Raw genomic sequence first — 72089 nt, forward strand, 5'->3', positions numbered from 1 at the left:
TAACAGGTGAGTAAATCGGAATTCGTAGTTCGGCTGATTTTACAGGAATATTTGTAAGTTTAAAAAATAGAAACTTAGAAACTTTTTCAGCAAAAAGCAGGCAATGATATCCTATGGAAGGAAATTCTAGTTACTGGTAAGTACGGTTAGAATTACTTTTCAGGATCAGTACTGGGCTCAAAGATGCAGCACTGAGGTTTCTCCTGATAGCAGGTCAGTAAATCGGAATTCGTAGTTTGGCTGATTTTAGAGGAATATTTTTAAGTTTCAAAACTCCACACTTTGAAGAATTTCCAAGTGAAACCAGTCAATGTTAGCCTATGGAAGGAAATTCAAGTTACTGGTAAGTATGGTTAGAATTACTTTTCAGGATCAGTACTGGGATCAAAGATGCAGCTCTGAGGGGTCTCCTGATAACAGGTGAGTAAATCGGAATTTGTAGTTTGGCTGATTTTAGAGGAATATTTGTAAGTTTCAAAACTCCACATTTAGAAGAAGTTCCAAGTGAAACCAGTCAATCTTAGCCTATGGAAGGAAATTCAAGTTACTGGTAAGTACGGTTAGAATTACTTTTCAGGATCAGTACTGGGCTCAAAGATGCAGCACTGAGGTCTCTCCTGATAACAGGTGAGTAAATCGGAATTCGTAGTTCGTCTGATTTTAGAGGAATATTTGTAATTTTCAAAAATCGACACTTAGAAACTTTATCAGCAAAAAGCAGGCAGTGATATCCTATGGAAGGAAATTCAAGTTTCTGGTAAGTACGGTTAGAATTATTGGTCAGGATCAGTACTGGGCTCAAAGATGCAGCACTGAGGTCTCTCATGCTAACAGGTGAGTAAATAGGAATTCGTAGTTCAGCTGATTTTAGAGGAATATTTGTAAGTTTCAAAACTCCACACTTAGAAGAATTTCCAAGTGAAACCACTCAATGTTAGCCTATGGAAGGAAATTCAAGTTGCTGGTAAGTATGGTTAAAATTACTTTTCAGGATCAGTACTGGGCTCAAAGATGCAGCACTGTGGTCTCTCATGATAACAGGTGAGTAAATCGGAATTAGTAGTTCGGCTTATTTTAAAGGAATATTTGTAAGTTTCAAAACTCCACATTTAGAAGAAGTTCCAAGTGAAAGCAGTCAATCTTAGCCTATGGAAGGAAATTCAAGTTACTGGTAAGTGCGGTTAGAATTACTTTTCAGGATCAGTACTGGGCTCAAAGATGCAGCACTGAGGTCTCTCCTGATAACAGGTGAGTAAATCGGAATTCGTTGTTCGGCTGATTTTAGAGGAATATTTGTAAGTTTCAAAAATCGACACTTAGAAACTTTATCAGCAAAAAGCAGGCAGTGATATCCTATGGAAGGAAATTCAAGTTACTGGTTAGTACGGTTAGAATTATTTGTCAGGATCAGTACTGTGCTCAAAGATGCAGCACTGAGGTCTCTCATGCTAACAGGTGAGTAAATAGGAATTCGTAGTTCAGCTGATTTTAGAGGAATATTTGTAAGTTTCAAAACTCTACACTTAGAAGCATTTCCAAGTGAAACCAGTCAATGTTAGCCTATAGAAGGAAATTCAAGTTACTGGTAAGTACGGTTAGAATTAATTTTCAGGATCAGTACTGGGATCAAAGATGCAGCACTGAGGTCTCTCCTGATGACAGGTGAGTAAATCGGTATTCGTAGTTCGGCTGATTTTAGAGGAATATTTGTAAGTTTCAAAAATCGACACTTAGAAACTTTATCAGCAAAAAGCAGGCAGTGATATCCTATGGAAGGAAATTCAAGTTACTGGTAAGTACGGTTAGAATTACTTGTCAGGATCAGTACTGGGCTCAAAGATGCAGCACTGAGGTCTCTCCTGATGACAGGTGAGTAAATCGGTATTCGTAGTTCGGCTGATTTTAGAGGAATATTTGTAAGTTTAAAAAATAGAAACTTAGAATCTTTTTCAGCAAAAAGCAGGCAATAATATCCTATGGAATGAAATTCAAGTTACTGGTAAGTACGGTTAAAATTACTTTTCAGGATCGGTACTGGGCTCAAAGATGCAGCACTGTGGTCTCTCATGATAACAGGTGAGTAAATCGGAATTAGTAGTTCGGCTGATTTTAGAGGAATATTTGTAAGTTTCAAAACTCCACACTTAGAATTTCCAAGTGAAAGCAGTCAATGTTAGCCTATGGAAGGAAATTCAAGTTACTGGTAAGTACGGTTAGAATTGCTTTTCAGGATCAGTACTGGGATCAAAGATGCAGCACTGAGGTCTCTCCTGATAACAGGAGAGTAAATCGGAATTTGTAGTTCGGCTGATTTTAGAGGAATATTTGTAAGTTTCAAAACTCCACACTTAGAAGAAGTTCCAAGTGAAACCAGTCAAGTCAAGTTATTCTTTATTCGGTTATTAATACAAAATAACCATAAAAGTACAAAGACAAAATTACATTTATATAAAAATTACAATTATAGGGCCACATATAGTAAAAAACCGAGTAAGTTCAGATCTCAATTGTTTTCCGTAATTTAAAAACATTTTTAAGGAATGAGGAAATAAATACGACAGTTAAAATATTATCCAGTTTCTGTACAGCTAAAAAAGCAGGGCGACAGCGATTAATTTCCATCATTTTTAGCAAAGGAACAACAAACATTTGTCTTGGTCTAGTATAAAATTTACAAAAGAAAAGTATATGCATATCTGATTGCACTGATAAATCATCGCAGGGACATTTACTCATGATTTTTGACCAATTATTCATAGCTGGAAAGCTGAGTGATCTAAATAGTAGATTAAATCTAAAACGTGTCAATAAAAACCTTTCATAATCACTCATTTGTAGCTTTAGATATGGCTGTAAACTATTGCAAATTACAATTTGCTCATGAGCTACTACCGTAGATTTCTTAAACTCTGTTTTAGCTCTGGTCTCTTGCAAATAGGTCATACATCTATCTTTTAAACATTTCCTAGAAATATTACAAAGAGAGGGCGGATCAGTATAATAATCCCCTAGTCCCAATAGCATGAGAAAATTATTAATATAATGCAGCCATCTAATTTTCCCACACTTCTCTAAGCCCATTGCATTTCCCATAATCATTCGGTTTAAACCAGATTCATCTTCGGTCCATATTCTATGCCATAAAAGTACTGGTGCAGTTTTTATTGTGTCTTCTAAGTATGGTTCCCCTAGTTCAATATGGCAAGAATATGTTGAGACACTCTGTGGGACGCCCAGGAGATATTTCATAAAATTGTTTTCGACAACTTGTAATATGCTGACGTTTGCATATCCCCATAGGCCTGCTCCATAAGTGGCAATAGCTACACAAGTTGCTTTGTAAACAGTTAATATTTCCTTAATTGGTTTCCTCCCTATTTTCCGACTAAAATTTTTTAAAGCCATGATAGATTTACAGTACAACAGTTTCCTTGTCTTAATAGTATTGTTCCATAGCCCGGAGCTATCAATTAAGACCCCTAAATAGGGGAATGTTAAGGTGTCCTCTACTGGGGTAGTTCCAATATAGATTACTTTTTTCTTCCTCTGCGCACCCGACCCACAGTGCATGGTGAATGTCTTAGAACAATTTATGCTTAAATCTAGCTGGTTCATAAAATCCGAAAAGGCGGTGACTACTCTTTGCATGGCCTGCGGTGTTCTAGCCATCAGTACCGCATCATCTGCATATAACAGAATTGGGATTGATCTATTTCCTACCATTGGTACGTCCCTACACTCTGTTATCAGAGTCTTTTCCACGTTATTAATATAAAGTGTAAAAAGAAACGGCGCAAGGACACAGCCCTGTCTTACACCCCTTCTGATCGCAAATGATCTAGTGCATTCACCATTTTTCCCATATCTTACTCGGGCCGATGCTCCTGCATAAAGGTCTCTCAGGAAGTCAATAATCTGCTTATCCACACCCAGTTTGTCCATTACTAACCAAAGTTTACAATGTGTTACTGAGTCGAATGCTGAGGTAAGGTCCACAAAAGTTAAAAACATTCGTCCCTCTTTCACTTTGGTATATTTTTCGATTAAAATATGCAAATTCAAACACTGTTCAATAGTACCAAGACCTTTCCTAAAGCCATACTGCAGGTCACTTAAAATATTTGCTTCATTAGCCCATATATGTAACCTGTCTAAGATTACCCTTCCTAGAATTTTAATAGTAGAATCCAGGAGTGATATTGGGCGGTAACACTTGCAGTTTTCACGGTCGCCCTTTTTAAAAATTGGGACTATCAGGGATTCACACCACGATGGGAGGAGGCCTTTTTTCAGAGTGGCATTAAACATACGTGTAAGGATTGGTGCCCAGAGTTCCTTGTTATTTTTAAATAAGTCAACAGGGACTCCATCAGGGCCTGGTGCTTTTCCCGCCAATCTTGCATCAATACATTTCTGCACCTCTGTTATTGTTATTTCAGGTTCAAGTTGGATACTCCTCTGTACATGGTCTCTCAATTGATTATCATCATGGGTACTAACCATATGATCCTGTACAATGGAATACAACTTAGTAAAATGTTCGGCCCACTCACTCTCAGTGATTGCTACATCTAGTGGGTCCGTATCACTGAAATTTAAAAAGGGGGCATTGACAACTCTCCAGAATGAGGCAGAATCTTTACTTAACGAGGCGTCACATAAAGCATCCCATGCTTCTAATTTTAGTGCATTTTTCCTATTTTTAAGGGTCTGCTTATAGACACTCCTACACTTCCTGATTAGGTCAGCATCCTTCTCAGTAGCATGTATAGCATGCTTTAAACTTCTGTAAGCCTTCGTACATTCAGAATCAAACCACCTCTTCTTCCTTGTGTTCCCTCCTTTTGTATCAACCCACAGTAACTTCCTTGTTTGAGCAATGATCGATGAAAAATTACTAATAAAATCTGTATCATTGGCATTTACATCTGTACATACATAAAATTCTGGCAACATGCTTTTAATTAATTTCTCCTGAAAATCTATGGGGCAAATTTTTGTCCACTTCAGAGCATAGCCATTTTTACGGACCATAACGATGTCGTCTATTATCACTTTAGATTTGGTCCTACCACGATATTTCTTACATCCCATGGTTATTTTAAAGCTTAATGGAAAATGATCACTAAGTGGGCAGTCCAGAATTCCATATTTCCGAATCATGTCCCTATGTCTAGAGGTCATTAGGGCATAATCAATAGTTGTATTTGCCCCTCTGCCGTTGAATGTTGGTAAAAAGGGGATTTCCGGACTAATCAGCTTATTTACAAAGTCCAGATCATTTTCAAATATTAATTCATTTAAACAATCCCCTCGTACAGAATGCTCAAAATGACTAGAGCCAATGTCTCTATCCAGTTTTATCCCACACAGCCCATTCTCACCACTCCTGCATATTTGGCAATTAAAGTCTCCTGCCCAAATAATACAGGTATCCTCTGTCCTCCGCCCAGTTGCCGAAGTGATGTTACTACCTAATAATCTAAAAACATCCATTGGGTCTTCTCCTTGGATGTTATCATAAAAATTAATCAAAATTATGGAAAACCCCTTGTTAACTCTGATCCTTATAATATGATAATATACATTATTAAAAACTAACTCAGTTTTAACTCCTACTAGGAGGTTCGAAACATACGTACACAAACCTCCTTTAGCCCTACCATAAGCTGAGCTGACCGCTGGGGAAAAGAATGTTTTAAATCCATTAATATGTATAGGTTCAGTTATCCATGTTTCCTGGAGGCTAATTACATCAAAATTGCCTACCAGTTTTTCCCAATTTTCATTGCCCACTTTAGACCTCAGTCCTGCAATGTTCCAACTCATAAGGGACCAAACTTCCGCACTAGATTGATCATCATCCAAATCATTACTACTATCAAGAGGTATTTCCTCACCACAAAATGCCTCAAATTGTGGACTATCACTAATAGGGACCGCCTTAGCTATCTCTGCTTCGGCGGAGGTATTCCGAAGCCCTTGGTCCCTTATCTTATGACTTTTGAGAATATTCAAATCAGTGGGTCTGTTGTCTCCCTTGAGTCAGTCAATATCTTCTAGCCCCTGCAGGATCTGAAATCTATTTACTAGAGGGATTTTAAAATTTGGGCTAACATTACCTCTATGTCTGAACCTATAATTCCCAGAATACCAGGTATCATCTCTCCTTAAATCCAATAACGGGTAAAAGTAGGTTAGATCTAAAGTGTGAATTCTGCCAGTATTATAGTTTGGTTCCCATTGACAAATAAAACTCACAGCTCTTCTGTCCCTCAAGTTTATGATAATACAATCTCCTTGAATATCTTTATGCCTCTGTCCAATCCAGTGTACCCTCCTAACATTTAGAATTTCTACACGAGTTTGTCCAGGCAATGGCCTATTGTGATTCAGCCAATAAATTACCTTATTCTTGAGTTCCTGATAGTTTTCTAGCTTTCCGTTACTCAACTCTGGTACCCCGGTCAACACTACTGTATAGGGTAATGACTGTGGAGGGAGGTCAATATGTATTTTCTTGTCCTTATCATTCTGTTTATAAATGTTTTGGTCTGCCATTCCCTCCTTCTCACCATATCCCTTACCTTTCTCTTTTTCAATTCTTTTTTTCACCAGTATCTATTTTATTCAACATGTTTGCCCCCATAGATAGAATAAGGGGTGCATCATCCTTCTTGCTCCTTTCATATAGAGTCGCAGCTGCTGATGTGTGCGGTACATTAATAGCAACATCATCTGCACTAGTAGTACTTAATGCAGCTTGAGATTTAATCAATGCACCAAAATGTTCCAAAGTTTCTACAGTACCTGCCCCTTGCTTTTCTAAGCCCTCTATTTTATCAAAAAGGGTCTTTAATCTTCCTACCACTGGCAATATCAGGGACTTCATTACCTGCTCTATTTTCATCATGAAATCTACCAAATCACTCAATGTAATGGCTTCTTGTAAGGTGGAGTTTTCTTCAATACTATTTAGTGACTTTCTTTTAACTCCATTCTCTTGGCGAGGGGGTAAAACAGATTTCCTATTTTTCCCTTTTGATTTCCCTTTCTTGCGCACAATCTGCGCCACTTTTGTTTTTGGTCTACTCTCCTGTACCTCCTGCAGGGAGGTTACACCAATTGTCGAACCCATAGTGTTTATATCTTCATTTTCACAAATAATTATCTCCTCCCTATGATCGGGGACATTATTTGTATTAAATTGTCCCTCACTTGGTTCTAATCTAGGAGTTAGAGACAACCTGTTATCTCGATTCATAAACTCATCAGGAGGTGTACTTTGTGAAATCACAACACAGTTCGGGTCCTTGACCGGGAAGTCCGCATAAGAGGCCATTAATATAGATTCTTGTGATAATTGCATACTCAGCATAGCATTGGAGCGATCCTCTGTGTCCTGTTGCTGTTGCGCTAACAAACATAGACTAGGAGGTAGTGATAGCCACCTCTCAGTGCTCTCAATAGCATTGGCGACTACTCCAATTGTTTTTTGCAACATCCTGTCTATTGCTGTTAGACTTGGAAGAGGGGTCTTGGCAGGGACTTTAGTTTTGACAGATGAGCGAGTGGCCATCCGTGTAGTTTTCCCCATTATTCACAGTCAACGTACGCTCAGTATATACACTTAACCACTTAGATTATGAAAGCAGCTAAATACCTGTAGTACGGATCAAGGGGGGTGGCCCAGCCCAGCCACGGTCTGCCCCGGACGGCCACAGACGGCCCGCCCTTTGTCCGGGCTTCGTCCGGCGCCCGCCCGCGCGCGTCCCGCGATGCGGAGAGAGCGTCGTTCTTTTGAGCGCCTCCGGGCGCTTGGATGACGTCGATGTGGCGCTAGGGCGCCTGGGAGCTGTAGTCTCCTCTCGCCGGGGCCGCAAGGTGGCACAGCGACAGCAGCGACGGCAGGGTTACAGACAGCGGTACACCAGCGGAACTCCTATGTAAGCAGGGGAGGGCAGAGCACCAGCAGTTTTCCCCTCACGAACCAGGCTCTCAGCGATATCGTGACTCGAAATTCAAACTTCCCGCTCCACCGAGGGAGCGTCGTTCTTTTGAGCGCCTCCGGGCGCTTGGATGACGTCGATGTGGCGCTAGGGCGCCTGGGAGCTGTAGTCTCCTCTCGCCGGGGCCGCAAGGTGGCACAGCGACAGCAGCGACGGCAGGGTTACAGACAGCGGGACACCAGCGGAACTCCTATGTAAGCAGGGGAGGGCAGAGCACCAGCAGTTTTCCCCTCACGAACCAGGCTCTCAGCGATATCGGGACTCGAAATTCAAACTTCCCGCTCCACCGAGGGAGCGTCGTTCTTTTGAGCGCCTCCGGGCGCTTGGATGACGTCGATGGGGCGCTAGGGCGCCTGGGAGCTGTAGTCTCCTCTCGCCGGGGCCGCAAGGTGGCACAGCGACAGCAGCAACGGCAGGGTTACAGACAGCGGGACACCAGCGGAACTCCTATGTAAGCAGGGGAGGGCAGAGCACCAGCAGTTTTCCCCTCACGAACCAGGCTCTCAGCGATATCGGGACTCGAAATTCAAACTTCCCGCTCCACCGAGGGAGCGTCGTTCTTTTGAGCGCCTCCGGGCGCTTGGATGACGTCGATGTGGCGCTAGGGCGCCTGGGAGCTATAGTCTCCTCTCGCCGGGGCCGCAAGGTGGCACAGCGACAGCAGCGACGGCAGGGTTACAGACAGCGGGACACCAGCGGAACTCCTATGTAAGCAGGGGAGGGCAGAGCACCAGCAGTTTTCCCCTCACGAACCAGGCTCTCAGCGATATCGGGACTCAAAATTCAAACTTCCCGCTCCACCGAGGGAGCGTCGTTCTTTTGAGCGCCTCCGGGCGCTTGGATGACGTCGATGTGGCGCTAGGGCGCCTGGGAGCTGTAGTCTCCTCTCGCCGGGGCCGCAAGGTGGCACAGCGACAGCAGCGACGGCAGGGTTACAGACAGCGGGACACCAGCGGAACTCCTATGTAAGCAGGGGAGGGCAGAGCACCAGCAGTTTTCCCCTCACGAACCAGGCTCTCAGCGATATCGGGACTCGAAATTCAAACTTCCCGCTCCACCGAGGGAGCGTCGTTCTTTTGAGCGCCTCCGGGTGCTTGGATGACGTCGATGGGGCGCTAGGGCGCCTGGGAGCTGTAGTCTCCTCTCGCCGGGGCCGCAAGGTGGCACAGCGACAGCAGCGACGGCAGGGTTACAGACAGCGGGACACCAGCGGAACTCCTATGTAAGCAGGGGAGGGCAGAGCACCAGCAGTTTTCCCCTCACGAACCAGGCTCTCAGCGATATCGGGATTCGAAATTCAAACTTCCCGCTCCACCGAGGGAGCGTCGTTCTTTTGAGCGCCTCCGGGCGCTTGGATGACGTTGATGTGGCGCTAGGGCGCCTGGGAGCTGTAATCTCCTCTCGCCGGGGCCGCAAGGTGGCACAGCGACAGCAGCGACGGCAGGGTTACAGACAGCGGGACACCAGCGGAACTCCTATGTAAGCAGGGGAGGGCAGAGCACCAGCAGTTTTCCCCTCACGAACCAGGCTCTCAGCGATATCGGGACTCGAAATTCAAACTTCCCCTTATAAGTGAAACCAGTCAATCTTAGCCTATGGAAGGATATTCAAGTTACTGGTAAGTACGGTTAGAATTACTTTTCAGGATCAGTACTTGGATCAAAGATTCAGCACTGAGGTCTCTCCTGATAACAGATGGGTAAATCAGAATTCATAGTTCGGCTGATTTTAGAGGAATATTTGTACGTTTCAAAAATCGACACCTAGAAACTTTTTCAGCAAAAAGCAGGCAATGATATCCTATGGAAGGAAATTCAAGTTACTGGTAAGTATGGTTAGAATTACTTTTCAGGATCAGTACTGGGCTTAAAGATGCAGCACTGAGGTCTCTCCTGATAACAGGTGAGTAAATCGGAATTTGTCATTCGGCTTATTTTAAAGGAATATTTGTAAGTTTCAAAACTCCACACTTAGATGAATTTCCAAGTGAAACCACTCAATGTTAGCCTGTGGAAGGAAATTCAAGTTGCTGGTAAGTACGGTTAGAATTACTTTTCAGGATCAGTACTGGGCTCAAAGATGCAGCACTGAGGTCTCTCATGATAACAGGTGAGTTAATTGGAATTCGTAGTTCGGCTGATTTTAGAGGAATATTTGTAAGTTTCAAAACTCCACACTTAGAAGAATTTCCAAGTGAAACCAGTCAATGTTAGCCTATGGAAGGAAATGCAAGTTGCTGGAAAGAACGTTTAAAATTACTTTTCAGGATCAGTACTGTGCTCAAAGATGCAGCACTGAGGTCTCTCATGATAACAGGTGAGTAAATCAGAATTCGTAGTTCGGCTGACTTTAGAGGAATATTTGTAAGTTTCAAAACTCCACACTTAGAATTTCCAAGTGAAACCAGTCAATGTTAGCCTATGGAAGGAAATTCAAGTTACTGGTAAGTACGGTTAGAATTACTTTTCAGGATCAGTACTGGGATCAAAGATGCAGCACTGAGGTCTCTCCTGATAACAGGTGAGTAAATCGGAATTCGTAGTTCGGCTGATTTTAGAGAAATATTTGTAAGTTTCAAAACTCCGCACTTAGAAGAAGTTCCAAGTGAAACCAGTCAATCTTAGCCTATGGAAGGAAATTCAAGTTACTGGTAAGTATGGTTAGAATTACTTTTCAGGATCAGTACTGGGCTCAAAGATGCAGCACTGATGTCTCTCCTGATAACAGGTGAGTAAATCGGAATTCGTAGTTCGGCTGATTTTACAGGAATATTTGTAAGTTTAAAAAATAGAAACTTAGAAACTTTTTCAGCAAAAGCAGGCAATGATATCCTATGGAAGGAAATTCAAGTTACTGGTAAGTACGGTTAGAATTACTTTTCAGGATCAGTACTGGGCTCAAAGATGCAGCACTGAGGTTTCTCCTGATAACAGGTCAGTAAATCGGAATTCGTAGTTTGGCTGATTTTAGAGGAATATTTTTAAGTTTCAAAACTCCACACTTTGAAGAATTTCCAAGTGAAACCAGTCAATGTTAGCCTATGGAAGGAAATTCAAGTTACTGGTAAGTATGGTTAGAATTACTTTTCAGGATCAGTACTGGGATCAAAGATGCAGCACTGAGGGGTCTCCTGATAACAGGTGAGTAAATCGGAATTTGTAGTTCGGCTGATTTTAGAGGAATATTTGTAAGTTTCAAAACTCCACATTTAGAAGAAGTTCCAAATGAAACCAGTCAATCTTAGCCTATGGAAGGAAATTCAAGTTACTGGTAAGTACGGTTAGAATTACTTTTCAGGATCAGTACTGGGCTCAAAGATGCAGCACTGAGGTCTCTCCTGATAACAGGTGAGTAAATCGGAATTCGTAGTTCGGCTGATTTTAGAAGAATATTTGTAAGTTTCAAAAATCGACACTGAGAAACTTTATCAGCAAAAAGCAGGCAGTGATATCCTATGGAAGGAAATTCAAGTTACTGGTAAGTACGGTTAGAATTATTTGTCAGGATCAGTACTGGGCTCAAAGATGCATCACTGAGGTCTCTCATGCTAACAGGTGAGTAAATAGGAATTCGTAGTTCAGCTGATTTTAGAGGAATATTTGTAAGTTTCAAAACTCCACACTTAGATGAATTTCCAAGTGAAACCACTCAATGTTAGCCTATGGAAGGAAATTCAAGTTGCTGGTAAGTACGGTTAGAATTACTTTTCAGGATCAGTACTGGGCTCAAAGATGCAGCACTGAGGTCTCTCATGATAACAGGTAAGTTAATTGGAATTCGTAGTTCGGCTGATTTTAGAGGAATATTTGTAAGTTTCAAAACTCCACACTTAGAAGAATTTCCAAGTGAAACAAGTCAATGTTAGCCTATGGAAGGAAATGCAAGTTGCTGGTAAGAACGTTTAAAATTACTTTTCAGGATCAGTACTGGGCTCAAAGATGCAGCACTGAGGTCTCTCCTGATAACAGGTGAGTAAATCGGAATTCGTAGTTCGTCTGATTTTAGAGGAATATTTGTAATTTTCAAAAATCGACACTTAGAAACTTTATCAGCAAAAAGCAGGCAGTGATATCCTATGGAAGGAAATTCAAGTTACTGGTAAGTACGGTTAGAATTATTTGTCAGGATCAGTACTGGGCTCAAAGATGCAGCACTGAGGTCTCTCATGCTAACAGGTGAGCAAATAGGAATTCGTAGTTCAGCTGATTTTAGAGGAATATTTGTAAGTTTAAAAACTCCACACTTAGAAGAATTTCCAAGTGAAACCACTCAATGTTAGCCTATGGAAGGAAATTCAAGTTGCTGGTAAGTATGGTTAAAATTACTTTTCAGGATCAGTACTGGGCTCAAAGATGCAGCACTGTGGTCTCTCATGATAACAGGTGAGTAAATCGGAATTAGTAGTTCGGCTTATTTTAAAGGAATATTTGTAAGTTTCAAAACTCCACATTTAGAAGAAGTTCCAAGTGAAAGCAGTCAATCTTAGCCTATGGAAGGAAATTCAAGTTACTGGTAAGTGCGGTTAGAATTACTTTTCAGGATCAGTACTGGGCTCAAAGATGCAGCACTGAGGTCTCTCCTGATAACAGGTGAGTAAATCGGAATTCGTTGTTCGGCTGATTTTAGAGGAATATTTGTAAGTTTCAAAAATCGACACTTAGAAACTTTATCAGCAAAAAGCAGGCAGTGATATCCTATGGAAGGAAATTCAAGTTACTGGTTAGTACGGTTAGAATTATTTGTCAGGATCAGTACTGTGCTCAAAGATGCAGCACTGAGGTCTCTCATGCTAACAGGTGAGTAAATAGGAATTTGTAGTTCAGCTGATTTTAGAGGAATATTTGTAAGTTTCAAAACTCCACACTTAGAAGAAGTTCCAAGTGAAACCAGTCAATCTTAGCCTATGGAAGGAAATTCAAGTTACTGGTAAGTACGGTTAGAATTACTTTTCAGGATCAGTACTGGGCTCAAAGATGCAGCACTGTGGTCTCTCATGATAACAGGAGAGTAAATCGGAATTTGTAGTTCGGCTGATTTTAGAGGAATATTTGTAAGTTTCAAAACTCCACACTTAGAAGAAGTTCCAAGTGAAACCAGTCAATCTTAGCCTATGGAAAGATATTCAAGTTACTGGTAAGTACGGTTAGAATTACTTTTCAGGATCAGTACTGGGCTCAAAGATGCAGCACTGAGGTCTCTCCTGATAACAGGTGAGTAAATCGGAATTCGTAGTTCGGCTGATTTTACAGGAATATTTGTAAGTTTAAAAAATAGAAACTTAGAAACTTTTTCAGCAAAAAGCAGGCAATGATATCCTATGTAAGGAAATTCAAGTTACTGGTAAGTACGGTTAGAATTACTTTTCAGGATCAGTACTGGGCTCAAAGATGCAACACTGAGGTTTCTCCTGATAACAGGTCAGTAAATCGGAATTCGTAGTTTGGCTGATTTTAGAGGAATATTTTTAAGTTTCAAAACTCCACACTTTGAAGAATTTCCAAGTGAAACCAGTCAATGTTAGCCAATGGAAGGAAATTCAAGTTACTGGTAAGTATGGTTAGAATTACTTTTCAGGATCAGTACTGGGATCAAAGATGCAGCACTGAGGGGTCTCCTGATAACAGGTGAGTAAATCAGAATTTGTAGTTCGGCTGATTTTAGAGGAATATTTGTAAGTTTCAAAACTCCACATTTAGAAGAAGTTCCAAGTGAAACCAGTCAATCTTAGCCTATGGAAGGAAATTCAAGTTACTGGTAAGTACGGTTAGAATTACTTTTCAGGAGCAGTACTGGGCTCAAAGATGCAGCACTGAGGTCTCTCCTGATAACAGGTGAGTAAATCGGAATTCGTAGTTCGGCTGATTTTAGAGGAATATTTGTAAGTTTCAAAAATCGACACTTAGAAACTTTATCAGCAAAAAGCAGGCAGTGATATCCTATGGAAGGAAATTCAAGTTACTGGTAAGTATGGTTAGAATTATTTGTCAGGATCAGTACTGGGCTCAAAGATGCAGCACTGAGGTCTCTCATGCTAACAGGTGAGTAAATAGGAATTCGTAGTTCAGCTGATTTTAGAGGAATATTTGTAAGTTTCAAAACTCCACACTTAGAAGAAGTTCCAAGTGAAACCAGTCAATCTTAGCCTATGGAAGGAAATTCAAGTTACTGGTAAGTACGGTTAGAATTACTTTTCAGGATCAGTACTGGGCTCAAAGATGCAGCACTGTGGTCTCTCATGATAACAGGTGAGTAAATCGGAATTAGTAGTTCAGCTTATTTTAAAGGAATATTTGTAAGTTTCAAAACTCCACACTTAGATGAATTTCCAAGTGAAACCACTCAATGTTAGCCTATGGAAGGAAATTCAAGTTGCTGGTAAGTACGGTTAGAATTACTTTTCAGGATCAGTACTGGGCTCAAAGATGCAGCACTGAGGTCTCTCCTGATAACAGGTGAGTAAATCGGAATTCTTAGTTCGGCTGATTTTAGAGGAATACTTGTAAGTTTCAAATATCAACACTTAGAATCTTTTTCAGCAAAAAGCAGGCAATGATATCCTATTGAAGGACATTCAAGTTACTGGTAAGTACGGTTAGAATTACTTTTCAGGATCAGTACTGGGCTTTAAGATGCAGCACTGAGGTCTCTCCTGATAACAGGTGAGTAAATCGGAATTTGTCGTTCGGCTTATTTTAAAGGAATATTTGTAAGTTTCAAAACTCCACGCTTAGATGAATTTCCAAGTGAAACCACTCAATGTTAGCCTATGGAAAGAAATTCAAGTTGCTGGTAAGTACGGTTAAAATTACTTTTCAGGATCAGTACTGGGCTCAAAGATGCAGCACTGTGGTCTCTCATGATAACAGGTGAGTAAATCGGAATTAGTAGTTCGGCTTATTTTAAAGGAATATTTGTAAGTTTCAAAACTCCACACTTAGATGAATTTCCAAGTGAAACAACTCAATGTTAGCCTATGGAAGGAAATTCAAGTTGCTGGTAAGTACGGTTAGAATTACTTTTCAGGATCAGTACTGGGCTCAAAGATGCAGCACTGAGGTCTCTCCTGATAACAGGTGAGTAAATCGGAATTCGTAGTTCGGCTGATTTTAGAGGAATATTTGTAAGTTTCAAAACTCCACACTTAGAAGAAGTTCCAAGTGAAACCAGTCAATCTTAGCCTATGGAAGGAAATTCAAGTTACTGGTAAGTACGGTTAGAATTACTTTTCAGGATCAGTACTGGGCTCAAAGATGCAGCACTGATGTTTCTCCTGATAACAGGTGAGTAAATCGGAATTCGTAGTTCAGCTGATTTTAGAGAAATATTTGTAAGTTTTAAAAATCGACACTTAGAAACTTTTTCAGCAAAAAGCAGGCAGTGATATCCTATGGAAGGAAATTCAAGTTACTGGTAAGTACGGTTAGAATTACTTTTCAGGATCAGTACTGGGCTCAAAGATGCAGCACTGGGGTCTCTCATGATAACAGGTGAGTAAATCAGAATTCGTAGTTCGGCTGACTTTAGAGGAATATTTGTAAGTTTCAAAACTCCACACTTAGAATTTCCAAGTGAAACCAGTCAATGCTAGCCTATGGAAGGTAATTCAAGTTACTGGTAAGTACGGTTAGCATTACTTTTCAGGATCAGTACTGGGATCAAAGATGCAGCACTGAGGTCTCTCCTGATAACAGGTGAGTAAATCGGAATTTGTAATTTGGCTGATTTTAGAGGAATATTTGTAAGTTTCAAAACTCCACACTTAGAAGAAGTTCCAAGTGAAACCAGTCAATCTTAGCCTATGGAAGGAAATTCAAGTTACTGGTAAGTACGGTTAGAATTACTTTTCAGGATCAGTACTGGGCTCAAAGATGCAGCACTGATGTTTCTCCTGATAACAGGTGAGTAAATCGGAATTCGTAGTTCGGCTGATTTTAGAGAAATATTTGTAAGTTTCAAAAATCGACACTTAGAAACTTTATCAGCAAAAAGCAGGCAGTGATATCCTATGGAAGGAAATTCAAGTTACTGGTAAGTACGGTTAGAATTACTTGTCAGGATCAGTACTGGGCTCAAAGATGCAGCACTGAGGTCTCTCCTGATAACAGGTGAGTAAATCGGAATTCGTAGTTGGGCTGATTTTAGAGGAATATTTGTAAGTTTCAAAACTCCACACTTAGAGGAATTTCCAAGTGAAACCACTCAATGTTAGCCTATGGAAGGAAATTCAAGTTGCTGGTAAGTACGGTTAGAATTACTTTTCAGGATCAGTACTGGGCTCAAAGATGCAGCACTGAGGTCTCTCATGATAACAGGTGAGTAAATCGGAATTCGTAGTTCGGCTGATTTTAGAGGAATATTTGTAAGTTTCAAAACTCCACACTTAGAAGAATTTCCAAGTGAAACCAGTCAATGTTAGCCTATGGAAGGAAATTCAAGTTACTGGTAAGTACGGTTAGAATTACTTTTCAGGATCAGTACTGGGCTCAAAGATGCAGCACTGATGTTTCTCCTGATAACAGGTGAGTAAATCGGAATTCGTAGTTCGGCTGATTTTAGAGAAATATTTGTAAGTTTCAAAAATCGACACTTAGAAACTTTATCAGCAAAAAGCAGGCAGTGATATCCTATGGAAGGAAATTCAAGTTACTGGTAAGTACGGTTAGAATTACTTGTCAGGATCAGTACTGGGCTCAAAGATGCAGCACTGAGGTCTCTCCTGATAACAGGTGAGTAAATCGGAATTCGTAGTTCGGCTGATTTTAGAGGAATATTTGTAAGTTTCAAAACTCCACACTTAGAGGAATTTCCAAGTGAAACCACTCAATGTTAGCCTATGGAAGGAAATTCAAGTTGCTGGTAAGTACGGTTAGAATTACTTTTCAGGATCAGTACTGGGCTCAAAGATGCAGCACTGAGGTCTCTCATGATAACAGGTGAGTAAATCGGAATTCGTAGTTCGGCTGATTTTAGAGGAATATTTGTAAGTTTCAAAACTCCACACTTAGAAGAATTTCCAAGTGAAACCAGTCAATGTTAGCCTATGGAAGGAAATTCAAGTTACTGGTAAGTACGGTTAGAATTACTTTTCAAGATCAGTACTGGGCTCAAAGATGCAGCACTGAGGTCTCTCATGATAACAGGTGAGTAAATCGGAATTCGCAGTTCGGTTGAATTTAGAGGAATATTTGTAAGTTTCAAAACTCCACACTTAGAAGAATTTTCAAGTGAAACCACTCTATGTTAGCCTATGGAAGGAAATTCAAGTTGCTGGTAATTACGGTTAGAATTACTTTTCAGGATCAGTACTGGGCTCAAAGATGCAGCACTGAGGTCTCTCATGATAACAGGTGAGTAAATCAGAATTCGTAGTTTGGCTGACTTTAGAGGAATATTTGTAAGTTTCAAAACTCCACACTTAGAAACTTTTTCAGCAAAAAGCAGGCAGTGATATCCTATGGAAGGAAATTCAAGTTACTGGTAAGTACGGTTAGAATTACTTGTCAGGATCAGTACTGGGCTCAAAGATGCAGCACTTAGGTCTCTCATGATAACAGGTGAGTAAATCAGAATTCGTAGTTCGGCTGACTTTAGAGGAATATTTGTAAGTTTCAAAAATCGACACTTAGAATCTTTTTCAGCAAAAAGCAGGCAATGATATCCTATGGAAGGAAATTCAAGTTACTGGTAAGTACGGTTAGAATTACTTTTCAGGATCAGTACTGGGCTCAAAGATGCAGCACTGAGGTCTCTCATGCTAACAGGTGAGTAAATCGGAATTTGTAATTCGGCTGATTTTAGAGGAATATTTGTAAGTTTCAAAACTCCACACTTAGCAGAAGTTCCAAGTGAAACCACTCAATGTTAGCCTATGGAAGAAAATTCAAGTTGCTGGTAAGTACGGTTAGAATTACTTTTCAGGATCAGTACTGGGCTCAAAGATGCAGCACTGAGGTCTCTCATGATAACAGGTGAGTAAATCAGAATTCGTAGTTCGGCTGACTTTAGAGGAATATTTGTAAGTTTCAAAAATCGACACTTAGAATCTTTTTCAGCAAAAAGCAGGCAATGAAATCCTATGGAAGGAAGTTCAAGTTACTGGTAAGTACGGTTAGAATTACTTTTCAGGATCAGTACTGGGCTCAAAGTTGCAGCACTGAGGTCTCTCATGATAACAGGTGAGTAAATCAGAATTCGTAGTTCGGCTGACTTTAGAGGAATATTTGTAAGTTTCAAAACTCCACACTTAGAATTTCCAAGTGAAACCAGTCAATGTTAGCCTATGGAAGGAAATTCAAGTTACTGGTAAGTACGGTTAGCATTACTTTTCAGGATCAGTACTGGGCTCAAAGATGCAGCACTGAGGTCTCTCATGATAACAGGTGAGTAAATCGGAATTCGTAGTTCGGCTGATTTTAGAGGAATATTTGTAAGTTTCAAAACTCCACACTTAGAAGAATTTCCAAGTGAAACCACTCAATGTTAGCCTATGGAAGAAAATGCAATTTGCTGGTAAGAACGTTTAATATTAATTTTCAGGATCAGTACTGGGCTCAAAGATGCAGCACTGAGGTCTCTCATGATAACAGGTGAGTAAATCAGAATTCGTAGTTCGGCTGACTTTAGAGGAATATTTGTAAGTTTCAAAACTCAACACTTAGAATTTCCAAGTGAAACCAGTCAATGTTATCCTATGGAAGGAAATTCAAGTTACTGGTAAGTACGGTTAGCATTACTTTTCAGGATCAGTACTGGGATCAAAGATGCAGCACTGAGGTCTCTCCTGATAACAGGTGAGTAAATCGGAATTTGTAATTTGGCTGATTTTAGAGGAATATTTGTAAGTTTCAAAACTCCACACTTAGATGAATTTCCAAGTGAAACCACTCAATGTTAGCCTATGGAAGGAAATTCAAGTTGCTGGTAAGTACGGTTAGAATTACTTTTCAAGATCAGTACTGGGCTCAAAGATGCAGCACTGAGGTCTCTCATGATAACAGGTGAGTAAATCGGAATTCGCAGTTCGGTTGAATTTAGAGGAATATTTGTAAGTTTCAAAACTCCACACTTAGAAACTTTTTCAGCAAAAAGCAGGCAGTGATATCCTATGGAAGGAAATTCAAGTTACTGGTAAGTAAGGTTAGAATTACTTGTCAGGATCAGTACTGGGCTCAAAGATGCAGCACTTAGGTCTCTCATGATAACAGGTGAGTAAATCAGAATTCGTAGTTCGGCTGACTTTAGAGGAATATTTGTAAGTTTCAAAAATCGACACTTAGAATCTTTTTCAGCAAAAAGCAGGCAATGATATCCTGTGGAAGGAAATTCAAGTTACTGGTAAGTACGGTTAGAATTACTTTTCAGGATCAGTACTGGGCTCAAAGATGCAGCACTGAGGTCTCTCATGCTAACAGGTAAGTAAATCGGAATTTGTAATTCGGCTGATTTTAGAGGAATATTTGTAAGTTTCAAAACTCCACACTTAGAAGAAGTTCCAAGTGAAACCACTCAATGTTAGCCTATGGAAGGAAATTCAAGTTGCTGGTAAGTACGGTTAGAATTACTTTTCAGGATCAGTACTGGGCTCAAAGATGCAGCACTGAGGTCTCTCATGATAACAGGTGAGTAAATCAGAATTCGTAGTTCGGCTGACTTTAGAGGAATATTTGTAAGTTTCAAAAATCGACACTTAGAATCTTTTTCAGCAAAAAGCAGGCAATGATATCCTATGGAAGGAAGTTCAAGTTACTGGTAAGTACGGTTAGAATTACTTTTCAGGATCAGTACTGGGCTCAAAGATGCAGCACTGAGGTCTCTCATGATAACAGGTGAGTAAATCAGAATTCGTAGTTCGGCTGACTTTAGAGGAATATTTGTAAGTTTCAAAACTCCACACTTAGAATTTCCAAGTGAAACCAGTCAATGTTAGCCTATGGAAGGAAATTCAAGTTACTGGTAAGTACGGTTAGCATTACTTTTCAGGATAAGTACTGGGATCAAAGATGCAGCACTGAGGTCTCTCCTGATAACAGGTGAGTAAATCGGAATTTGTAATTTGGCTGATTTTAGAGGAATATTTGTAAGTTTCAAAACTCCACACTTAGAAGAAGTTCCAAGTGAAACCAGTCAATCTTAGCCTATGGAAGGAAATTCAAGTTACTGGTAAGTACGGTTAGAATTACTTTTCAGGATCAGTACTGGGCTCAAAGATGCAGCACTGATGTTTCTCCTGATAACAGGTGAGTAAATCGGAATTCGTAGTTCGGCTGATTTTAGAGAAATATTTGTAAGTTTCAAAAATCGACACTTAGAAACTTTTTCAGCAAAAAGCAGGCAGTGATATCCTATGGAAGGAAATTCAAGTTACTGGTAAGTACGGTTAGAATTACTTGTCAGGATCAGTACTGGGCTCAAAGATGCAGCACTGAGGTCTCTCCTGATAACAGGTGAGTAAATCGGAATTCGTAGTTCGGCTGATTTTAGAGGAATATTTGTAAGTTTCAAAACTCCACACTTAGAGGAATTTCCAAGTGAAACCACTCAATGTTAGCCTATGGAAGGAAATTCAAGTTGCTGGTAAGTACGGTTAGAATTACTTTTCAGGATCAGTACTGGGCTCAAAGATGCAGCACTGAGGTCTCTCATGATAACAGGTGAGTAAATCGGAATTCGTAGTTCGGCTGATTTTAGAGGAATATTTGTAAGTTTCAAAACTCCACACTTAGAAGAATTTCCAAGTGAAACCAGTCAATGTTAGCCTATGGAAGGAAATTCAAGTTACTGGTAAGTACGGTTAGAATTACTTTTCAAGATCAGTACTGGGCTCAAAGATGCAGCACTGAGGTCTCTCATGATAACAGGTGAGTAAATCAGAATTCGCAGTTCGGTTGAATTTAGAGGAATATTTGTAAGTTTCAAAACTCCACACTTAGAAGAATTTTCAAGTGAAACCACTCTATGTTAGCCTATGGAAGGAAATTCAAGTTGCTGGTAATTACGGTTAGAATTACTTTTCAGGATCAGTACTGGGCTCAAAGATGCAGCACTGAGGTCTCTCATGATAACAGGTGAGTAAATCAGAATTCGTAGTTTGGCTGACTTTAGAGGAATATTTGTAAGTTTCAAAACTCCACACTTAGAAACTTTTTCAGCAAAAAGCAGGCAGTGATATCCTATGGAAGGAAATTCAAGTTACTGGTAAGTACGGTTAGAATTACTTGTCAGGATCAGTACTGGGCTCAAAGATGCAGCACTTAGGTCTCTCATGATAACAGGTGAGTAAATCAGAATTCGTAGTTCGGCTGACTTTAGAGGAATATTTGTAAGTTTCAAAAATCGACACTTAGAATCTTTTTCAGCAAAAAGCAGGCAATGATATCCTATGGAAGGAAATTCAAGTTACTGGTAAGTACGGTTAGAATTACTTTTCAGGATCAGTACTGGGCTCAAAGATGCAGCACTGAGGTCTCTCATGCTAACAGGTGAGTAAATCGGAATTTGTAATTCGGCTGATTTTAGAGGAATATTTGTAAGTTTCAAAACTCCACACTTAGAAGAAGTTCCAAGTGAAACCACTCAATGTTAGCCTATGGAAGAAAATTCAAGTTGCTGGTAAGTACGGTTAGAATTACTTTTCAGGATCAGTACTGGGCTCAAAGATGCAGCACTGAGGTCTCTCATGATAACAGGTGAGTAAATCAGAATTCGTAGTTCGGCTGACTTTAGAGGAATATTTGTAAGTTTCAAAAATCGACACTTAGAATCTTTTTCAGCAAAAAGCAGGCAATGATATCCTATGGAAGGAAGTTCAAGTTACTGGTAAGTACGGTTAGAATTACTTTTCAGGATCAATACTGGGCTCAAAGTTGCAGCACTGAGGTCTCTCATGATAACAGGTGAGTAAATCAGAATTCGTAGTTCGGCTGACTTTAGAGGAATATTTGTAAGTTTCAAAACTCCACACTTAGAATTTCCAAGTGAAACCAGTCAATGTTAGCCTATGGAAGGAAATTCAAGTTACTGGTAAGTACGGTTAGCATTACTTTTCAGGATCAGTACTGGGCTCAAAGATGCAGCACTGAGGTCTCTCATGATAACAGGTGAGTAAATCGGAATTCGTAGTTCGGCTGATTTTAGAGGAATATTTGTAAGTTTCAAAACTCCACACTTAGAAGAATTTCCAAGTGAAACCACTCAATGTTAGCCTATGGAAGGAAATGCAATTTGCTGGTAAGAACGTTTAATATTAATTTTCAGGATCAGTACTGGGCTCAAAGATGCAGCACTGAGGTCTCTCATGATAACAGGTGAGTAAATCAGAATTCGTAGTTCGGCTGACTTTAGAGGAATATTTGTAAGTTTCAAAACTCCACACTTAGAATTTCCAAGTGAAACCAGTCAATGTTAGCCTATGGAAGGAAATTCAAGTTACTGGTAAGTACGGTTAGCATTACTTTTCAGGATCAGTACTGGGATCAAAGATGCAGCACTGAGGTCTCTCCTGATAACAGGTGAGTAAATCGGAATTTGTAATTTGGCTGATTTTAGAGGAATATTTGTAAGTTTCAAAACTCCACACTTAGATGAATTTCCAAGTGAAACCACTCAATGTTAGCCTATGGAAGGAAATTCAAGTTGCTGGTAAGTACGGTTAGAATTACTTTTCAAGATCAGTACTGGGCTCAAAGATGCAGCACTGAGGTCTCTCATGATAACAGGTGAGTAAATCGGAATTCGCAGTTCGGTTGAATTTAGAGGAATATTTGTAAGTTTCAAAACTCCACACTTAGAAGAATTTTCAAGTGAAACCACTCTATGTTAGCCTATGGAAGGAAATTCAAGTTGCTGGTAAGTACGGTTAGAATTACTTTTCAGGATCAGTACTGGGCTCAAAGATGCAGCACTGAGGTCTCTCATGATAACAGGTGAGTAAATCAGAATTCGTAGTTCGGCTGACTTTAGAGGAATATTTGTAAGTTTCAAAACTCCACACTTAGAAACTTTTTCAGCAAAAAGCAGGCAGTGATATCCTATGGAAGGAAATTCAAGTTACTGGTAAGTAAGGTTAGAATTACTTGTCAGGATCAGTACTGGGCTCAAAGATGCAGCACTTAGGTCTCTCATGATAACAGGTGAGTAAATCAGAATTCGTAGTTCGGCTGACTTTAGAGGAATATTTGTAAGTTTCAAAAATCGACACTTAGAATCTTTTTCAGCAAAAAGCAGGCAATGATATCCTATGGAAGGAAATTCAAGTTACTGGTAAGTACGGTTAGAATTACTTTTCAGGATCAGTACTGGGCTCAAAGATGCAGCACTGAGGTCTCTCATGCTAACAGGTGAGTAAATCGGAATTTGTAATTCGGCTGATTTTAGAGGAATATTTGTAAGTTTCAAAACTCCACACTTAGAAGAAGTTCCAAGTGAAACCACTCAATGTTAGCCTATGGAAGGAAATTCAAGTTGCTGGTAAGTACGGTTAGAATTACTTTTCAGGATCAGTACTGGGCTCAAAGATGCAGCACTGAGGTCTCTCATGATAACAGGTGAGTAAATCAGAATTCGTAGTTCGGCTGACTTTAGAGGAATATTTGTAAGTTTCAAAAATCGACACTTAGAATCTTTTTCAGCAAAAAGCAGGCAATGATATCCTATGGAAGGAAGTTCAAGTTACTGGTAAGTACGGTTAGAATTACTTTTAAGGATCAGTACTGGGCTCAAAGATGCAGCACTGAGGTCTCTCATGATAACAGGTGAGTAAATCAGAATTCGTAGTTCGGCTGACTTTAGAGGAATATTTGTAAGTTTCAAAACTCCACACTTAGAATTTCCAAGTGAAACCAGTCAATGTTAGCCTATGGAAGGAAATTCAAGTTACTGGTAAGTACGGTTAGCATTACTTTTCAGGATAAGTACTGGGATCAAAGATGCAGCACTGAGGTCTCTCCTGATAACAGGTGAGTAAATTGGAATTTGTAATTTGGCTGATTTTAGAGGAATATTTGTAAGTTTCAAAACTCCACACTTAGAAGAAGTTCCAAGTGAAACCAGTCAATCTTAGCCTATGGAAGGAAATTCAAGTTACTGGTAAGTACGGTTAGAATTACTTTTCAGGATCAGTACTGGGCTCAAAGATGCAGCACTGATGTTTCTCCTGATAACAGGTGAGTAAATCGGAATTCGTAGTTCGGCTGATTTTAGAGAAATATTTGTAAGTTTCAAAAATCGACACTTAGAAACTTTTTCAGCAAAAAGCAGGCAGTGATATCCTATGGAAGGAAATTCAAGTTACTGGTAAGTACGGTTAGAATTACTTGTCAGGATCAGTACTGGGCTCAAAGATGCAGCACTGAGGTCTCTCATGCTAACAGGTGAGTAAATCGGAATTCGTAGTTCGGCTGATTTTAGAGGAATATTTGTAAGTTTCAAAACTTCACACTTAGATGAATTTCCAAGTGAAACCACTCAATGTTAGCCTATGGAAGGAAATTCAAGTTGCTGGTAAGTACGGTTAGAATTACTTTTCAGGATCAGTACTGGGCTCAAAGATGCAGCACTGAGGTCTCTCATGATAACAGGTGAGTAAATCGGAATTCGTAGTTCGGCTGATTTTAGAGGAATATTTGTAAGTTTCAAAACTCCACACTAAGAAGAATTTCCAAGTGAAACCAGTCAATGTTAGCCTATGGAAGGAAATTCAAGTTACTGGTAAGTACGGTTAGAATTACTTTTCAGGATCAGTACTGGGCTCAAAGATGCAGCACTGAGGTCTCTCATGATAACAGGTGAGTAAATCAGAATTCGTAGTTCGGCTGACTTTAGAGGAATATTTGTAAGTTTCAAAACTCCACACTTAGAAACTTTTTCAGCAAAAAGCAGGCAGTGATATCCTATGGAAGGAAATTCAAGTTACTGGTAAGTACGGTTAGAATTACTTGTAAGGATCAGTACTGGGCTCGAAGATGCAGCACTGAGGTCTCTCATGATAACAGGTGAGTAAATCGGAATTCGTAGTTCGGCTGATTTTAGAGGAATATTTGTAAGTTTCAAATATCGACACTTAGAATCTTTTTCAGCAAAAAGCAGGCAGTGATATCCTATGGAAGGAAATTCAAGTTACTGGTAAGTACGGTTAAAATTACTTGTCAGGATCAGTACCGGGCTCAAAGATGCAGCACTGAGGTCTCTCATGCTAACAGGTGAGTAAATCGGAATTCGTAGTTCGGCTGATTTTAGAGGAATATTTGTAAGTTTCAAAACTTCACACTTAGATGAATTTCCAAGTGAAACCACTCAATGTTAGCCTATGGAAGGAAATTCAAGTTGCTGGTAAGTACGGTTAGAATTACTTTTCAGGATCAGTACTGGGCTCAAAGATGCAGCACTGAGGTCTCTCATGATAACAGGTGAGTAAATCAGAATTCGTAGTTCGGCTGACTTTAGAGGAATATTTGTAAGTTTCAAAAATCGACACTTAGAATCTTTTTCAGCAAAAAGCAGGCAATGATATCCTATGGAAGGAAGTTCAAGTTACTGGTAAGTACGGTTAGAATTACTTTTCAGGATCAGTACTGGGCTCAAAGATGCAGCACTGAGGTCTCTCATGATAACAGGTGAGTAAATCAGAATTCGTAGTTCGGCTGACTTTAGAGGAATATTTGTAAGTTTCAAAACTCCACACTTAGAATTTCCAAGTGAAACCAGTCAATGTTAGCCTATGGAAGGAAATTCAAGTTACTGGTAAGTACGGTTAGCATTACTTTTCAGGATAAGTACTGGGATCAAAGATGCAGCACTGAGGTCTCTCCTGATAACAGGTGAGTAAATCGGAATTTGTAATTTGGCTGATTTTAGAGGAATATTTGTAAGTTTCAAAACTCCACACTTAGAAGAAGTTCCAAGTGAAACCAGTCAATCTTAGCCTATGGAAGGAAATTCAAGTTACTGGTAAGTACGGTTAGAATTACTTTTCAGGATCAGTACTGGGCTCAAAGATGGAGCACTGATGTTTCTCCTGATAACAGGTGAGTAAATCGGAATTCGTAGTTTGGCTGATTTTAGAGAAATATTTGTAAGTTTCAAAAATCGACACTTAGAAACTTTTTCAGCAAAAAGCAGGCAGTGATATCCTATGGAAGGAAATTCAAGTTACTGGTAAGTACGGTTAGAATTACTTGTCAGGATCAGTACTGGGCTCAAAGATGCAGCACTGAGGTCTCTCATGCTAACAGGTGAGTAAATCGGAATTCGTAGTTCGGCTGATTTTAGAGGAATATTTGTAAGTTTCAAAACTCCACACTTAGAAGAAGTTCCAAGTGAAACCAGTCAATCTTAGCCTATGGAAGGAAATTCAAGTTACTGGTAAGTACGGTTAGAATTACTTTTCAGGATCAGTACTGGGCTCAAAGATGCAGCACTGATGTTTCTCCTGATAACAGGTGAGTAAATCGGAATTCGTAGTTCAGCTGATTTTAGAGAAATATTTGTAAGTTTTAAAAATCGACACTTAGAAACTTTTTCAGCAAAAAGCAGGCAGTGATATCCTATGGAAGGAAATTCAAGTTACTGGTAAGTACGGTTAGCATTACTTTTCAGGATCAGTACTGGGCTCAAAGATTCCACACTGAGGTCTCTCATGCTAACAGGTGAGTAAATCGGAATTCGTAGTTCGGCTGATTTTAGAGGAATATTTGTAAGTTTCAAAACTCCACACTTAAAAGAATTTCCAAGTGAAACCACTCAATGTTAGCCTATGGAAGGAAATGCAATTTGCTGGTAAGAACGTTTAAAATTAATTTTCAGGATCAGTACTGGGCTCAAAGATGCAGCACTGGGGTCTCTCATGATAACAGGTGAGTAAATCAGAATTCGTAGTTCGGCTGACTTTAGAGGAATATTTGTAAGTTTCAAAACTCCACACTTAGAATTTCCAAGTGAAACCAGTCAATGTTAGCCTATGGAAGGAAATTCAAGTTACTGGTAAGTACGGTTAGAATTACTTTTCAGGATCAGTACTTGGATCAAAGATGCAGCACTGAGGTCTCTCCTGATAACAGGTGAGTAAATCGGAATTCGTAGTTCGGCTGATTTTACAGGAATATTTGTAAGTTTAAAAAATAGAAACTTAGAAACTTTTTCAGCAAAAAGCAGGCAATGATATCCTATGGAAGGAAATTCTAGTTACTGGTAAGTACGGTTAGAATTACTTTTCAGGATCAGTACTGGGCTCAAAGATGCAGCACTGAGGTTTCTCCTGATAGCAGGTCAGTAAATCGGAATTCGTAGTTTGGCTGATTTTAGAGGAATATTTTTAAGTTTCAAAACTCCACACTTTGAAGAATTTCCAAGTGAAACCAGTCAATGTTAGCCTATGGAAGGAAATTCAAGTTACTGGTAAGTATGGTTAGAATTACTTTTCAGGATCAGTACTGGGATCAAAGATGCAGCTCTGAGGGGTCTCCTGATAACAGGTGAGTAAATCGGAATTTGTAGTTTGGCTGATTTTAGAGGAATATTTGTAAGTTTCAAAACTCCACATTTAGAAGAAGTTCCAAGTGAAACCAGTCAATCTTAGCCTATGGAAGGAAATTCAAGTTACTGGTAAGTACGGTTAGAATTACTTTTCAGGATCAGTACTGGGCTCAAAGATGCAGCACTGAGGTCTCTCCTGATAACAGGTGAGTAAATCGGAATTCGTAGTTCGTCTGATTTTAGAGGAATATTTGTAATTTTCAAAAATCGACACTTAGAAACTTTATCAGCAAAAAGCAGGCAGTGATATCCTATGGAAGGAAATTCAAGTTTCTGGTAAGTACGGTTAGAATTATTGGTCAGGATCAGTACTGGGCTCAAAGATGCAGCACTGAGGTCTCTCATGCTAACAGGTGAGTAAATAGGAATTCGTAGTTCAGCTGATTTTAGAGGAATATTTGTAAGTTTCAAAACTCCACACTTAGAAGAATTTCCAAGTGAAACCACTCAATGTTAGCCTATGGAAGGAAATTCAAGTTGCTGGTAAGTATGGTTAAAATTACTTTTCAGGATCAGTACTGGGCTCAAAGATGCAGCACTGTGGTCTCTCATGATAACAGGTGAGTAAATCGGAATTAGTAGTTCGGCTTATTTTAAAGGAATATTTGTAAGTTTCAAAACTCCACATTTAGAAGAAGTTCCAAGTGAAAGCAGTCAATCTTAGCCTATGGAAGGAAATTCAAGTTACTGGTAAGTGCGGTTAGAATTACTTTTCAGGATCAGTACTGGGCTCAAAGATGCAGCACTGAGGTCTCTCCTGATAACAGGTGAGTAAATCGGAATTCGTTGTTCGGCTGATTTTAGAGGAATATTTGTAAGTTTCAAAAATCGACACTTAGAAACTTTATCAGCAAAAAGCAGGCAGTGATATCCTATGGAAGGAAATTCAAGTTACTGGTTAGTACGGTTAGAATTATTTGTCAGGATCAGTACTGTGCTCAAAGATGCAGCACTGAGGTCTCTCATGCTAACAGGTGAGTAAATAGGAATTCGTAGTTCAGCTGATTTTAGAGGAATATTTGTAAGTTTCAAAACTCTACACTTAGAAGCATTTCCAAGTGAAACCAGTCAATGTTAGCCTATAGAAGGAAATTTAAGTTACTGGTAAGTACGGTTAGAATTAATTTTCAGGATCAGTACTGGGATCAAAGATGCAGCACTGAGGTCTCTCCTGATGACAGGTGAGTAAATCGGTATTCGTAGTTCGGCTGATTTTAGAGGAATATTTGTAAGTTTCAAAAATCGACACTTAGAAACTTTATCAGCAAAAAGCAGGCAGTGATATCCTATGGAAGGAAATTCAAGTTACTGGTAAGTACGGTTAGAATTACTTGTCAGGATCAGTACTGGGCTCAAAGATGCAGCACTGAGGTCTCTCCTGATGACAGGTGAGTAAATCGGTATTCGTAGTTCGGCTGATTTTAGAGGAATATTTGTAAGTTTAAAAAATAGAAACTTAGAATCTTTTTCAGCAAAAAGCAGGCAATAATATCCTATGGAATGAAATTCAAGTTACTGGTAAGTACGGTTAAAATTACTTTTCAGGATCGGTACTGGGCTCAAAGATGCAGCACTGTGGTCTCTCATGATAACAGGTGAGTAAATCGGAATTAGTAGTTCGGCTGATTTTAGAGGAATATTTGTAAGTTTCAAAACTCCACACTTAGAATTTCCAAGTGAAAGCAGTCAATGTTAGCCTATGGAAGGAAATTCAAGTTACTGGTAAGTACGGTTAGAATTGCTTTTCAGGATCAGTACTGGGATCAAAGATGCAGCACTGAGGTCTCTCCTGATAACAGGAGAGTAAATCGGAATTTGTAGTTCGGCTGATTTTAGAGGAATATTTGTAAGTTTCAAAACTCCACACTTAGAAGGAGTTCCAAGTGAAACCAGTCAAGTCAAGTTATTCTTTATTCGGTTATTAATACAAAATAACCATAAAAGTACAAAGACAAAATTACATTTATATAAAAATTACAATTATAGGGCCACATATAGTAAAAAACCGAGTAAGTTCAGATCTCAATTGTTTTCCGTAATTTAAAAACATCTTTAAGGAATGAGGAAATAAATACGACAGTTAAAATATTATCCAGTTTCTGTACAGCTAAAAAAGCAGGGCGACAGCGATTAATTTCCATCATTTTTAGCAAAGGAACAACAAACATTTGTCTTGGTCTAGTATAAAATTTACAAAAGAAAAGTATATGCATATCTGATTGCACTGATAAATCATCGCAGGGACATTTACTCATGATTTTTGACCAATTATTCATAGCTGGAAAGCTGAGTGATCTAAATAGTAGATTAAATCTAAAACGTGTCAATAAAAACCTTTCATAATCACTCATTTGTAGCTTTAGATATGGCTGTAAACTATTGCAAATTACAATTTGCTCATGAGCTACTACCGTAGATTTCTTAAACTCTGTTTTAGCTCTGGTCTCTTGCAAATAGGTCATACATCTATCTTTTAAACATTTCCTAGAAATATTACAAAGAGAGGGCGGATCAGTATAATAATCCCCTAGTCCCAATAGCATGAGAAAATTATTAATATAATGCAGCCATCTAATTTTCCCACACTTCTCTAAGCCCATTGCATTTCCCATAATCATTCGGTTTAAACCAGATTCATCTTCGGTCCATATTCTATGCCATAAAAGTACTGGTGCAGTTTTTATTGTGTCTTCTAAGTATGGTTCCCCTAGTTCAATATGGCAAGAATATGTTGAGACACTCTGTGGGACGCCCAGGAGATATTTCATAAAATTGTTTTCGACAACTTGTAATATGCTGACGTTTGCATATCCCCATAGGCCTGCTCCATAAGTGGCAATAGCTACACAAGTTGCTTTGTAAACAGTTAATATTTCCTTAATTGGTTTCCTCCCTATTTTCCGACTAAAATTTTTTAAAGCCATGATAGATTTACAGTACAACAGTTTCCTTGTCTTAATAGTATTGTTCCATAGCCCGGAGCTATCAATTAAGACCCCTAAATAGGGGAATGTTAAGGTGTCCTCTTCTGGGGTAGTTCCAATATAGATTACTTTTTTCTTCCTCTGCGCACCCGACCCACAGTGCATGGTGAATGTCTTAGAACAATTTATGCTTAAATCTAGCTGGTTCATAAAATCCGAAAAGGCGGTGACTACTCTTTGCATGGCCTGCGGTGTTCTAGCCATCAGTACCGCGTCATCTGCATATAACAGAATTGGGATTGATCTATTTCCTACCATTGGTACGTCCCTACACTCTGTTATCAGAGTCTTTTCCACGTTATTAATATAAAGTGTAAAAAGAAACGGCGCAAGGACACAGCCCTGTCTTACACCCCTTCTGATCGCAAATGATCTAGTGCATTCACCATTTTTCCCATATCTTACTCGGGCCGATGCTCCTGCATAAAGGTCTCTCAGGAAGTCAATAATCTGCTTATCCACACCCAGTTTGTCCATTACTAACCAAAGTTTACAATGTGTTACTGAGTCGAATGCTGAGGTAAGGTCCACAAAAGTTAAAAACATTCGTCCCTCTTTCACTTTGGTATATTTTTCGATTAAAATATGCAAATTCAAACACTGTTCAATAGTACCAAGACCTTTCCTAAAGCCATACTGCAGGTCACTTAAAATATTTGCTTCATTAGCCCATATATGTAACCTGTCTAAGATTACCCTTCCTAGAATTTTAATAGTAGAATCCAGGAGTGATATTGGGCGGTAACACTTGCAGTTTTCACGGTCGCCCTTTTTAAAAATTGGGACTATCAGGGATTCACACCACGATGGGAGGAGGCCTTTTTTCAGAGTGGCATTAAACATACGTGTAAGGATTGGTGCCCAGAGTTCCTTGTTATTTTTAAATAAGTCAACAGGGACTCCATCAGGGCCTGGTGCTTTTCCCGCCAATCTTGCATCAATACATTTCTGCACCTCTGTTATTGTTATTTCAGGTTCAAGTTGGATACTCCTCTGTACATGGTCTCTCAATTGATTATCATCATGGGTACTAACCATATGATCCTGTACAATGGAATACAACTTAGTAAAATGTTCGGCCCACTCACTCTCAGTGATTGCTACATCTAGTGGGTCCGTATCACTGAAATTTAAAAAGGGGGCATTGACAACTCTCCAGAATGAGGCAGAATCTTTACTTAACGAGGCGTCACATAAAGCATCCCATGCTTCTAATTTTAGTGCATTTTTCCTATTTTTAAGGGTCTGCTTATAGACACTCCTACACTTCCTGATTAGGTCAGCATCCTTCTCAGTAGCATGTATAGCATGCTTTAAACTTCTGTAAGCCTTCGTACATTCAGAATCAAACCACCTCTTCTTCCTTGTGTTCCCTCCTTTTGTATCAACCCACAGTAACTTCCTTGTTTGAGCAATGATCGATGAAAAATTACTAATAAAATCTGTATCATTGGCATTTACATCTGTACATACATAAAATTCTGGCAACATGCTTTTAATTAATTTCTCCTGAAAATCTATGGGGCAAATTTTTGTCCACTTCAGAGCATAGCCATTTTTACGGACCATAACGATGTCGTCTATTATCACTTTAGATTTGGTCCTACCACGATATTTCTTACATCCCATGGTTATTTTAAAGCTTAATGGAAAATGATCACTAAGTGGGCAGTCCAGAATTCCATATTTCCGAATCATGTCCCTATGTCTAGAGGTCATTAGGGCATAATCAATAGTTGTATTTGCCCCTCTGCCGTTGAATGTTGGTAAAAAGGGGATTTCCGGACTAATCAGCTTATTTACAAAGTCCAGATCATTTTCAAATATTAATTCATTTAAACAATCCCCTCGTACAGAATGCTCAAAATGACTAGAGCCAATGTCTCTATCCAGTTTTATCCCACACAGCCCATTCTCACCACTCCTGCATATTTGGCAATTAAAGTCTCCTGCCCAAATAATACAGGTATCCTCTGTCCTCCGCCCAGTTGCCGAAGTGATGTTACTACCTAATAATCTAAAAACATCCATCGGGTCTTCTCCTTGGATGTTATCATAAAAATTAATCAAAATTATGGAAAACCCCTTGTTAACTCTGATCCTTATAATATGATAATATACATTATTAAAAACTAACTCAGTTTTAACTCCTACTAGGAGGTTCGAAACATACGTACACAAACCTCCTTTAGCCCTACCATAAGCTGAGCTGACCGCTGGGGAAAAGAATGTTTTAAATCCATTAATATGTATAGGTTCAGTTATCCATGTTTCCTGGAGGCTAATTACATCAAAATTGCCTACCAGTTTTTCCCAATTTTCATTGCCCACTTTAGACCTCAGTCCTGCAATGTTCCAACTCATAAGGGACCAAACTTCCGCACTAGATTGATCATCATCCAAATCATTACTACTATCAAGAGGTATTTCCTCACCACAAAATGCCTCAAATTGTGGACTATCACTAATAGGGACCGCCTTAGCTATCTCTGCTTCGGCGGAGGTATTCCGAAGCCCTTGGTCCCTTATCTTATGACTTTTGAGAATATTCAAATCAGTGGGTCTGTTGTCTCCCTTGAGTCAGTCAATATCTTCTAGCCCCTGCAGGATCTGAAATCTATTTACTAGAGGGATTTTAAAATTTGGGCTAACATTACCTCTATGTCTGAACCTATAATTCCCAGAATACCAGGTATCATCTCTCCTTAAATCCAATAACGGGTAAAAGTAGGTTAGATCTAAAGTGTGAATTCTGCCAGTATTATAGTTTGGTTCCCATTGACAAATAAAACTCACAGCTCTTCTGTCCCTCAAGTTTATGATAATACAATCTCCTTGAATATCTTTATGCCTCTGTCCAATCCAGTGTACCCTCCTAACATTTAGAATTTCTACACAAGTTTGTCCAGGCAATGGCCTATTGTGATTCAGCCAATAAATTACCTTATTCTTGAGTTCCTGATAGTTTTCTAGCTTTCCGTTACTCAACTCTGGTACCCCGGTCAACACTACTGTATAGGGTAATGACTGTGGAGGGAGGTCAATATGTATTTTCTTGTCCTTATCATTCTGTTTATAAATGTTTTGGTCTGCCATTCCCTCCTTCTCACCATATCCCTTACCTTTCTCTTTTTCAATTCTTTTTTTCACCAGTATCTATTTTATTCAACATGTTTGCCCCCATAGATAGAATAAGGGGTGCATCATCCTTCTTGCTCCTTTCATATAGAGTCGCAGCTGCTGATGTGTGCGGTACATTAATAGCAACATCATCTGCACTAGTAGTACTTAATGCAGCTTGAGATTTAATCAATGCACCAAAATGTTCCAAAGTTTCTACAGTACCTGCCCCTTGCTTTTCTAAGCCCTCTATTTTATCAAAAAGGGTCTTTAATCTTCCTACCACTGGCAATATCAGGGACTTTATTACCTGCTCTATTTTCATCATGAAATCTACCAAATCACTCAATGTAATGGCTTCTTGTAAGGTGGAGTTTTCTTCAATACTATTTAGTGACTTTCTTTTAACTCCATTCTCTTGGCGAGGGGGTAAAACAGATTTCCTATTTTTCCCTTTTGATTTCCCTTTCTTGCGCACAATCTGCGCCACTTTTGTTTTTGGTCTACTCTCCTGTACCTCCTGCAGGGAGGTTACACCAATTGTCGAACCCATAGTGTTTATATCTTCATTTTCACAAATAATTATCTCCTCCCTATGATCGGGGACATTATTTGTATTAAATTGTCCCTCACTTGGTTCTAATCTAGGAGTTAGAGACAACCTGTTATCTCGATTCATAAACTCATCAGGAGGTGTACTTTGTGAAATCACAACACAGTTCGGGTCCTTGACCGGGAAGTCCGCATAAGAGGCCATTAATATAGATTCTTGTGATAATTGCATACTCAGCATAGCATTGGAGCGATCCTCTGTGTCCTGTTGCTGTTGCGCTAACAAACATAGACTAGGAGGTAGTGATAGCCACCTCTCAGTGCTCTCAATAGCATTGGCGACTACTCCAATTGTTTTTTGCAACATCCTGTCTATTGCTGTTAGACTTGGAAGAGGGGTCTTGGCAGGGACTTTAGTTTTGACAGATGAGCGAGTGGCCATCCGTGTAGTTTTCCCCATTATTCACAGTCAACGTACGCTCAGTATATACACTTAACCACTTAGATTATGAAAGCAGCTAAATACCTGTAGTACGGATCAAGGGGGGTGGCCCAGCCCAGCCACGGTCTGCCCCGGACGGCCACAGACGGCCCGCCCTTTGTCCGGGCTTCGTCCGGCGCCCGCCCGCGCGCGTCCCGCGATGCGGAGAGAGCGTCGTTCTTTTGAGCGCCTCCGGGCGCTTGGATGACGTCGATGTGGCGCTAGGGCGCCTGGGAGCTGTAGTCTCCTCTCGCCGGGGCCGCAAGGTGGCACAGCGACAGCAGCGACGGCAGGGTTACAGACAGCGGTACACCAGCGGAACTCCTATGTAAGCAGGGGAGGGCAGAGCACCAGCAGTTTTCCCCTCACGAACCAGGCTCTCAGCGATATCGTGACTCGAAATTCAAACTTCCCGCTCCACCGAGGGAGCGTCGTTCTTTTGAGCGCCTCCGGGCGCTTGGATGACGTCGATGTGGCGCTAGGGCGCCTGGGAGCTGTAGTCTCCTCTCGCCGGGGCCGCAAGGTGGCACAGCGACAGCAGCGACGGCAGGGTTACAGACAGCGGGACACCAGCGGAACTCCTATGTAAGCAGGGGAGGGCAGAGCACCAGCAGTTTTCCCCTCACGAACCAGGCTCTCAGCAATATCGGGACTCGAAATTCAAACTTCCCGCTCCACCGAGGGAGCGTCGTTCTTTTGAGCGCCTCCGGGCGCTTGGATGACGTCGATGGGGCGCTAGGGCGCCTGGGAGCTGTAGTCTCCTCTCGCCGGGGCCGCAAGGTGGCACAGCGACAGCAGCGACGGCAGGGTTACAGACAGCGGGACACCAGCGGAACTCCTATGTAAGCAGGGGAGGGCAGAGCACCAGCAGTTTTCCCCTCACGAACCAGGCTCTCAGCGATATCGGGACTCGAAATTCAAACTTCCCGCTCCACCGAGGGAGCGTCGTTCTTTTGAGCGCCTCCGGGCGCTTGGATGACGTCGATGTGGCGCTAGGGCGCCTGGGAGCTATAGTCTCCTCTCGCCGGGGCCGCAAGGTGGCACAGCGACAGCAGCGACGGCAGGGTTACAGACAGCGGGACACCAGCGGAACTCCTATGTAAGCAGGGGAGGGCAGAGCACCAGCAGTTTTCCCCTCACGAACCAGGCTCTCAGCGATATCGGGACTCGAAATTCAAACTTCCCGCTCCACCGAGGGAGCGTCGTTCTTTTGAGCGCCTCCGGGCGCTTGGATGACGTCGATGTGGCGCTAGGGCGCCTGGGAGCTGTAGTCTCCTCTCGCCGGGGCCGCAAGGTGGCACAGCGACAGCAGCGACGGCAGGGTTACAGACAGCGGGACACCAGCGGAACTCCTATGTAAGCAGGGGAGGGCAGAGCACCAGCAGTTTTCCCCTCACGAACCAGGCTCTCAGCGATATCGGGACTCGAAATTCAAACTTCCCGCTCCACCGAGGGAGCGTCGTTCTTTTGAGCGCCTCCGGGTGCTTGGATGACGTCGATGGGGCGCTAGGGCGCCTGGGAGCTGTAGTCTCCTCTCGCCGGGGCCGCAAGGTGGCACAGCGACAGCAGCGACGGCAGGGTTACAGACAGCGGGACACCAGCGGAACTCCTATGTAAGCAGGGGAGGGCAGAGCACCAGCAGTTTTCCCCTCACGAACCAGGCTCTCAGCGATATCGGGACTCGAAATTCAAACTTCCCGCTCCACCGAGGGAGCGTCGTTCTTTTGAGCGCCTCCGGGCGCTTGGATGACGTTGATGTGGCGCTAGGGCGCCTGGGAGCTGTAATCTCCTCTCGCCGGGGCCGCAAGGTGGCACAGCGACAGCAGCGACGGCAGGGTTACAGACAGCGGGACACCAGCGGAACTCCTATGTAAGCAGGGGAGGGCAGAGCACCAGCAGTTTTCCCCTCACGAACCAGGCTCTCAGCGATATCGGGACTCGAAATTCAAACTTCCCCTTATAAGTGAAACCAGTCAATCTTAGCCTATGGAAGGATATTCAAGTTACTGGTAAGTACGGTTAGAATTACTTTTCAGGATCAGTACTTGGATCAAAGATTCAGCACTGAGGTCTCTCCTGATAACAGATGGGTAAATCAGAATTCATAGTTCGGCTGATTTTAGAGGAATATTTGTACGTTTCAAAAATCGACACCTAGAAACTTTTTCAGCAAAAAGCAGGCAATGATATCCTATGGAAGGAAATTCAAGTTACTGGTAAGTATGGTTAGAATTACTTTTCAGGATCAGTACTGGGCTTAAAGATGCAGCACTGAGGTCTCTCCTGATAACAGGTGAGTAAATCGGAATTTGTCATTCGGCTTATTTTAAAGGAATATTTGTAAGTTTCAAAACTCCACACTTAGATGAATTTCCAAGTGAAACCACTCAATGTTAGCCTGTGGAAGGAAATTCAAGTTGCTGGTAAGTACGGTTAGAATTACTTTTCAGGATCAGTACTGGGCTCAAAGATGCAGCACTGAGGTCTCTCATGATAACAGGTGAGTTAATTGGAATTCGTAGTTCGGCTGATTTTAGAGGAATATTTGTAAGTTTCAAAACTCCACACTTAGAAGAATTTCCAAGTGAAACCAGTCAATGTTAGCCTATGGAAGGAAATGCAAGTTGCTGGAAAGAACGTTTAAAATTACTTTTCAGGATCAGTACTGTGCTCAAAGATGCAGCACTGAGGTCTCTCATGATAACAGGTGAGTAAATCAGAATTCGTAGTTCGGCTGACTTTAGAGGAATATTTGTAAGTTTCAAAACTCCACACTTAGAATTTCCAAGTGAAACCAGTCAATGTTAGCCTATGGAAGGAAATTCAAGTTACTGGTAAGTACGGTTAGAATTACTTTTCAGGATCAGTACTGGGATCAAAGATGCAGCACTGAGGTCTCTCCTGATAACAGGTGAGTAAATCGGAATTCGTAGTTCGGCTGATTTTAGAGAAATATTTGTAAGTTTCAAAACTCCGCACTTAGAAGAAGTTCCAAGTGAAACCAGTCAATCTTAGCCTATGGAAGGAAATTCAAGTTACTGGTAAGTATGGTTAGAATTACTTTTCAGGATCAGTACTGGGCTCAAAGATGCAGCACTGATGTCTCTCCTGATAACAGGTGAGTAAATCGGAATTCGTAGTTCGGCTGATTTTACAGGAATATTTGTAAGTTTCAAAAATCGACACTGAGAAACTTTATCAGCAAAAAGCAGGCAGTGATATCCTATGGAAGGAAATTCAAGTTACTGGTAAGTACGGTTAGAATTATTTGTCAGGATCAGTACTGGGCTCAAAGATGCATCACTGAGGTCTCTCATGCTAACAGGTGAGTAAATAGGAATTCGTAGTTCAGCTGATTTTAGAGGAATATTTGTAAGTTTCAAAACTCCACACTTAGATGAATTTCCAAGTGAAACCACTCAATGTTAGCCTATGGAAGGAAATTCAAGTTGCTGGTAAGTACGGTTAGAATTACTTTTCAGGATCAGTACTGGGCTCAAAGATGCAGCACTGAGGTCTCTCATGATAACAGGTAAGTTAATTGGAATTCGTAGTTCGGCTGATTTTAGAGGAATATTTGTAAGTTTCAAAACTCCACACTTAGAAGAATTTCCAAGTGAAACAAGTCAATGTTAGCCTATGGAAGGAAATGCAAGTTGCTGGTAAGAACGTTTAAAATTACTTTTCAGGATCAGTACTGGGCTCAAAGATGCAGCACTGAGGTCTCTCCTGATAACAGGTGAGTAAATCGGAATTCGTAGTTCGTCTGATTTTAGAGGAATATTTGTAATTTTCAAAAATCGACACTTAGAAACTTTATCAGCAAAAAGCAGGCAGTGATATCCTATGGAAGGAAATTCAAGTTACTGGTAAGTACGGTTAGAATTATTTGTCAGGATCAGTACTGGGCTCAAAGATGCAGCACTGAGGTCTCTCATGCTAACAGGTGAGCAAATAGGAATTCGTAGTTCAGCTGATTTTAGAGGAATATTTGTAAGTTTCAAAACTCCACACTTAGAAGAATTTCCAAGTGAAACCACTCAATGTTAGCCTATGGAAGGAAATTCAAGTTGCTGGTAAGTATGGTTAAAATTACTTTTCAGGATCAGTACTGGGCTCAAAGATGCAGCACTGTGGTCTCTCATGATAACAGGTGAGTAAATCGGAATTAGTAGTTCGGCTTATTTTAAAGGAATATTTGTAAGTTTCAAAACTCCACATTTAGAAGAAGTTCCAAGTGAAAGCAGTCAATCTTAGCCTATGGAAGGAAATTCAAGTTACTGGTAAGTGCGGTTAGAATTACTTTTCAGGATCAGTACTGGGCTCAAAGATGCAGCACTGAGGTCTCTCCTGATAACAGGTGAGTAAATCGGAATTCGTTGTTCGGCTGATTTTAGAGGAATATTTGTAAGTTTCAAAAATCGACACTTAGAAACTTTATCAGCAAAAAGCAGGCAGTGATATCCTATGGAAGGAAATTCAAGTTACTGGTTAGTACGGTTAGAATTATTTGTCAGGATCAGTACTGTGCTCAAAGATGCAGCACTGAGGTCTCTCATGCTAACAGGTGAGTAAATAGGAATTCGTAGTTCAGCTGATTTTAGAGGAATATTTGTAAGTTTCAAAACTCCACACTTAGAAGAAGTTCCAAGTGAAACCAGTCAATCTTAGCCTATGGAAGGAAATTCAAGTTACTGGTAAGTACGGTTAGAATTACTTTTCAGGATCAGTACTGGGCTCAAAGATGCAGCACTGTGGTCTCTCATGATAACAGGAGAGTAAATCGGAATTTGTAGTTCGGCTGATTTTAGAGGAATATTTGTAAGTTTCAAAACTCCACACTTAGAAGAAGTTCCAAGTGAAACCAGTCAATCTTAGCCTATGGAAAGATATTCAAGTTACTGGTAAGTACGGTTAGAATTACTTTTCAGGATCAGTACTGGGCTCAAAGATGCAGCACTGATGTCTCTCCTGATAACAGGTGAGTAAATCGGAATTCGTAGTTCGGCTGATTTTACAGGAATATTTGTAAGTTTAAAAAATAGAAACTTAGAAACTTTTTCAGCAAAAAGCAGGCAATGATATCCTATGTAAGGAAATTCAAGTTACTGGTAAGTACGGTTAGAATTACTTTTCAGGATCAGTACTGGGCTCAAAGATGCAACACTGAGGTTTCTCCTGATAACAGGTCAGTAAATCGGAATTCGTAGTTTGGCTGATTTTAGAGGAATATTTTTAAGTTTCAAAACTCCACACTTTGAAGAATTTCCAAGTGAAACCAGTCAATGTTAGCCAATGGAAGGAAATTCAAGTTACTGGTAAGTATGGTTAGAATTACTTTTCAGGATCAGTACTGGGATCAAAGATGCAGCACTGAGGGGTCTCCTGATAACAGGTGAGTAAATCAGAATTTGTAGTTCGGCTGATTTTAGAGGAATATTTGTAAGTTTCAAAACTCCACATTTAGAAGAAGTTCCAAGTGAAACCAGTCAATCTTAGCCTATGGAAGGAAATTCAAGTTACTGGTAAGTACGGTTAGAATTACTTTTCAGGAGCAGTACTAGGCTCAAAGATGCAGCACTGAGGTCTCTCCTGATAACAGGTGAGTAAATCGGAATTCGTAGTTCGGCTGATTTTAGAGGAATATTTGTAAGTTTCAAAAATCGACACTTAGAAACTTTATCAGCAAAAAGCAGGCAGTGATATCCTATGGAAGGAAATTCAAGTTACTGGTAAGTATGGTTAGAATTATTTGTCAGGATCAGTACTGGGCTCAAAGATGCAGCACTGAGGTCTCTCATGCTAACAGGTGAGTAAATAGGAATTCGTAGTTCAGCTGATTTTAGAGGAATATTTGTAAGTTTCAAAACTCCACACTTAGAAGAAGTTCCAAGTGAAACCAGTCAATCTTAGCCTATGGAAGGAAATTCAAGTTACTGGTAAGTACGGTTAGAATTACTTTTCAGGATCAGTACTGGGCTCAAAGATGCAGCACTGTGGTCTCTCATGATAACAGGTGAGTAAATCGGAATTAGTAGTTCAGCTTATTTTAAAGGAATATTTGTAAGTTTCAAAACTCCACACTTAGATGAATTTCCAAGTGAAACCACTCAATGTTAGCCTATGGAAGGAAATTCAAGTTGCTGGTAAGTACGGTTAGAATTACTTTTCAGGATCAGTACTGGGCTCAAAGATGCAGCACTGAGGTCTCTCCTGATAACAGGTGAGTAAATCGGAATTCTTAGTTCGGCTGATTTTAGAGGAATACTTGTAAGTTTCAAATATCAACACTTAGAATCTTTTTCAGCAAAAAGCAGGCAATGATATCCTATTGAAGGACATTCAAGTTACTGGTAAGTACGGTTAGAATTACTTTTCAGGATCAGTACTGGGCTTTAAGATGCAGCACTGAGGTCTCTCCTGATAACAGGTGAGTAAATCGGAATTTGTCGTTCGGCTTATTTTAAAGGAATATTTGTAAGTTTCAAAACTCCACGCTTAGATGAATTTCCAAGTGAAACCACTCAATGTTAGCCTATGGAAAGAAATTCAAGTTGCTGGTAAGTACGGTTAAAATTACTTTTCAGGATCAGTACTGGGCTCAAAGATGCAGCACTGTGGTCTCTCATGATAACAGGTGAGTAAATCGGAATTAGTAGTTCGGCTTATTTTAAAGGAATATTTGTAAGTTTCAAAACTCCACACTTAGATGAATTTCCAAGTGAAACAACTCAATGTTAGCCTATGGAAGGAAATTCAAGTTGCTGGTAAGTACGGTTAGAATTACTTTTCAGGATCAGTACTGGGCTCAAAGATGCAGCACTGAGGTCTCTCCTGATAACAGGTGAGTAAATCGGAATTCGTAGTTCGGCTGATTTTAGAGGAATATTTGTAAGTTTCAAAAATCCACACTTAGAAGAAGTTCCAAGTGAAACCAGTCAATCTTAGCCTATGGAAGGAAATTCAAGTTACTGGTAAGTACGGTTAGAATTACTTTTCAGGATCAGTACTGGGCTCAAAGATGCAGCACTGATGTTTCTCCTGATAACAGGTGAGTAAATCGGAATTCGTAGTTCAGCTGATTTTAGAGAAATATTTGTAAGTTTTAAAAATCGACACTTAGAAACTTTTTCAGCAAAAAGCAGGCAGTGATATCCTATGGAAGGAAATTCAAGTTACTGGTAAGTACGGTTAGAATTACTTTTCAGGATCAGTACTGGGCTCAAAGATTCCACACTGAGGTCTCTCATGCTAACAGGTGAGTAAATCGGAATTCGTAGTTCGGCTGATTTTAGAGGAATATTTGTAAGTTTCAAAACTCCACACTTAAAAGAATTTCCAAGTGAAACCACTCAATGTTAGCCTATGGAAGGAAATGCAATTTGCTGGTAAGAACGTTTAAAATTAATTTTCAGGATCAGTACTGGGCTCAAAGATGCAGCACTGGGGTCTCTCATGATAACAGGTGAGTAAATCAGAATTCGTAGTTCGGCTGACTTTAGAGGAATATTTGTAAGTTTCAAAACTCCACACTTAGAATTTCCAAGTGAAACCAGTCAATGCTAGCCTATGGAAGGTAATTCAAGTTACTGGTAAGTACGGTTAGCATTACTTTTCAGGATCAGTACTGGGATCAAAGATGCAGCACTGAGGTCTCTCCTGATAACAGGTGAGTAAATCGGAATTTGTAATTTGGCTGATTTTAGAGGAATATTTGTAAGTTTCAAAACTCCACACTTAGAAGAAGTTCCAAGTGAAACCAGTCAATCTTAGCCTATGGAAGGAAATTCAAGTTACTGGTAAGTACGGTTAGAATTACTTTTCAGGATCAGTACTGGGCTCAAAGATGCAGCACTGATGTTTCTCCTGATAACAGGTGAGTAAATCGGAATTCGTAGTTCGGCTGATTTTTAGAGAAATATTTGTAAGTTTCAAAAATCGACACTTAGAAACTTTATCAGCAAAAAGCAGGCAGTGATATCCTATGGAAGGAAATTCAAGTTACTGGTAAGTACGGTTAGAATTACTTGTCAGGATCAGTACTGGGCTCAAAGATGCAGCACTGAGGTCTCTCCTGATAACAGGTGAGTAAATCGGAATTCATAGTTCGGCTGATTTTAGAGGAATATTTGTAAGTTTCAAAACTCCACACTTAGAGGAATTTCCAAGTGAAACCACTCAATGTTAGCCTATGGAAGGAAATTCAAGTTGCTGGTAAGTACGGTTAGAATTACTTTTCAGGATCAGTACTGGGCTCAAAGATGCAGCACTGAGGTCTCTCACGATAACAGGTGAGTAAATCGGAATTCGTAGTTCGGCTGATTTTAGAGGAATATTTGTAAGTTTCAAAACTCCACACTTAGAAGAATTTCCAAGTGAAACCAGTCAATGTTAGCCTATGGAAGGAAATTCAAGTTACTGGTAAGTACGGTTAGAATTACTTTTCAAGATCAGTACTGGGCTCAAAGATGCAGCACTGAGGTCTCTCATGATAACAGGTGAGTAAATCGGAATTCGCAGTTCGGTTGAATTTAGAGGAATATTTGTAAGTTTCAAAACTCCACACTTAGAAGAATTTTCAAGTGAAACCACTCTATGTTAGCCTATGGAAGGAAATTCAAGTTGCTGGTAATTACGGTTAGAATTACTTTTCAGGATCAGTACTGGGCTCAAAGATGCAGCACTGAGGTCTCTCATGATAACAGGTGAGTAAATCAGAATTCGTAGTTTGGCTGACTTTAGAGGAATATTTGTAAGTTTCAAAACTCCACACTTAGAAGAAGTTCCAAGTGAAACCAGTCAATCTTAGCCTATGGAAGTAAATTCAAGTTACTGGTAAGTACGGTTAGCATTACTTTTCAGGATCAGTACTGGGATCAAAGATGCAGCACTGAGGTCTCTCCTGATAACAGGTGAGTAAATCGGAATTTGTAATTTGGCTGATTTTAGAGGAATATTTGTAAGTTTCAAAACTCCACACTTAGAAGAAGTTCCAAGTGAAACCAGTCAATCTTAGCCTATGGAAGGAAATTCAAGTTACTGGTAAGTACGGTTAGAATTACTTTTCAGGATCAGTACTGGGCTCAAAGATGCAGCACTGATGTTTCTCCTGATAACAGGTGAGTAAATCGGAATTCGTAGTTCGGCTGATTTTAGAGAAATATTTGTAAGTTTCAAAAATCGACACTTAGAAACTTTATCAGCAAAAAGCAGGCAGTGATATCCTATGGAAGGAAATTCAAGTTACTGGTAAGTACGGTTAGAATTACTTGTCAGGATCAGTACTGGGCTCAAAGATGCAGCACTGAGGTCTCTCCTGATAACAGGTGAGTAAATCGGAATTCGTAGTTCGGCTGATTTTAGAGGAATATTTGTAAGTTTCAAAACTCCACACTTAGAGGAATTTCCAAGTGAAACCACTCAATGTTAGCCTATGGAAGGAAATTCAAGTTGCTGGTAAGTACGGTTAGAATTACTTTTCAGGATCAGTACTGGGATCAAAGATGCAGCACTGAGGTCTCTCCTGATAACAGGTGAGTAAATCGGAATTTGTAATTTGGCTGATTTTAGAGGAATATTTGTAAGTTTCAAAACTCCACACTTAGATGAATTTCCAAGTGAAACCACTCAATGTTAGCCTATGGAAGGAAATTCAAGTTGCTGGTAAGTACGGTTAGAATTACTTTTCAAGATCAGTACTGGGCTCAAAGATGCAGCACTGAGGTCTCTCATGATAACAGGTGAGTAAATCGGAATTCGCAGTTCGGTTGAATTTAGAGGAATATTTGTAAGTTTCAAAACTCCACACTTAGAAGAATTTTCAAGTGAAACCACTCTATGTTAGCCTATGGAAGGAAATTCAAGTTGCTGGTAAGTACGGTTAGAATTACTTTTCAGGATCAGTACTGGGCTCAAAGATGCAGCACTGAGGTCTCTCATGATAACAGGTGAGTAAATCAGAATTCGTAGTTCGGCTGACTTTAGAGGAATATTTGTAAGTTTCAAAACTCCACACTTAGAAACTTTTTCAGCAAAAAGCAGGCAGTGATATCCTATGGAAGGAAATTCAAGTTACTGGTAAGTAAGGTTAGAATTACTTGTCAGGATCAGTACTGGGCTCAAAGATGCAGCACTTAGGTCTCTCATGATAACAGGTGAGTAAATCAGAATTCGTAGTTCGGCTGACTTTAGAGGAATATTTGTAAGTTTCAAAAATCGACACTTAGAATCTTTTTCAGCAAAAAGCAGGCAATGATATCCTATGGAAGGAAATTCAAGTTACTGGTAAGTACGGTTAGAATTACTTTTCAGGATCAGTACTGGGCTCAAAGATGCAGCACTGAGGTCTCTCATGCTAACAGGTGAGTACATCGGAATTTGTAATTCGGCTGATTTTAGAGGAATATTTGTAAGTTTCAAAACTCCACACTTAGAAGAAGTTCCAAGTGAAACCACTCAATGTTAGCCTATGGAAGGAAATTCAAGTTGCTGGTAAGTACGGTTAGAATTACTTTTCAGGATCAGTACTGGGCTCAAAGATGCAGCACTGAGGTCTCTCATGATAACAAGTGAGTAAATCAGAATTCGTAGTTCGGCTGACTTTAGAGGAATATTTGTAAGTTTCAAAAATCGACACTTAGAATCTTTTTCAGCAAAAAGCAGGCAATGATATCCTATGGAAGGAAGTTCAAGTTACTGGTAAGTACGGTTAGAATTACTTTTCAGGATCAGTACTGGGCTCAAAGATGCAGCACTGAGGTCTCTCATGATAACAGGTGAGTAAATCAGAATTCGTAGTTCGGCTGACTTTAGAGGAATATTTGTAAGTTTCAAAACTCCACACTTAGAATTTCCAAGTGAAACCAGTCAATGTTAGCCTATGGAAGGAAATTCAAGTTACTGGTAAGTACGGTTAGCATTACTTTTCAGGATAAGTACTGGGATCAAAGATGCAGCACTGAGGTCTCTCCTGATAACAGGTGAGTAAATCGGAATTTGTAATTTGGCTGATTTTAGAGGAATATTTGTAAGTTTCAAAACTCCACACTTAGAAGAAGTTCCAAGTGAAACCAGTCAATCTTAGCCTATGGAAGGAAATTCAAGTTACTGGTAAGTACGGTTAGAATTACTTTTCAGGATCAGTACTGGGCTCAAAGATGCAGCACTGATGTTTCTCCTGATAACAGGTGAGTAAATCGGAATTCGTAGTTCGGCTGATTTTAGAGAAATATTTGTAAGTTTCAAAAATCGACACTTAGAAACTTTTTCAGCAAAAAGCAGGCAGTGATATCCTATGGAAGGAAATTCAAGTTACTGGTAAGTACGGTTAGAATTACTTGTCAGGATCAGTACTGGGCTCAAAGATGCAGCACTGAGGTCTCTCATGCTAACAGGTGAGTAAATCGGAATTCGTAGTTCGCCTGACTTTAGAGGAATATTTGTAAGTTTCAAAACTCCACACTTAGAATTTCCAAGTGAAACCACTCAATGTTAGCCTATGGAAGGAAATTCAAGTTACTGGTAAGTACGGTTAGCATTACTTTTCAGGATAAGTACTGGGATCAAAGATGCAGCACTGAGGTCTCTCCTGATAACAGGTGAGTAAATCGGAATTTGTAATTTGGCTGATTTTAGAGGAATATTTGTAAGTTTCAAAACTCCACACTTAGAAGAAGTTCCAAGTGAAACCAGTCAATCTTAGCCTATGGAAGGAAATTCAAGTTACTGGTAAGTACGGTTAGAATTACTTTTCAGGATCAGTACTGGGCTCAAAGATGCAGCACTGATGTTTCTCCTGATAACAGGTGAGTAAATCGGAATTCGTAGTTCGGCTGATTTTAGAGAAATATTTGTAAGTTTCAAAAATCGACACTTAGAAACTTTTTCAGCAAAAAGCAGGCAGTGATATCCTATGGAAGGAAATTCAAGTTACTGGTAAGTACGGTTAGAATTACTTGTCAGGATCAGTACTGGGCTCAAAGATGCAGCACTGAGGTCTCTCATGCTAACAGGTGAGTAAATCGGAATTCGTAGTTCGCCTGATTTTAGAGGAATATTTGTAAGTTTCAAAACTTCACACTTAGATGAATTTCCAAGTGAAACCACTCAATGTTAGCCTATGGAAGGAAATTCAAGTTGCTGGTAAGTACGGTTAGAATTACTTTTCAGGATCAGTACTGGGCTCAAAGATGCAGCACTGAGGTCTCTCATGATAACAGGTGAGTAAATCGGAATTCGTAGTTCGGCTGATTTTAGAGGAATATTTGTAAGTTTCAAAACTCCACACTAAGAAGAATTTCCAAGTGAAACCAGTCAATGTTAGCCTATGGAAGGAAATTCAAGTTACTGGTAAGTACGGTTAGAATTACTTTTCAGGATCAGTACTGGGCTCAAAGATGCAGCACTGAGGTCTCTCATGATAACAGGTGAGTAAATCAGAATTCGTAGTTCAGCTGACTTTAGAGGAATATTTGTAAGTTTCAAAACTCCACACTTAGAAACTTTTTCAGCAAAAAGCAGGCAGTGATATCCTATGGAAGGAAATTCAAGTTACTGGTAAGTACGGTTAGAATTACTTGTCAGGATCAGTACTGGGCTCAAAGATGCAGCACTGAGGTCTCTCATGATAAAAGGTGAGTAAATCAGAATTCGTAGTTCGGCTGACTTAAGAGGAATATTTGTAAGTTTCAAAAATCGACACTTAGAATCTTTTTCAGCAAAAAGCAGGCAATGATATCCTATGGAAGGAAATTCAATTTACTGGTAAGTACGGTTAGAATTACTTTTCAGGATCAGTACTGGGCTCAAAGATGCAGCACTGAGGTCTCTCATGCTAACAGGTGAGTAAATCGGAATTTGTAATTCGGCTGATTTTAGAGGAATATTTGTAAGTTTCAAAACTCCACACTTAGATGAATTTCCAAGTGAAACCACTCAATGTTAGCCTATGGAAGGAAATTCAAGTTGCTGGTAAGTACGGTTAGAATTACTTTTCAGGATCAGTACTGGGCTCAAAGATGCAGCACTGAGGTCTCTCATGATAACAGGTGAGTAAATCAGAATTCGTAGTTCGGCTGACTTTAGAGGAATATTTGTAAGTTTCAAAAATCGACACTTAGAATCTTTTTCAGCAAAAAGCAGGCAATGATATCCTATGGAAGGAAGTTCAAGTTACTGGTAAGTACGGTTAGAATTACTTTTCAGGATCAGTACTGGGCTCAAAGTTGCAGCACTGAGGTCTCTCATGATAACAGGTGAGTAAATCAGAATTCGTAGTTCGGCTGACTTTAGAGGAATATTTGTAAGTTTCAAAACTCCACACTTAGAATTTCCAAGTGAAACCAGTCAATGTTAGCCTATGGAAGGAAATTCAAGTTACTGGTAAGTACGGTTAGCATTACTTTTCAGGATCAGTACTGGGCTCAAAGATGCAGCACTGAGGTCTCTCATGATAACAGGTGAGTAAATCGGAATTCGTAGTTCGGCTGATTTAAGAGGAATATTTCTAAGTTTCAAAACTCCACACTTAGAAGAATTTCCAAGTGAAACCACTCAATGTTAGCCTATGGAAGGAAATGCAATTTGCTGGTAAGAACGTTTAATATTAATTTTCAGGATCAGTACTGGGCTCAAAGATGCAGCACTGAGGTCTCTCATGATAACAGGTGAGTAAATCAGAATTCGTAGTTCGGCTGACTTTAGAGGAATATTTGTAAGTTTCAAAACTCCACACTTAGAATTTCCAAGTGAAACCAGTCAATGTTAGCCTATGGAAGGAAATTCAAGTTACTGGTAAGTACGGTTAGCATTACTTTTCAGGATCAGTACTGGGATCAAAGATGCAGCACTGAGGTCTCTCCTGATAACAGGTGAGTAAATCGGAATTTGTAATTTGGCTGATTTTAGAGGAATATTTGTAAGTTTCAAAACTCCACACTTAGATGAATTTCCAAGTGAAACCACTCAATGTTAGCCTATGGAAGGAAATTCAAGTTGCTGGTAAGTACGGTTAGAATTACTTTTCAGGATCAGTACTGGGCTCAAAGATGCAGCACTGAGGTCTCTCATGATAACAGGTGAGTAAATCGGAATTCGCAGTTCGGTTGAATTTAGAGGAATATTTGTAAGTTTCAAAACTCCACACTTAGAAGAATTTTCAAGTGAAACCACTCTATGTTAGCCTATGGAAGGAAATTCAAGTTGCTGGTAAGTACGGTTAGAATTACTTTTCAGGATCAGTACTGGGCTCAAAGATGCAGCACTGAGGTCTCTCATGATAACAGGTGAGTAAATCAGAATTCGTAGTTCGGCTGACTTTAGAGGAATATTTGTAAGTTTCAAAACTCCACACTTAGAAACTTTTTCAGCAAAAAGCAGGCAGTGATATCCTATGGAAGGAAATTCAAGTTACTGGTAAGTAAGGTTAGAATTACTTGTCAGGATCAGTACTGGGCTCAAAGATGCAGCACTTAGGTCTCTCATGATAACAGGTGAGTAAATCAGAATTCGTAGTTCGGCTGACTTTAGAGGAATATTTGTAAGTTTCAAAAATCGACACTTAGAATCTTTTTCAGCAAAAAGCAGGCAATGATATCCTATGGAAGGAAGTTCAAGTTACTGGTAAGTACGGTTAGAATTACTTTTCAGGATCAGTACTGGGCTCAAAGATGCAGCACTGAGGTCTCTCATGATAACAGGTGAGTAAATCAGAATTCGTAGTTCGGCTGACTTTAGAGGAATATTTGTAAGTTTCAAAACTCCACACTTAGAATTTCCAAGTGAAACCAGTCAATGTTAGCCTATGGAAGGAAATTCAAGTTACTGGTAAGTACGGTTAGCATTACTTTTCAGGATAAGTACTGGGATCAAAGATGCAGCACTGAGGTCTCTCCTGATAACAGGTGAGTAAATTGGAATTTGTAATTTGGCTGATTTTAGAGGAATATTTGTAAGTTTCAAAACTCCACACTTAGAAGAAGTTCCAAGTGAAACCAGTCAATCTTAGCCTATGGAAGGAAATTCAAGTTACTGGTAAGTACGGTTAGAATTACTTTTCAGGATCAGTACTGGGCTCAAAGATGCAGCACTGATGTTTCTCCTGATAACAGGTGAGTAAATCGGAATTCGTAGTTCGGCTGATTTTAGAGAAATATTTGTAAGTTTCAAAAATCGACACTTAGAAACTTTTTCAGCAAAAAGCAGGCAGTGATATCCTATGGAAGGAAATTCAAGTTACTGGTAAGTACGGTTAGAATTACTTGTCAGGATCAGTACTGGGCTCAAAGATGCAGCACTGAGGTCTCTCCTGATAACAGGTGAGTAAATCGGAATTCGTAGTTCGGCTGATTTTAGAGGAATATTTGTAAGTTTCAAAACTCCACACTTAGAGGAATTTCCAAGTGAAACCACTCAATGTTAGCCTATGGAAGGAAATTCAAGTTGCTGGTAAGTACGGTTAGAATTACTTTTCAGGATCAGTACTGGGCTCAAAGATGCAGCACTGAGGTCTCTCATGATAACAGGTGAGTAAATCGGAATTCGTAGTTCGGCTGATTTTAGAGGAATATTTGTAAGTTTCAAAACTCCACACTTAGAAGAATTTCCAAGTGAAACCAGTCAATGTTAGCCTATGGAAGGAAATTCAAGTTACTGGTAAGTACGGTTAGAATTACTTTTCAAGATCAGTACTGGGCTCAAAGATGCAGCACTGAGGTCTCTCATGATAACAGGTGAGTAAATCGGAATTCGCAGTTCGGTTGAATTTAGAGGAATATTTGTAAGTTTCAAAACTCCACACTTAGAAGAATTTTCAAGTGAAACCACTCTATGTTAGCCTATGGAAGGAAATTCAAGTTGCTGGTAATTACGGTTAGAATTACTTTTCAGGATCAGTACTGGGCTCAAAGATGCAGCACTGAGGTCTCTCATGATAACAGGTGAGTAAATCAGAATTCGTAGTTTGGCTGACTTTAGAGGAATATTTGTAAGTTTTAAAACTCCACACTTAGAAACTTTTTCAGCAAAAAGCAGGCAGTGATATCCTATGGAAGGAAATTCAAGTTACTGGTAAGTACGGTTAGAATTACTTGTCAGGATCAGTACTGGGCTCAAAGATGCAGCACTTAGGTCTCTCATGATAACAGGTGAGTAAATCAGAATTCGTAGTTCGGCTGACTTTAGAGGAATATTTGTAAGTTTCAAAAATCGACACTTAGAATCTTTTTCAGCAAAAAGCAGGCAATGATATCCTATGGAAGGAAATTCAAGTTACTGGTAAGTACGGTTAGAATTACTTTTCAGGATCAGTACTGGGCTCAAAGATGCAGCACTGAGGTCTCTCATGCTAACAGGTGAGTAAATCGGAATTTGTAATTCGGCTGATTTTAGAGGAATATTTGTAAGTTTCAAAACTCCACACTTAGAAGAAGTTCCAAGTGAAACCACTCAATGTTAGCCTATGGAAGAAAATTCAAGTTGCTGGTAAGTACGGTTAGAATTACTTTTCAGGATCAGTACTGGGCTCAAAGATGCAGCACTGAGGTCTCTCATGATAACAGGTGAGTAAATCAGAATTCGTAGTTCGGCTGACTTTAGAGGAATATTTGTAAGTTTCAAAAATCGACACTTAGAATCTTTTTCAGCAAAAAGCAGGCAATGATATCCTATGGAAGGAAGTTCAAGTTACTGGTAAGTACGGTTAGAATTACTTTTCAGGATCAATACTGGGCTCAAAGTTGCAGCACTGAGGTCTCATGATAACAGGTGAGTAAATCAGAATTCGTAGTTCGGCTGACTTTAGAGGAATATTTGTAAGTTTCAAAACTCCACACTTAGAATTTCCAAGTGAAACCAGTCAATGTTAGCCTATGGAAGGAAATTCAAGTTACTGGTAAGTACGGTTAGCATTACTTTTCAGGATCAGTACTGGGCTCAAAGATGCAGCACTGAGGTCTCTCATGATAACAGGTGAGTAAATCGGAATTCGTAGTTCGGCTGATTTTAGAGGAATATTTGTAAGTTTCAAAACTCCACACTTAGAAGAATTTCCAAGTGAAACCACTCAATGTTAGCCTATGGAAGGAAATGCAATTTGCTGGTAAGAACGTTTAATATTAATTTTCAGGATCAGTACTGGGCTCAAAGATGCAGCACTGAGGTCTCTCATGATAACAGGTGAGTAAATCAGAATTCGTAGTTCGGCTGACTTTAGAGGAATATTTGTAAGTTTCAAAACTCCACACTTAGAATTTCCAAGTGAAACCAGTCAATGTTAGCCTATGGAAGGAAATTCAAGTTACTGGTAAGTACGGTTAGCATTACTTTTCAGGATCAGTACTGGGATCAAAGATGCAGCACTGAGGTCTCTCCTGATAACAGGTGAGTAAATCGGAATTTGTAATTTGGCTGATTTTAGAGGAATATTTGTAAGTTTCAAAACTCCACACTTAGATGAATTTCCAAGTGAAACCACTCAATGTTAGCCTATGGAAGGAAATTCAAGTTGCTGGTAAGTACGGTTAGAATTACTTTTCAAGATCAGTACTGGGCTCAAAGATGCAGCACTGAGGTCTCTCATGATAACAGGTGAGTAAATCGGAATTCGCAGTTCGGTTGAATTTAGAGGAATATTTGTAAGTTTCAAAACTCCACACTTAGAAGAATTTTCAAGTGAAACCACTCTATGTTAGCCTATGGAAGGAAATTCAAGTTGCTGGTAAGTACGGTTAGAATTACTTTTCAGGATCAGTACTGGGCTCAAAGATGCAGCACTGAGGTCTCTCATGATAACAGGTGAGTAAATCAGAATTCGTAGTTCGGCTGACTTTAGAGGAATATTTGTAAGTTTCAAAACTCCACACTTAGAAACTTTTTCAGCAAAAAGCAGGCAGTGATATCCTATGGAAGGAAATTCAAGTTACTGGTAAGTAAGGTTAGAATTACTTGTCAGGATCAGTACTGGGCTCAAAGATGCAGCACTTAGGTCTCTCATGATAACAGGTGAGTAAATCAGAATTCGTAGTTCGGCTGACTTTAGAGGAATATTTGTAAGTTTCAAAAATCGACACTTAGAATCTTTTTCAGCAAAAAGCAGGCAATGATATCCTATGGAAGGAAATTCAAGTTACTGGTAAGTACGGTTAGAATTACTTTTCAGGATCAGTACTGGGCTCAAAGATGCAGCACTGAGGTCTCTCATGCTAACAGGTGAGTAAATCGGAATTTGTAATTCGGCTGATTTTAGAGGAATATTTGTAAGTTTCAAAACTCCACACTTAGAAGAAGTTCCAAGTGAAACCACTCAATGTTAGCCTATGGAAGGAAATTCAATTTGCTGGTAAGTACGGTTAGAATTACTTTTCAGGATCAGTACTGGGCTCAAAGATGCAGCACTGAGGTCTCTCATGATAACAGGTGAGTAAATCAGAATTCGTAGTTCGGCTGACTTTAGAGGAATATTTGTAAGTTTCAAAAATCGACACTTAGAATCTTTTTCAGCAAAAAGCAGGCAATGATATCCTATGGAAGGAAGTTCAAGTTACTGGTAAGTACGGTTAGAATTACTTTTAAGGATCAGTACTGGGCTCAAAGATGCAGCACTGAGGTCTCTCATGATAACAGGTGAGTAAATCAGAATTCGTAGTTCGGCTGACTTTAGAGGAATATTTGTAAGTTTCAAAACTCCACACTTAGAATTTCCAAGTGAAACCAGTCAATGTTAGCCTATGGAAGGAAATTCAAGTTACTGGTAAGTACGGTTAGCATTACTTTTCAGGATAAGTACTGGGATCAAAGATGCAGCACTGAGGTCTCTCCTGATAACAGGTGAGTAAATCGGAATTTGTAATTTGGCTGATTTTAGAGGAATATTTGTAAGTTTCAAAACTCCACACTTAGAAGAAGTTCCAAGTGAAACCAGTCAATCTTAGCCTATGGAAGGAAATTCAAGTTACTGGTAAGTACGGTTAGAATTACTTTTCAGGATCAGTACTGGGCTCAAAGATGCAGCACTGATGTTTCTCCTGATAACAGGTGAGTAAATCGGAATTCGTAGTTCGGCTGATTTTAGAGAAATATTTGTAAGTTTCAAAAATCGACACTTAGAAACTTTTTCAGCAAAAAGCAGGCAGTGATATCCTATGGAAGGAAATTCAAGTTACTGGTAAGTACGGTTAGAATTACTTGTCAGGATCAGTACTGGGCTCAAAGATGCAGCACTGAGGTCTCTCATGCTAACAGGTGAGTAAATCGGAATTCGTAGTTCGGCTGATTTTAGAGAAATATTTGTAAGTTTCAAAACTTCACACTTAGATGAATTTCCAAGTGAAACCACTCAATGTTAGCCTATGGAAGGAAATTCAAGTTGCTGGTAAGTACGGTTAGAATTACTTTTCAGGATCAGTACTGGGCTCAAAGATGCAGCACTGAGGTCTCTCATGATAACAGGTGAGTAAATCGGAATTCGTAGTTCGGCTGATTTTAGAGGAATATTTGTAAGTTTCAAAACTCCACACTAAGAAGAATTTCCAAGTGAAACCAGTCAATGTTAGCCTATGGAAGGAAATTCAAGTTACTGGTAAGTACGGTTAGAATTACTTTTCAGGATCAGTACTGGGCTCAAAGATGCAGCACTGAGGTCTCTCATGATAACAGGTGAGTAAATCAGAATTCGTAGTTCGGCTGACTTTAGAGGAATATTTGTAAGTTTCAAAACTCCACACTTAGAAACTTTTTCAGCAAAAAGCAGGCAGTGATATCCTATGGAAGGAAATTCAAGTTACTGGTAAGTACGGTTAGAATTACTTGTAAGGATCAGTACTGGGCTCAAAGATGCAGCACTGAGGTCTCTCATGATAACAGGTGAGTAAATCGGAATTCGTAGTTCAGCTGATTTTAGAGGAATATTTGTAAGTTTCAAATATCGACACTTAGAATCTTTTTCAGCAAAAAGCAGGCAGTGATATCCTATGGAAGGAAATTCATGTTACTGGTAAGTACGGTTAAAATTACTTGTCAGGATCAGTACCGGGCTCAAAGATGCAGCACTGAGGTCTCTCATGCTAACAGGTGAGTAAATCGGAATTCGTAGTTCGGCTGATTTTAGAGGAATATTTGTAAGTTTCAAAACTTCACACTTAGATGAATTTCCAAGTGAAACCACTCAATGTTAGCCTATGAAAGGAAATTCAAGTTGCTGGTAAGTACGGTTAGAATTACTTTTCAGGATCAGTACTGGGCTCAAAGATGCAGCACTGAGGTCTCTCATGATAACAGGTGAGTAAATCAGAATTCGTAGTTCGGCTGACTTTAGAGGAATATTTGTAAGTTTCAAAAATCGACACTTAGAATCTTTTTCAGCAAAAAGCAGGCAATGATATCCTATGGAAGGAAGTTCAAGTTACTGGTAAGTACGGTTAGAATTACTTTTCAGGATCAGTACTGGGCTCAAAGTTGCAGCACTGAGGTCTCTCATGATAACAGGTGAGTAAATCAGAATTCGTAGTTCGGCTGACTTTAGAGGAATATTTGTAAGTTTCAAAACTCCACACTTAGAATTTCCAAGTGAAACCAGTCAATGTTAGCCTATGGAAGGAAATTCAAGTTACTGGTAAGTACGGTTAGCATTACTTTTCAGGATCAGTACTGGGCTCAAAGATGCAGCACTGAGGTCTCTCATGATAACAGGTGAGTAAATCGGAATTCGTAGTTCGGCTGATTTTAGAGGAATATTTGTAAGTTTCAAAACTCCACACTTAGAAGAATTTCCAAGTGAAACCACTCAATGTTAGCCTATGGAAGGAAATGCAATTTGCTGGTAAGAACGTATAATATTAATTTTCAGGATCAGTACTGGGCTCAAAGATGCAGCACTGAGGTCTCTCATGATAACAGGTGAGTAAATCAGAATTCGTAGTTCGGCTGACTTTAGAGGAATATTTGTAAGTTTCAAAACTCCACACTTAGAATTTCCAAGTGAAACCAGTCAATGTTAGCCTATGGAAGGAAATTCAAGTTACTGGTAAGTACGGTTAGCATTACTTTTCAGGATCAGTACTGGGATCAAAGATGCAGCACTGAGGTCTCTCCTGATAACAGGTGAGTAAATCGGAATTTGTAATTTGGCTGATTTTAGAGGAATATTTGTAAGTTTCAAAACTCCACACTTAGATGAATTTCCAAGTGAAACCACTCAATGTTAGCCTATGGAAGGAAATTCAAGTTGCTGGTAAGTACGGTTAGAATTACTTTTCAAGATCAGTACTGGGCTCAAAGATGCAGCACTGAGGTCTCTCATGATAACAGGTGAGTAAATCGGAATTCGCAGTTCGGTTGAATTTAGAGGAATATTTGTAAGTTTCAAAACTCCACACTTAGAAGAATTTTCAAGTGAAACCACTCTATGTTAGCCTATGGAAGGAAATTCAAGTTGCTGGTAAGTACGGTTAGAATTACTTGTCAGGATCAGTACTGGGCTCAAAGATGCAGCACTTAGGTCTCTCATGATAACAGGTGAGTAAATCAGAATTCGTAGTTCGGCTGACTTTAGAGGAATATTTGTAAGTTTCAAAAATCGACACTTAGAATCTTTTTCAGCAAAAAGCAGGCAATGATATCCTATGGAAGGAAATTCAAGTTACTGGTAAGTACGGTTAGAATTACTTTTCAGGATCAGTACTGGGCTCAAAGATGCAGCACTGAGGTCTCTCATGCTAACAGGTGAGTACATCGGAATTTGTAATTCGGCTGATTTTAGAGGAATATTTGTAAGTTTCAAAACTCCACACTTAGAAGAAGTTCCAAGTGAAACCACTCAATGTTAGCCTATGGAAGGAAATTCAAGTTGCTGGTAAGTATGGTTAGAATTACTTTTCAGGATCAGTACTGGGCTCAAAGATGCAGCACTGAGGTCTCTCATGATAACAGGTGAGTAAATCAGAATTCGTAGTTCGGCTGACTTTAGAGGAATATTTGTAAGTTTCAAAAATCGACACTTAGAATCTTTTTCAGCAAAAAGCAGGCAATGATATCCTATGGAAGGAAGTTCAAGTTACTGGTAAGTACGGTTAGAATTACTTTTCAGGATCAGTACTGGGCTCAAAGATGCAGCACTGAGGTCTCTCATGATAACAGGTGAGTAAATCAGAATTCGTAGTTCAGCTGACTTTAGAGGAATATTTGTAAGTTTCAAAACTCCACACTTAGAATTTCCAAGTGAAACCAGTCAATGTTAGCCTATGGAAGGAAATTCAAGTTACTGGTAAGTACGGTTAGCATTACTTTTCAGGATAAGTACTGGGATCAAAGATGCAGCACTGAGGTCTCTCCTGATAACAGGTGAGTAAATCGGAATTTGTAATTTGGCTGATTTTAGAGGAATATTTGTAAGTTTCAAAACTCCACACTTAGAAGAAGTTCCAAGTGAAACCAGTCAATCTTAGCCTATGGAAGGAAATTCAAGTTACTGGTAAGTACGGTTAGAATTACTTTTCAGGATCAGTACTGGGCTCAAAGATGCAGCACTGATGTTTCTCCTGATAACAGGTGAGTAAATCGGAATTCGTAGTTCGGCTGATTTTAGAGAAATATTTGTAAGTTTCAAAAATCGACACTTAGAAACTTTTTCAGCAAAAAGCAGGCAGTGATATCCTATGGAAGGAAATTCAAGTTACTGGTAAGTACGGTTAGAATTACTTGTCAGGATCAGTACTGGGCTCAAAGATGCAGCACTGAGGTCTCTCATGCTAACAGGTGAGTAAATCGGAATTCGTAGTTCGCCTGATTTTAGAGGAATATTTGTAAGTTTCAAAACTTCACACTTAGATGAATTTCCAAGTGAAACCACTCAATGTTAGCCTATGGAAGGAAATTCAAGTTGCTGGTAAGTACGGTTAGAATTACTTTTCAGGATCAGTACTGGGCTCAAAGATGCAGCACTGAGGTCTCTCATGATAACAGGTGAGTAAATCGGAATTCGTAGTTCGGCTGATTTTAGAGGAATATTTGTAAGTTTCAAAACTCCACACTAAGAAGAATTTCCAAGTGAAACCAGTCAATGTTAGCCTATGGAAGGAAATTCAAGTTACTGGTAAGTACGGTTAGAATTACTTTTCAGGATCAGTACTGGGCTCAAAGATGCAGCACTGAGGTCTCTCATGATAACAGGTGAGTAAATCAGAATTCGTAGTTCAGCTGACTTTAGAGGAATATTTGTAAGTTTCAAAACTCCACACTTAGAAACTTTTTCAGCAAAAAGCAGGCAGTGATATCCTATGGAAGGAAATTCAAGTTACTGGTAAGTACGGTTAGAATTACTTGTCAGGATCAGTACTGGGCTCAAAGATGCAGCACTGAGGTCTCTCATGATAAAAGGTGAGTAAATCAGAATTCGTAGTTCGGCTGACTTAAGAGGAATATTTGTAAGTTTCAAATATCGACACTTAGAATCTTTTTCAGCAAAAAGCAGGCAGTGATATCCTATGGAAGGAAATTCAAGTTACTGGTAAGTACGGTTAAAATTACTTGTCAGGATCAGTACCGGGCTCAAAGATGCAGCACTGAGGTCTCTCATGCTAACAGGTGAGTAAATCGGAATTCGTAGTTCGGCTGATTTTAGAGGAATATTTGTAAGTTTCAAAACTTCACACTTAGATGAATTTCCAAGTGAAACCACTCAATGTTAGCCTATGGAAGGAAATTCAAGTTGCTGGTAAGTACGGTTAGAATTACTTTTCAGGATCAGTACTGGGCTCAAAGATGCAGCACTGAGGTCTCTCATGCTAACAGGTGAGTAAATCGGAATTTGTAATTCGGCTGATTTTAGAGGAATATTTGTAAGTTTCAAAACTCCACACTTAGAAGAAGTTCCAAGTGAAACCACTCAATGTTAGCCTATGGAAGGAAATTCAAGTTGCTGGTAAGTACGGTTAGAATTACTTTTCAGGATCAGTACTGGGCTCAAAGATGCAGCACTGAGGTCTCTCATGATAACAGGTGAGTAAATCAGAATTCGTAGTTCGGCTGACTTTAGAGGAATATTTGTAAGTTTCAAAAATCGACACTTAGAATCTTTTTCAGCAAAAAGCAGGCAATGATATCCTATGGAAGGAAGTTCAAGTTACTGGTAAGTACGGTTAGAATTACTTTTCAGGATCAGTACTGGGCTCAAAGATGCAGCACTGAGGTCTCTCATGATAACAGGTGAGTAAATCAGAATTCGTAGTTCAGCTGACTTTAGAGGAATATTTGTAAGTTTCAAAACTCCACACTTAGAATTTCCAAGTGAAACCAGTCAATGTTAGCCTATGGAAGGAAATTCAAGTTACTGGTAAGTACGGTTAGCATTACTTTTCAGGATAAGTACTGGGATCAAAGATGCAGCACTGAGGTCTCTCATGATAACAGGTGAGTAAATCGGAATTCGCAGTTCGGTTGAATTTAGAGGAATATTTGTAAGTTTCAAAACTCCACACTTAGAAGAATTTTCAAGTGAAACCACTCTATGTTAGCCTATGGAAGGAAATTCAAGTTGCTGGTAAGTACGGTTAGAATTACTTTTCAGGATCAGTACTGGGCTCAAAGATGCAGCACTGAGGTCTCTCATGATAACAGGTGAGTAAATCAGAATTCGTAGTTCGGCTGACTTTAGAGGAATATTTGTAAGTTTCAAAACTCCACACTTAGAAACTTTTTCAGCAAAAAGCAGGCAGTGATATCCTATGGAAGGAAATTCAAGTTACTGGTAAGTAAGGTTAGAATTACTTGTCAGGATCAGTACTGGGCTCAAAGATGCAGCACTTAGGTCTCTCATGATAACAGGTGAGTAAATCAGAATTCGTAGTTCGGCTGACTTTAGAGGAATATTTGTAAGTTTCAAAAATCGACACTTAGAATCTTTTTCAGCAAAAAGCAGGCAATGATATCCTATGGAAGGAAGTTCAAGTTACTGGTAAGTACGGTTAGAATTACTTTTCAGGATCAGTACTGGGCTCAAAGTTGCAGCACTGAGGTCTCTCATGATAACAGGTGAGTAAATCAGAATTCGTAGTTCGGCTGACTTTAGAGGAATATTTGTAAGTTTCAAAACTCCACACTTAGAATTTCCAAGTGAAACCAGTCAATGTTAGCCTATGGAAGGAAATTCAAGTTACTGGTAAGTACGGTTAGCATTACTTTTCAGGATCAGTACTGGGCTCAAAGATGCAGCACTGAGGTCTCTCATGATAACAGGTGAGTAAATCGGAATTCGTAGTTCGGCTGATTTTAGAGGAATATTTGTAAGTTTCAAAACTCCACACTTAGAAGAATTTCCAAGTGAAACCACTCAATGTTAGCCTATGGAAGGAAATGCAATTTGCTGGTAAGAACGTATAATATTAATTTTCAGGATCAGTACTGGGCTCAAAGATGCAGCACTGAGGTCTCTCATGATAACAGGTGAGTAAATCAGAATTCGTAGTTCGGCTGACTTTAGAGGAATATTTGTAAGTTTCAAAACTCCACACTTAGAATTTCCAAGTGAAACCAGTCAATGTTAGCCTATGGAAGGAAATTCAAGTTACTGGTAAGTACGGTTAGCATTACTTTTCAGGATCAGTACTGGGATCAAAGATGCAGCACTGAGGTCTCTCCTGATAACAGGTGAGTAAATCGGAATTTGTAATTTGGCTGACTTTAGAGGAATATTTGTAAGTTTCAAAACTCCACACTTAGAATTTCCAAGTGAAACCAGTCAATGTTAGCCTATGGAAGGAAATTCAAGTTACTGGTAAGTACGGTTAGCATTACTTTTCAGGATCAGTACTGGGATCAAAGATGCAGCACTGAGGTCTCTCCTGATAACAGGTGAGTAAATCGGAATTTGTAATTTGGCTGATTTTAGAGGAATATTTGTAAGTTTCAAAACTCCACACTTAGATGAATTTCCAAGTGAAACCACTCAATGTTAGCCTATGGAAGGAAATTCAAGTTGCTGGTAAGTACGGTTAGAATTACTTTTCAAGATCAGTACTGGGCTCAAAGATGCAGCACTGAGGTCTCTCATGATAACAGGTGAGTAAATCGGAATTCGCAGTTCGGTTGAATTTAGAGGAATATTTGTAAGTTTCAAAACTCCACACTTAGAAGAATTTTCAAGTGAAACCACTCTATGTTAGCCTATGGAAGGAAATTCAAGTTGCTGGTAAGTACGGTTAGAATTACTTGTCAGGATCAGTACTGGGCTCAAAGATGCAGCACTTAGGTCTCTCATGATAACAGGTGAGTAAATCAGAATTCGTAGTTCGGCTGACTTTAGAGGAATATTTGTAAGTTTCAAAAATCGACACTTAGAATCTTTTTCAGCAAAAAGCAGGCAATGATATCCTATGGAAGGAAATTCAAGTTACTGGTAAGTACGGTTAGAATTACTTTTCAGGATCAGTACTGGGCTCAAAGATGCAGCACTGAGGTCTCTCATGCTAACAGGTGAGTACATCGGAATTTGTAATTCGGCTGATTTTAGAGGAATATTTGTAAGTTTCAAAACTCCACACTTAGAAGAAGTTCCAAGTGAAACCACTCAATGTTAGCCTATGGAAGGAAATTCAAGTTGCTGGTAAGTACGGTTAGAATTACTTTTCAGGATCAGTACTGGGCTCAAAGATGCAGCACTGAGGTCTCTCATGATAACAGGTGAGTAAATCAGAATTCGTAGTTCGGCTGACTTTAGAGGAATATTTGTAAGTTTCAAAAATCGACACTTAGAATCTTTTTCAGCAAAAAGCAGGCAATGATATCCTATGGAAGGAAGTTCAAGTTACTGGTAAGTACGGTTAGAATTACTTTTCAGGATCAGTACTGGGCTCAAAGATGCAGCACTGAGGTCTCTCATGATAACAGGTGAGTAAATCAGAATTCGTAGTTCAGCTGACTTTAGAGGAATATTTGTAAGTTTCAAAACTCCACACTTAGAATTTCCAAGTGAAACCAGTCAATGTTAGCCTATGGAAGGAAATTCAAGTTACTGGTAAGTACGGTTAGCATTACTTTTCAGGATAAGTACTGGGATCAAAGATGCAGCACTGAGGTCTCTCCTGATAACAGGTGAGTAAATCGGAATTTGTAATTTGGCTGATTTTAGAGGAATATTTGTAAGTTTCAAAACTCCACACTTAGAAGAAGTTCCAAGTGAAACCAGTCAATCTTAGCCTATGGAAGGAAATTCAAGTTACTGGTAAGTACGGTTAGAATTACTTTTCAGGATCAGTACTGGGCTCAAAGATGCAGCACTGATGTTTCTCCTGATAACAGGTGAGTAAATCGGAATTCGTAGTTCGGCTGATTTTAGAGAAATATTTGTAAGTTTCAAAAATCGACACTTAGAAACTTTTTCAGCAAAAAGCAGGCAGTGATATCCTATGGAAGGAAATTCAAGTTACTGGTAAGTACGGTTAGAATTACTTGTCAGGATCAGTACTGGGCTCAAAGATGCAGCACTGAGGTCTCTCATGCTAACAGGTGAGTAAATCGGAATTCGTAGTTCGCCTGATTTTAGAGGAATATTTGTAAGTTTCAAAACTTCACACTTAGATGAATTTCCAAGTGAAACCACTCAATGTTAGCCTATGGAAGGAAATTCAAGTTGCTGGTAAGTACGGTTAGAATTACTTTTCAGGATCAGTACTGGGCTCAAAGATGCAGCACTGAGGTCTCTCATGATAACAGGTGAGTAAATCGGAATTCGTAGTTCGGCTGATTTTAGAGGAATATTTGTAAGTTTCAAAACTCCACACTAAGAAGAATTTCCAAGTGAAACCAGTCAATGTTAGCCTATGGAAGGAAATTCAAGTTACTGGTAAGTACGGTTAGAATTACTTTTCAGGATCAGTACTGGGCTCAAAGATGCAGCACTGAGGTCTCTCATGATAACAGGTGAGTAAATCAGAATTCGTAGTTCAGCTGACTTTAGAGGAATATTTGTAAGTTTCAAAACTCCACACTTAGAAACTTTTTCAGCAAAAAGCAGGCAGTGATATCCTATGGAAGGAAATTCAAGTTACTGGTAAGTACGGTTAGAATTACTTGTCAGGATCAGTACTGGGCTCAAAGATGCAGCACTGAGGTCTCTCATGATAAAAGGTGAGTAAATCAGAATTCGTAGTTCGGCTGACTTAAGAGGAATATTTCTAAGTTTCAAATATCGACACTTAGAATCTTTTTCAGCAAAAAGCAGGCAGTGATATCCTATGGAAGGAAATTCAAGTTACTGGTAAGTACGGTTAAAATCACTTGTCAGGATCAGTACCGGGCTCAAAGATGCAGCACTGAGGTCTCTCATGCTAACAGGTGAGTAAATCGGAATTCGTAGTTCGGCTGATTTTAGAGGAATATTTGTAAGTTTCAAAACTTCACACTTAGATGAATTTCCAAGTGAAACCACTCAATGTTAGCCTATGGAAGGAAATTCAAGTTGCTGGTAAGTACGGTTAGAATTACTTTTCAGGATCAGTACTGGGCTCAAAGATGCAGCACTGAGGTCTCTCATGCTAACAGGTGAGTAAATCGGAATTTGTAATTCGGCTGATTTTAGAGGAATATTTGTAAGTTTCAAAACTCCACACTTAGAAGAAGTTCCAAGTGAAACCACTCAATGTTAGCCTATGGAAGGAAATTCAAGTTGCTGGTAAGTACGGTTAGAATTACTTTTCAGGATCAGTACTGGGCTCAAAGATGCAGCACTGAGGTCTCTCATGATAACAGGTGAGTAAATCAGAATTCGTAGTTCGGCTGACTTTAGAGGAATATTTGTAAGTTTCAAAAATCGACACTTAGAATCTTTTTCAGCAAAAAGCAGGCAATGATATCCTATGGAAGGAAGTTCAAGTTACTGGTAAGTACGGTTAGAATTACTTTTCAGGATCAGTACTGGGCTCAAAGATGCAGCACTGAGGTCTCTCATGATAACAGGTGAGTAAATCAGAATTCGTAGTTCAGCTGACTTTAGAGGAATATTTGTAAGTTTCAAAACTCCACACTTAGAATTTCCAAGTGAAACCAGTCAATGTTAGCCTATGGAAGGAAATTCAAGTTACTGGTAAGTACGGTTAGCATTACTTTTCAGGATAAGTACTGGGATCAAAGATGCAGCACTGAGGTCTCTCATGATAACAGGTGAGTAAATCGGAATTCGCAGTTCGGTTGAATTTAGAGGAATATTTGTAAGTTTCAAAACTCCACACTTAGAAGAATTTTCAAGTGAAACCACTCTATGTTAGCCTATGGAAGGAAATTCAAGTTGCTGGTAAGTACGGTTAGAATTACTTTTCAGGATCAGTACTGGGCTCAAAGATGCAGCACTGAGGTCTCTCATGATAACAGGTGAGTAAATCAGAATTCGTAGTTCGGCTGACTTTAGAGGAATATTTGTAAGTTTCAAAACTCCACACTTAGAAACTTTTTCAGCAAAAAGCAGGCAGTGATATCCTATGGAAGGAAATTCAAGTTACTGGTAAGTAAGGTTAGAATTACTTGTCAGGATCAGTACTGGGCTCAAAGATGCAGCACTTAGGTCTCTCATGATAACAGGTGAGTAAATCAGAATTCGTAGTTCGGCTGACTTTAGAGGAATATTTGTAAGTTTCAAAAATCGACACTTAGAATCTTTTTCAGCAAAAAGCAGGCAATGATATCCTATGGAAGGAAGTTCAAGTTACTGGTAAGTACGGTTAGAATTACTTTTCAGGATCAGTACTGGGCTCAAAGTTGCAGCACTGAGGTCTCTCATGATAACAGGTGAGTAAATCAGAATTCGTAGTTCGGCTGACTTTAGAGGAATATTTGTAAGTTTCAAAACTCCACACTTAGAATTTCCAAGTGAAACCAGTCAATGTTAGCCTATGGAAGGAAATTCAAGTTACTGGTAAGTACGGTTAGCATTACTTTTCAGGATCAGTACTGGGCTCAAAGATGCAGCACTGAGGTCTCCCATGATAACAGGTGAGTAAATCGGAATTCGTAGTTCGGCTGATTTTAGAGGAATATTTGTAAGTTTCAAAACTCCACACTTAGAAGAATTTCCAAGTGAAACCACTCAATGTTAGCCTATGGAAGGAAATGCAATTTGCTGGTAAGAACGTATAATATTAATTTTCAGGATCAGTACTGGGCTCAAAGATGCAGCACTGAGGTCTCTCATGATAACAGGTGAGTAAATCAGAATTCGTAGTTCGGCTGACTTTAGAGGAATATTTGTAAGTTTCAAAACTCCACACTTAGAATTTCCAAGTGAAACCAGTCAATGTTAGCCTATGGAAGGAAATTCAAGTTACTGGTAAGTACGGTTAGCATTACTTTTCAGGATCAGTACTGGGATCAAAGATGCAGCACTGAGGTCTCTCCTGATAACAGGTGAGTAAATCGGAATTTGTAATTTGGCTGATTTTAGAGGAATATTTGTAAGTTTCAAAACTCCACACTTAGATGAATTTCCAAGTGAAACCACTCAATGTTAGCCTATGGAAGGAAATTCAAGTTGCTGGTAAGTACGGTTAGAATTACTTTTCAAGATCAGTACTGGGCTCAAAGATGCAGCACTGAGGTCTCTCATGATAACAGGTGAGTAAATCGGAATTCGCAGTTCGGTTGAATTTAGAGGAATATTTGTAAGTTTCAAAACTCCACACTTAGAAGAATTTTCAAGTGAAACCACTCTATGTTAGCCTATGGAAGGAAATTCAAGTTGCTGGTAAGTACGGTTAGAATTACTTGTCAGGATCAGTACTGGGCTCAAAGATGCAGCACTTAGGTCTCTCATGATAACAGGTGAGTAAATCAGAATTCGTAGTTCGGCTGACTTTAGAGGAATATTTGTAAGTTTCAAAAATCGACACTTAGAATCTTTTTCAGCAAAAAGCAGGCAATGATATCCTATGGAAGGAAATTCAAGTTACTGGTAAGTACGGTTAGAATTACTTTTCAGGATCAGTACTGGGCTCAAAGATGCAGCACTGAGGTCTCTCATGCTAACAGGTGAGTACATCGGAATTTGTAATTCGGCTGATTTTAGAGGAATATTTGTAAGTTTCAAAACTCCACACTTAGAAGAAGTTCCAAGTGAAACCACTCAATGTTAGCCTATGGAAGGAAATTCAAGTTGCTGGTAAGTACGGTTAGAATTACTTTTCAGGATCAGTACTGGGCTCAAAGATGCAGCACTGAGGTCTCTCATGATAACAGGTGAGTAAATCAGAATTCGTAGTTCGGCTGACTTTAGAGGAATATTTGTAAGTTTCAAAAATCGACACTTAGAATCTTTTTCAGCAAAAAGCAGGCAATGATATCCTATGGAAGGAAGTTCAAGTTACTGGTAAGTACGGTTAGAATTACTTTTCAGGATCAGTACTGGGCTCAAAGATGCAGCACTGAGGTCTCTCATGATAACAGGTGAGTAAATCAGAATTCGTAGTTCAGCTGACTTTAGAGGAATATTTGTAAGTTTCAAAACTCCACACTTAGAATTTCCAAGTGAAACCAGTCAATGTTAGCCTATGGAAGGAAATTCAAGTTACTGGTAAGTACGGTTAGCATTACTTTTCAGGATAAGTACTGGGATCAAAGATGCAGCACTGAGGTCTCTCCTGATAACAGGTGAGTAAATCGGAATTTGTAATTTGGCTGATTTTAGAGGAATATTTGTAAGTTTCAAAACTCCACACTTAGAAGAAGTTCCAAGTGAAACCAGTCAATCTTAGCCTATGGAAGGAAATTCAAGTTACTGGTAAGTACGGTTAGAATTACTTTTCAGGATCAGTACTGGGCTCAAAGATGCAGCACTGATGTTTCTCCTGATAACAGGTGAGTAAATCGGAATTCGTAGTTCGGCTGATTTTAGAGAAATATTTGTAAGTTTCAAAAATCGACACTTAGAAACTTTTTCAGCAAAAAGCAGGCAGTGATATCCTATGGAAGGAAATTCAAGTTACTGGTAAGTACGGTTAGAATTACTTGTCAGGATCAGTACTGGGCTCAAAGATGCAGCACTGAGGTCTCTCATGCTAACAGGTGAGTAAATCGGAATTCGTAGTTCGCCTGATTTTAGAGGAATATTTGTAAGTTTCAAAACTTCACACTTAGATGAATTTCCAAGTGAAACCACTCAATGTTAGCCTATGGAAGGAAATTCAAGTTGCTGGTAAGTACGGTTAGAATTACTTTTCAGGATCAGTACTGGGCTCAAAGATGCAGCACTGAGGTCTCTCATGATAACAGGTGAGTAAATCGGAATTCGTAGTTCGGCTGATTTTAGAGGAATATTTGTAAGTTTCAAAACTCCACACTAAGAAGAATTTCCAAGTGAAACCAGTCAATGTTAGCCTATGGAAGGAAATTCAAGTTACTGGTAAGTACGGTTAGAATTACTTTTCAGGATCAGTACTGGGCTCAAAGATGCAGCACTGAGGTCTCTCATGATAACAGGTGAGTAAATCAGAATTCGTAGTTCAGCTGACTTTAGAGGAATATTTGTAAGTTTCAAAACTCCACACTTAGAAACTTTTTCAGCAAAAAGCAGGCAGTGATATCCTATGGAAGGAAATTCAAGTTACTGGTAAGTACGGTTAGAATTACTTGTCAGGATCAGTACTGGGCTCAAAGATGCAGCACTGAGGTCTCTCATGATAAAAGGTGAGTAAATCAGAATTCGTAGTTCGGCTGACTTAAGAGGAATATTTGTAAGTTTCAAATATCGACACTTAGAATCTTTTTCAGCAAAAAGCAGGCAGTGATATCCTATGGAAGGAAATTCAAGTTACTGGTAAGTACGGTTAAAATTACTTGTCAGGATCAGTACCGGGCTCAAAGATGCAGCACTGAGGTCTCTCATGCTAACAGGTGAGTAAATCGGAATTCGTAGTTCGGCTGATTTTAGAGGAATATTTGTAAGTTTCAAAACTTCACACTTAGATGAATTTCCAAGTGAAACCACTCAATGTTAGCCTATGGAAGGAAATTCAAGTTGCTGGTAAGTACGGTTAGAATTACTTTTCAGGATCAGTACTGGGCTCAAAGATGCAGCACTGAGGTCTCTCATGATAACAGGTGAGTAAATCAGAATTCGTAGTTCGGCTGACTTTAGAGGAATATTTGTAAGTTTCAAAAATCGACACTTAGAATCTTTTTCAGCAAAAAGCAGGCAATGATATCCTATGGAAGGAAGTTCAAGTTACTGGTAAGTACGGTTAGAATTACTTTTCAGGATCAGTACTGGGCTCAAAGTTGCAGCACTGAGGTCTCTCATGATAACAGGTGAGTAAATCAGAATTCGTAGTTCGGCTGACTTTAGAGGAATATTTGTAAGTTTCAAAACTCCACACTTAGAATTTCCAAGTGAAACCAGTCAATGTTAGCCTATGGAAGGAAATTCAAGTTACTGGTAAGTACGGTTAGCATTACTTTTCAGGATCAGTACTGGGCTCAAAGATGCAGCACTGAGGTCTCTCATGATAACAGGTGAGTAAATCGGAATTCGTAGTTCGGCTGATTTTAGAGGAATATTTGTAAGTTTCAAAACTCCACACTTAGAAGAATTTCCAAGTGAAACCACTCAATGTTAGCCTATGGAAGGAAATGCAATTTGCTGGTAAGAACGTTTAATATTAATTTTCAGGATCAGTACTGGGCTCAAAGATGCAGCACTGAGGTCTCTCATGATAACAGGTGAGTAAATCAGAATTCGTAGTTCAGCTGACTTTAGAGGAATATTTGTAAGTTTCAAAACTCCACACTTAGAATTTCCAAGTGAAACCAGTCAATGTTAGCCTATGGAAGGAAATTCAAGTTACTGGTAAGTACGGTTAGCATTACTTTTCAGGATCAGTACTGGGATCAAAGATGCAGCACTGAGGTCTCTCCTGATAACAGGTGAGTAAATCGGAATTTGTAATTTGGCTGATTTTAGAGGAATATTTGTAAGTTTCAAAACTCCACACTTAGATGAATTTCCAAGTGAAACCACTCAATGTTAGCCTATGGAAGGAAATTCAAGTTGCTGGTAAGTACGGTTAGAATTACTTTTCAAGATCAGTACTGGGCTCAAAGATGCAGCACTGAGGTCTCTCATGATAACAGGTGAGTAAATCGGAATTCGCAGTTCGGTTGAATTTAGAGGAATATTTGTAAGTTTCAAAACTCCACACTTAGAAGAATTTTCAAGTGAAACCACTCTATGTTAGCCTATGGAAGGAAATTCAAGTTGCTGGTAAGTACGGTTAGAATTACTTTTCAGGATCAGTACTGGGCTCAAAGATGCAGCACTGAGGTCTCTCATGATAACAGGTGAGTAAATCAGAATTCGTAGTTCGGCTGACTTTAGAGGAATATTTGTAAGTTTCAAAACTCCACACTTAGAAACTTTTTCAGCAAAAAGCAGGCAGTGATATCCTATGGAAGGAAATTCAAGTTACTGGTAAGTAAGGTTAGAATTACTTGTCAGGATCAGTACTGGGCTCAAAGATGCAGCACTTAGGTCTCTCATGATAACAGGTGAGTAAATCAGAATTCGTAGTTCGGCTGACTTTAGAGGAATATTTGTAAGTTTCAAAAATCGACACTTAGAATCTTTTTCAGCAAAAAGCAGGCAATGATATCCTATGGAAGGAAATTCAAGTTACTGGTAAGTACGGTTAGAATTACTTTTCAGGATCAGTACTGGGCTCAAAGATGCAGCACTGAGGTCTCTCATGCTAACAGGTGAGTAAATCGGAATTTGTAATTCGGCTGATTTTAGAGGAATATTTGTAAGTTTCAAAACTCCACACTTAGAAGAAGTTCCAAGTGAAACCACTCAATGTTAGCCTATGGAAGGAAATTCAAGTTGCTGGTAAGTACGGTTAGAATTACTTTTCAGGATCAGTACTGGGCTCAAAGATGCAGCACTGAGGTCTCTCATGATAACAGGTGAGTAAATCAGAATTCGTAGTTCGGCTGACTTTAGAGGAATATTTGTAAGTTTCAAAAATCGACACTTAGAATCTTTTTCAGCAAAAAGCAGGCAATGATATCCTATGGAAGGAAGTTCAAGTTACTGGTAAGTACGGTTAGAATTACTTTTCAGGATCAGTACTGGGCTCAAAGATGCAGCACTGAGGTCTCTCATGATAACAGGTGAGTAAATCAGAATTCGTAGTTCAGCTGACTTTAGAGGAATATTTGTAAGTTTCAAAACTCCACACTTAGAATTTCCAAGTGAAACCAGTCAATGTTAGCCTATGGAAGGAAATTCAAGTTACTGGTAAGTACGGTTAGCATTACTTTTCAGGATAAGTACTGGGATCAAAGATGCAGCACTGAGGTCTCTCATGATAACAGGTGAGTAAATCGGAATTCGCAGTTCGGTTGAATTTAGAGGAATATTTGTAAGTTTCAAAACTCCACACTTAGAAGAATTTTCAAGTGAAACCACTCTATGTTAGCCTATGGAAGGAAATTCAAGTTGCTGGTAAGTACGGTTAGAATTACTTTTCAGGATCAGTACTGGGCTCAAAGATGCAGCACTGAGGTCTCTCATGATAACAGGTGAGTAAATCAGAATTCGTAGTTCGGCTGACTTTAGAGGAATATTTGTAAGTTTCAAAACTCCACACTTAGAAACTTTTTCAGCAAAAAGCAGGCAGTGATATCCTATGGAAGGAAATTCAAGTTACTGGTAAGTAAGGTTAGAATTACTTGTCAGGATCAGTACTGGGCTCAAAGATGCAGCACTTAGGTCTCTCATGATAACAGGTGAGTAAATCAGAATTCGTAGTTCGGCTGACTTTAGAGGAATATTTGTAAGTTTCAAAAATCGACACTTAGAATCTTTTTCAGCAAAAAGCAGGCAATGATATCCTATGGAAGGAAATTCAAGTTACTGGTAAGTACGGTTAGAATTACTTTTCAGGATCAGTACTGGGCTCAAAGATGCAGCACTGAGGTCTCTCATGCTAACAGGTGAGTAAATCGGAATTTGTAATTCGGCTGATTTTAGAGGAATATTTGTAAGTTTCAAAACTCCACACTTAGAAGAAGTTCCAAGTGAAACCACTCAATGTTAGCCTATGGAAGGAAATTCAAGTTGCTGGTAAGTACGGTTAGAATTACTTTTCAGGATCAGTACTGGGCTCAAAGATGCAGCACTGAGGTCTCTCATGATAACAGGTGAGTAAATCAGAATTCGTAGTTCGGCTGACTTTAGAGGAATATTTGTAAGTTTCAAAAATCGACACTTAGAATCTTTTTCAGCAAAAAGCAGGCAATGATATCCTATGGAAGGAAGTTCAAGTTACTGGTAAGTACGGTTAGAATTACTTTTCAGGATCAGTACTGGGCTCAAAGATGCAGCACTGAGGTCTCTCATGATAACAGGTGAGTAAATCAGAATTCGTAGTTCGGCTGACTTTAGAGGAATATTTGTAAGTTTCAAAACTCCACACTTAGAATTTCCAAGTGAAACCAGTCAATGTTAGCCTATGGAAGGAAATTCAAGTTACTGGTAAGTACGGTTAGCATTACTTTTCAGGATAAGTACTGGGATCAAAGATGCAGCACTGAGGTCTCTCCTGATAACAGGTGAGTAAATCGGAATTTGTAATTTGGCTGATTTTAGAGGAATATTTGTAAGTTTCAAAACTCCACACTTAGAAGAAGTTCCAAGTGAAACCAGTCAATCTTAGCCTATGGAAGGAAATTCAAGTTACTGGTAAGTACGGTTAGAATTACTTTTCAGGATCAGTACTGGGCTCAAAGATGCAGCACTGATGTTTCTCCTGATAACAGGTGAGTAAATCGGAATTCGTAGTTCGGCTGATTTTAGAGAAATATTTGTAAGTTTCAAAAATCGACACTTAGAAACTTTTTCAGCAAAAAGCAGGCAGTGATATCCTATGGAAGGAAATTCAAGTTACTGGTAAGTAAGGTTAGAATTACTTGTCAGGATCAGTACTGGGCTCAAAGATGCAGCACTTAGGTCTCTCATGATAACAGGTGAGTAAATCAGAATTCGTAGTTCGGCTGACTTTAGAGGAATATTTGTAAGTTTCAAAAATCGACACTTAGAATCTTTTTCAGCAAAAAGCAGGCAATGATATCCTATGGAAGGAAATTCAAGTTACTGGTAAGTACGGTTAGAATTACTTTTCAGGATCAGTACTGGGCTCAAAGATGCAGCACTGAGGTCTCTCATGCTAACAGGTGAGTAAATCGGAATTTGTAATTCGGCTGATTTTAGAGGAATATTTGTAAGTTTCAAAACTCCACACTTAGAAGAAGTTCCAAGTGAAACCACTCAATGTTAGCCTATGGAAGGAAATTCAAGTTGCTGGTAAGTACGGTTAGAATTACTTTTCAGGATCAGTACTGGGCTCAAAGATGCAGCACTGAGGTCTCTCATGATAACAGGTGAGTAAATCA

Source organism: Triturus cristatus, unplaced genomic scaffold, assembly GCF_964204655.1.
Source record: "Triturus cristatus unplaced genomic scaffold, aTriCri1.1 SCAFFOLD_147, whole genome shotgun sequence".
Lineage (NCBI taxonomy): Eukaryota > Metazoa > Chordata > Amphibia > Caudata > Salamandridae > Triturus > Triturus cristatus.